Below are 64,093 nucleotides of genomic sequence, written 5' to 3'. Positions count from 1 at the left end.
CTGAATTAGTAAACTGCTAGAAAATAATCAGGAATGACTTAGAACTAAGATAAGATAATCCTTTATTAGCTTTATTAGCGGGGAAAGTTACAACTCAACACACATATTAAAGCTATCGTCACATTTATCCTAGTGGTATCTTATTTTGGGGCTAAACTCTTCTTCTTGTTTTCTTGTGCAAGATGTTGTCTTTTGAAACTGATGTCCTTGAAAAAGTCCCCAGGTGCCAGGTGTGTTGGACCTGAGTTTTGTGCGTGTCAGGATGCTGCGAGCCTCCTCATACGTCACTCCGATCAGGGACTCTTTGTTAATGGACACCAGCTGGTCCCCGACCTGCAGCCTGCCGTCCTGAAACAGCACAAACACACAGAAACATTCACACCCTGGTGTTCAAAGGGCAAAATGGAGCAGCAGGAAAACACTTTCAATTTCACATATCAGAACACCTTGGATTTTGGATTTTGCTTTAATTCAAATGTGGAGTTACAACAATGTGAACATGATGAAATCATGAGAGGTCTGTGGAACAGATACAAACATTGGATGAGAAAGGATCACTTTCACTACATCTCAAATGGCAGATTAAATGTTAAATAATGCAAGTCATGTAACAGTGGTGGTAAGTTTAGTGTTTAAAGAAGACATTCTGTTGTGGAAGCATGTAGACAGAAACTAGAAGGGACCGAGGATGGAGCCCTGAGGAACACCACAAATTCATTTTTCAACAAAATCCAAAACAAATGTTAAATGTTTCCCACTTGTGGGTATTTCTACTGAAGAGTGACTTCTGGCAGTAACATAAACTTCTTCAAGAACTTCTTATCAGTGTCGACTTAAAAGAGACTAGAAGTCCGTTCTTGAACCTGGAACCAGCAGTTTAAAAAACAGTATCATCACAGGGTCTGTTTAGTAGCTGCTCTTGAGTTTTTTTATGTACATTGAGTTATTAGAAATATGGAAAACTGAATCTACAGTTTCATGATATACTGAAAAAGACCAGGAGCTACGACGAACCACGGACCATGTACTGAGATGGATTTGTTAGGTGCTCTTTCCGAAGTCATCAATGGAGGTTGAACTTTTTAATCACACAAAAAACACCTCCGGTGTGTTGTGTGTTATTGTTATGGTGTTGTATAAAGTCTGGATGTTTAAAGCAGTTGTTATTCTACACGTCATGCCTGAGTTAAGTCTAACCACTGTCATGAGGCTTTTTGTTGTTGGGTTTTAATCCTGACCTCCACTTTTGCTGTGGCAGTGGTTTCTATTCTTGAATGGTTTTAAGACCAGGTTTTCACTTTGTTAATTGTTGTTTCCATGACATTAAAATGATAAATAATCAAACCTGCAAAGGTCCCTGGGTTGGAATCAACAGAGAAATCCACAGACCCTGACCTTCTGGCAGTCTCCTCCAGGCACTATTTCCTGAATGAACACCATTGGTCCTTTCGGCACGATTGGGCTCCCCCCTTGATGACGATCCCCCAGGCCTGTTCCCTTGGCAACGCATATCAACTGAATGACACTGTCACTGAGAAAGAGAGAGAGAGAGAGAGAGAAGTCGGGTCGACACTAAGTGTGATTAAAAACCACAGAGCCACGCTGCTGCTGCCTGCTGACAATTCCCACCACCACATCATCTTCAGACCCCCCCCCCCCCATCCTCCTCCTCTTCCTCTCTGGTCTTCCTACACTCCTCTGTGAAAATGCTGAAGATGCTTTTCACTATTTTTAGTCATTGCTGGTGTTTTTTCCCATCCTGCAAAAATCCACAAGTTAACAGTTTACGTAACGAAAAATAGAAACCTACTGTATTTATCAACTGCTGAATATCATATATGACAAATGACACTACACTGCATGTGCAGATGCATGATTGTATTGTATGATTTGAATAACTTTCACTTTTATTTCAATGTCCTTTTGTTGTGTTTTTTGGACGAATGCAAAAGTATCCAGGGAGTGTAGTTTACTCATGTTGTTGTTTGCAGTTTTAAAGTAATTTTTTTAGTCTAACATGAAGCTTTATAGGAGAGAGTCACGTATTAAAACAGAAGCAGTTCAATCAACGCTTTTAATACATAAATCCATACGACGATATTCTGTCTTCACTTTTCCTGTCGGCGCTGAAACTGAATCCAGGATTTTGCCTTTCTTGAGCTGATAACTGAGGTTTGCTCTGCCTGCATTTGTAGATGTAAGAATCATAAATATAATAAATTCATGAATATGTATATTTTACATTTGCATTTAAATGATGCATTTATGACCTCATGGTAAAAGATAATTAAATGCAGTGCAGGCCTCGCTTGTGAATCCACATTGACTGAGAGGAGATCTACCGCCGCCTGATTCTTACCTGAAGGCGTGCGTGGGCGTGTGCACGGTGTAGGGGGGGTTGGCAACATAAGGGGGGCGTGGGTGTAGGCGGTGACCCCCTCTTTAGGACTGAGGAGCTGGGGGCTCTCCGATCTGGAGGAGGAGGAAGAGGAGGCTGTGTCTGTCAGCTTCCCTGAACAGAGACAAGAGAAAGAGAAGAAGAAAGAAGAGAGGTGAGCAGGAAGAGGTGGGAGAGAGAGAGAAGAAAGAGGGAGAGAGAAATAGAAAGAGAGTGGGAGGGAGGTAAAGGGAGGAGGAGGGTGAGTGGGGAAGGATGGGACGAGGATAGTGATGTTAGAGAACAATGAGAACACAGGTTCAATCAGTTCAGTGTGATTATATTAGTGACCAGAAGGATTTATCACTGTGGCATTAAAAGTAGAATCAGGAGGTGCTGGACTCAGATCTGAGGAAATTAAACATATTCACAACAGTTTGTGTTGGAAGGACAGAAATGTTTGGAAAGTCTGGGAATTTTAAGGAGAGTGAGATTTTTTTTTAAAAGTTTTCATTTATGCAGAAAACATTTGCAGTGGGGTTTTTTTGGTCTTTGTAATGAAAATATTTTTTTTAGAAAGTGAGAAGAGAATAACTGAGAGAACTGAGAATAACAATCTGAGTCTGTCAGTGGTAAAAACAAGAACTTTAGTGGACGGACTTTGATGTGGACAACATCGCAGCAGCTGTTCGGGGTAGCTGGGTACATTGTTGCTGCTTAAGGGTCATGGTCAGAATCAGGTTAGGGCGAGGGGCAGTGAATGTCCCAGGTCAACAGGTGTCCTCACACCTGTGGCACAGTAAATTTTACCTGTGGAGAGTTGAGTAGGAGAGATTCGTCCTGAGGCTGGGATGTTATTGGAGCCATATTTCTCCATCAGCTCAGCAAACTCCCTCCTGAGGAACAAACAAACACACACACACACACACACACACACACACACACCACACACACACACAGAGAGAGCGAGAGAGCGAGAGAGAGAGAGAGAGAGAAAGATGTGGTATCTTGAAAAACTGTACTATATTTCTTTATCATATTTATCTGATAACTGGAGTAACTCTGGACAATCATATTTTACATTCAAATTAGACAAATGAAAAACTGTAAACTCCCTGTATTCCATTGTTTACTTAATTTTATTCTTGATCTGAAAACATGAGAATCCATAAATCTGAGAGCAGGGCTGTTTTTCCAGGGTGGTGTTTGTGCTGAGGAGAGCAGGCAGATCTGTTTGTGTTTGTCTCCCTCACATGGACACAGAGGAAAAAAAAAATCCTGAGGTCACTGTTCACTTAGACCTTCAGGGTTTGATTGGATTGGCTGTTAATGCCTTTTAAACAGGATCTGGACGGCCATTGAGACAAACTGTGCAGAGATCAGAGGTCTCAGACTCTGATCACCTGTCTGACCTTTGCACCTGTCCAATGTAATGCAACATCAGCAACAGAAAGAACATCACTGAGATCAAAACATGATTTTATATTGTACTGAACTCACCTCTAAAGAAAATGGTTCAGAGCTTTCCCTGCTGAGACACAAATAATGTTTCTACACCTGTAGACCAGGCGAATGACTGGGACTGACTGGTCAAAATAACGGTAGAAAAACAAGAACGGAACAAAAAAAAGGAATTCTCCTGTGTTATTATGGGATGAGGTCACTCATTTTATATTGATTAGCTTCACATATATATCAAAGGTTTAACTCCTTTTCACTTTCTGGTGTATCAGGTAGGACGACACATGGCGACACAGTTTTCTTGGCTACACATCATTTAATAAATAGAGATAATATATTTAATATTGGTTTCTTTAGGACGTCTTTTGAATTAGGGCTGAACCATTTTTCTGACAGATATTGCAATTTGATTTGCAATATAATTTTTGAAAGTTAAGCTTCAGTTAGCTTCAGCTTCATTATTCACTATATACATGTAACGAGTATTACTTTAACTGACTGAAAAAAAGCGGATCTTTTTTTCAGACTTTCGGGCATGTGGGGTCGACGTTGCTTGTAGGAGCTTTTCTTGCACTTAACATAGCAGGCTAACGTAAGCTAACGTCAGCTTCCTTTCACACTTTTTTGTTAGTGGGTGTTTACACAGTCCCTTTGACTTGGGCCACTTCTGATTGGTGAGCATGACTGTCTGTCACACAGAGACAATGATGAGACCTGATTAACCACTGGGTCAGTCAGGAGCTGGAAAAATAATCACAGCCTGTGTGATTTGCTAATCGTATTGGTTCAAGTCGTAATTATGTTTAAAATTCAATAAATTCTTCAGGCCAATTTTGAATTTATGCAAATTACATATCCCATATCCAGTGCTGTAGTACTCCAGTCCAGGACTCCAGGAGTCTGATTCGAGTCCTGAACTTGTAACTCAACTTGGACTCAACTGACCGCATTCAAACTCAACCTTGCAGCCACCTGAGCGTCTCTGTGAGGCTGTTATGTTTGTCACACACCAGAAAACTAAACTGCTGGATGAATAAAGAGTGACTGCTTTTCTCAGACGTCACCAGAGGAAAGATCACGCCACTTATTCTTAATGTTTTGTTTTTATCAAACAGACCAAACTTTTAATGAAAAGACACCAGTGAATTTAAACAGTTATTTCTACACACTCCTGAACAGGGATCCATTTATAACTGACTGTCCCTGAATTACCCCAGAGAATTCACCAAACTCCCTGACTTTTTATGTCTGGACAACAGCTTAAAAATAATCTTCTAGCCTCGATCCAATTCAGTCTCCTGAACTCACCAAACTCCATCAATAAGCTTAGGTCCCACATTTGTTTTTCTGTTTTTTATCCACTGAACCTGTGAGGACAGCGGAGTGAAATCCCTGCTGCATGATTGCATCATGGTGTCCTTGCCGTGACCTGCTGTACCGCTCAGGGAGCCAGCTGCAGATAATAATCATAATTTGTTTTAAGTGTGAAACAAATCACTGCAACAATCGAGGTTGAGCATTGAGGTGAGTATCTGACGTGTTGCCACAAAGCTGCTTTTACAAACACACACGCAAGCGCTCACTGCCGGTTTGGTTGCGTAATAATAAAAATGAAAGACTTCTCTCTCTGCCAGGGGTGGGATGACCTTTCCTCTGCAGTCACAACAACACGGTCACTTCCTATCAACCGCTGAAAGCTTTTATTTTTACCAGGCTACACCTCATATCACCTTCTGTCCTCCACTAAATCACCTCACACCTCCACCTCCTCTGAGACAAAATCATAATCATTTATCTTTCTTAAATTATTAATGATGTAATGGACAAACAAACAGAGATCACACATGTACAGGTGTTTATCTCAGTTCACCAAACCAGGATTTTTTCATTGGGTTTTGACCAACTAAAGTTTCTGATCCTTCAGGTTTAGTTGATCAGATCATCTTCACAGATGAACACCACTGTTCTGATGTTTGAAGTAAGAAGCTAATGTTAGGCTATAAACCAACTACACCACGGTCACATGACGTCAACGTCTCCACCACTAAGCTTCCAACTGGTCATTTCATTTAGCTCTGAGCTCTTCTACAAAAGCCTTTCTTCTTAGAAAGTTAGTGAGAGTTTGAAAGAGCGTGAGTAGAAACACAACCAGGCTGTAAAGGTGGACTGGTGAGTAGATGGGTTTTCATGTTAACGTCCCCGACAACCTCTGTAGTCTCATTTAGACACTCGTTAGCAACCGCCTTTTTTAAGACACGTAAAAGCTTCAAACATCAGGAGTGGGGGATTTACTGACCAATATTGTGCATCATGTATTTTGTGTCATTTGGTGGCAGGGTATTAACCAGCGAGTGATCAGTCACAGGTCAGAATATGAATAAGTGAAAGGACTAGTTCCATTTGACGATTGGGACACAGACTTCCTGAACCTGAGTCACAACCTCAAATCAGAGATGAAAGCTGGAAACAGAGCCTGCCTGCTGTTATTTCTGCTGATCTCTGTGCTGCTTTGCATCTGTGATCAGCTGGAGCTCGCTCTCCCCCGAGCAGAGACCCCATGGATAGACAGCGGAGCGTCCCTATTGTGTCAAGCCATGTTTGTGTCGACTTCGGCAGGCTGATGTAGAAAAGCACAGGGGACAGCAGAGTGCCAGGTCGGTTTGCCTCCTTCTGGCTGCCTGTCAGCAGCACACATTCGCTTCAGAGTTTACAGCAAGGACAGATCACACTACTGACGCACTTCATTTCTACAGGACAGTCAAAGCTTTAGGTCACATGTTCCTCCTCTGTAAAAACGTCAGTTGGTGTCAGGGAAGCATCTCACTGGAAATAAAAGGAGATTCCATCTTTACAAAGAACCTCACAATCTCTAAGTTTTTTCCCACAGAGAAACTCAAAAATCAAGAGAACAATGCCTTGCTGTGGTGGAAAAGTTGGTGTTTCGATAGACGTGATAAGAGACAACAGGTGATTAGGGGCAAAAAAAAGTATGGTTTTAGTGGTACAAAGCAACTTACAGACTAATATAAATCTGGATAAAGTTCTGTCTGCTGCTGTTATTTGTCATTGGTCAACAGCTGAAGCTCAAAGTCTGATGGAAGAGTTTTGTGAATGAAAACAGCAACACACACGTCCAAAATCTGAGGTAACAAAAGCTGATGGTACTAATTTGATGCAGGTGGGACTGACTACCTGCTGCCATGCTGCTGTGTGATCGGCTCTCGGCTGAGCACTGCTATGCAGAAATCAGTGTTTCTAAGTGGATTATCTTTTACAACAGTCGACAGGGACAGTCAGAAAGTCTGTGCCACCAGCCACTGGATATTATTGTTAACCAAACCTCTGTTAAAAGTAATCCGATTTAAGGTGGAGTGGTTCTCCAGGAAAACATGGCTGACTGCTGTCATGTCAAAGAAGTGTGTTAGTATCTGTTCAGTATCTCAGAATCAGCAGACTTGACAGCACCAGGAGTCTAAAGACCACAAGGTAAACTGCTCTCTGCAGAGCAAACACAGCGACACAAACTGACCTGGGATCACCTGGATTACAGTGTGTGGAAAATGTGAAACAGTGCATCATGTCAAACTGCAAAGTTACAAAGTTGTTGTTATCAGTATCTTTGTCCACCTAAAAACACCACTGAATGTGATGGATATGAATGAATGAGGCTGACTGGTATTTTGACTGAGCAGCTTTCCCTCAAACACCTTAATGTTCTTACTGTATCAGGACTAATTTTAGATTCATCAAAATACAGATAGTGACCGCCAGACAACAAGGCGTGTCCTCGGTTCACCTTAGTTAAACATACACATCAGCACAAAGACAACAACACAACACAGCATGCAAATAAGGATAATTCTTTTTGATCTGCTGTAAAAATGCTGAGTTAAGCAGAACCCCCAGAAAGACAAAATGTTTTATAGACAAAAATAAATGATTAATTAATAAATGATTATTTCACAGTGATAGTGATACTTTTCTTTACCTGGATTCTTCATCTCTGGCGATTAGCAGGGACATGTGATTAGAGAGCGAGGCTGTCCTCAAGATCTCCACCGCCCTGTCAGGACACAGGACAGAGATGTAACCAGCTGTCACGTGACCTCTGATCAAATGTGAAAAAAATGAACAAATCACAACACTTCTTACCTTAAATTACTGTTGACACATCACACACAGTCGAACTCACCTCTCATTGGTCACCCCCATCAGACTGATGTTATTGACATCCAAAATCAGGTCACCTGACTTAAGCCGACCTGGAACAGAGAGTGACAATCAGACAGAGAGACAGACAGGTTAGGGAGGATAATAATAACTATTGGAGTCTTTAACCCTGTGCAGAACAAAATACCAAAAAACTACCGACCGTCCAGCGCTGCCAAACCACCGGCTATCACCCGCTTGATGTAGATACCAAACTCTTCTCCTGTCAGCTCTCGGTAACCTCCGATTATTTTCACACCTGTGAGCACGCGCAGATGAGCTCAGGTTAGGAAACATGAAAAAAACCAAACGGTCTGCTGTCCACTGCTACATTTTCACACACTGAGCTGCAGTTTAGAGAAAGGTTAGACAGTGACAATGATTCAGAGGTCAGAGAGGTCAGAGGAGGAAGAAGCTCACCCAGTCCCTTCTTGCAGTCACAGAACTCCAGCCTCTGTACAGCTCGGTTGATGCCGTGTGGGCCCATGATCATCCTGGCAACAAGCAAAAACACATCAGATTCAAAAACATATCAACATCCTGCCTCATCCAAAGCCCCTCTCGCTCTCTCTCTCCTCTGTGCTCTGCTGCGCAAAATAATCAAATCATCACAGGATTTTGTCATTGTCTCCCTCAATCCATCCTGCCTCCCTCACTCCCTCCTCCAGCAAGCCACATCCAAACCAATAAAATCTGTCGCTTCTTAAATGGCACAGCATTTGAACCATATTGTGACCTGGGCGTTAGGAAGCTCCAACAGACACAAAAAATGATTAAAAACAGTCAAAGGAACATTACAAAGAAATTATTACGTCCTCTACAGTCTGAGTCGAACCCAGTGTGTGTGTGTGCAGAGAGATTTGTGGATGAGAAGGTTCAGATTAAAGCTGAAGAGATTCCTTAGATGTGGTTAACATGATCCTGCTGTCTGCTGGTCCGCTCCCAAGGCTCAGCTCGACGACAGAGCAGAGTCGCTGCGAACAGAGGTTGTCTCGGCTGCTTACGTGTGAATGTGTGTGTGTCAACGTTTGTGTTTGTGTGAGATAGCAGCTGAATGACTTCACAGGGCCGGACCAAGAGGCTTTTGGTGCGTTTATTAAAATCTGATTCAACTATAAATGATGCTGGAAAACAAGTGGTAACACAGCTAACTACAGGAAACTTTTAAGGGTCCCTTCCAACCAGAGAAGTCAGGTGTGGGAGCTCACAGCTGCTCCCACAACAATCAATATGTGGACTCAATTCTGGTCTGCTACTTCTCTCACACTGAGGCTTCAGGCTGTTATTAGCTGCTGGAAGGCGTGGCAAGCCCCTGATTCCTGCATTAGCGGAGACAGCAATGGATGTAGGTAGAGGTCTGTCGGAACATTTCCAGATTTCCAGAACTTGCCTTTTGAAGCTTTACTGATATACACACAGGCATGATAAACATATTACTAGACATACTGCAGACGTGTTTGGTTTAATGCGAAGATGTTTTACGATCTTCTCTGTGGAGACTTTCCACTATTTGAGATTTGAAATCTGACTGAAATTTGACATTCTTTTTCATTATCATTCAGAGGGAAGCTGTGAGGCAGCACTGCTGCCACGAAACCAGGTTACATATACTGTGTGTTATGTAAGGGATAATATACAGTGAAGTCTGGGAATGAAGATTTTAAGGTGAAGTGAAGGTCGCTCTGATCCTCCTGGAGGCTTATTTTGAAATAATAACATTATCCATCTTAACACAGCCACCAACCAGGTATATTGTGAACATATATCATGACAAACCTGACAAACGGTTAAGCCAAGACATCCGGTGAGCTGAGGCTGCAGCTTTCTGGATCAAATCAGAACACTGACTATTATCCACGTACGTGCTATCACATTTGTACGATGGGTTAGTCTGACTGTTCACAGCAGCTATAAACACCTCTGCCTTTAGACATGGTTGAACGCCACATTGTACAAATTAGCAACTACAACCTTGACCACTGCCATGGTAATCGATGTTCCACTCTGCATTCGAAGGCTTCATTTTGTTTTTTTTAAATTAGAAATACATTTCAACAAAAATTCCAAAGAACCCATGAAACAAGAGTCACATGTCTGGAATAATGTCCAAATTAGAGAAGAGAAGACAAACTCCAAGAAGTCAAGTTTCAGATATGATGAAGGAAACTGGCAAAGCAACTGAGAATTGTCAATAACAGCTGAACCATCTGCAACTGATAAAGTGTCAATGTTAGTGTGACCTGCAGGCTAATAAAGCTGCAAACTGTTCAATTCTCGCTGATGCTTCAAAACCTCAGAAATGACATTCAGGAGAGTCCTAACATACTGAGACCTTAAGAGATCACAAACCTCAACCTTTCAATTCATTACCATTTTATTATCTACATTGTTTATAACAACCCTGTAAAATATGCACAGTGGACATCAAAAAAGTCAAATACTGTGCCTCAGTTCAGAGAGTAAATATGAAACATTATAGGATCCAGACAAAATGCTCCAAACATGCTTTGAGCTTTGAGCTGGATTCAACCCTTTGATATAATAAGTACAGAAAATCTGTGATAAGTTGTTTCCTGACATAAAAATCTTGTTAAGTGCAGCTTTACATGTTTAAGCACTTTAAAGCTGTAATGCTCATTACCCCAATCTAATCTGAACGACAGACAACAAAACTGTTGACTAGACAAAAAACGTGGAGACACAACTTTGCTATTCCTTGCAAAAAGTATGAAGTTTGCTCTGGGGGTGATTATTTTATTTAAAATGAAAAGGAGTTATCATCTGTATGTGGACCATTTTAGGACATCTCAGAATCTCAGGTTCAGCTTTATAGTATCAGCCTGTGCAGCAATAAAACCCTACCAGACCTGATCAGTCTGAATATAACTTAGAACCAGCCCAACACAGGTCTCAGGTCTAGGGACTGAGTGGACCCATTAAGACTGATTAACTTGACTTGGTTTGAAGTCCAATAAAGTAACTGGCTTCAGCCTGATTCAAATTCCTCAGTGTCCTTTGTGATTTGATTCCGTGTCGTACCATAACCAAAACAAACAGATCTTTCCACATGAACAACCCGACAGCAGCAGCAGCTCCCTCAGCCTCACGAACAGATGACAACAGCGAACCCAACTGTTGGGACACGAGGGAGCAATTAAACTGATCACTTAATACCTGATAATCGGCATTACCTGCTGCAAGTGATTACCATCAGACATGGGCCGGCTGCCAGGGGGAACACACAGTAACACCACCACAGAGCCACCAGGACAGAGTGAACCACCGCCCACTGCTTTCTGTGCTTTGTTTTCCATTAAAAGGCTCTAAATGACACATAAATACAGCTTATTACACAGACTGAAGTGATGAGTCCCAAAAATCATGATGTGGATGTGAATCAAATAAACACTTCATTATTTAGACAGAGCTGATGCTCTGACACAGGAACGCATGGCTAAAGTGGAAACTACCAAAGTTATGGTGAGTTAACATTGACTGACAGCACTGTCAGCAGCCCGGCAGGAGAGACATTTTCAGTCCACCCATGTACTCGGTTTTTCTTTGTCTTGTTTGTGTTTCAGTTTCAGTTTTAGAGTCCTGAGCTTTGTATATGAGCTGCCTTCATACAGACAGACAGACAGACAGACAGATACACTTTATATGTTTATATAAACACAATTAGTTTAAGTTACCTGGAGCTTTTACCTGCATCTCACTGTCTTCATCAGGGAATGCAGTTGGTTCAGTGGCCTTGTGTGTCCAGAAAGTAAAATGTTTAGCTTAATGTGCAGGTTTTTTAAGGTCTTTACTCCACCTAACTGTTAATGATGAGGTTGTGTTCTGAGGTTTCCACCAAACTGTCACTTGCTGTCTGTAATTTCACTTTAAAATGTGTCTTTGTTAGGAGACAGTGAACAGCGTTTGGGTTGGGTATTTACATATTTAATCTTCCTCCTGTGTGTTTGCTGTCTCCTCCCGTATGTTCAAGTGTCATAAAAATGAAACAGGGAAGGAAAATAAAAGAGAGGAGACTCCCTGCGGTAAAGCACAGCAGATGTTTCCACAGAGATGAGTGATGCAGACAGATCCATATGCTGACAGGTTATTACCGGTCACAGGACGCTGTGCGGTAAACAGAAGCTGCCCCGGCTTCGGGTTAAACGGGATCACTCTGCGATCAGATCAGAAAAGATCAATCGTCAATGAGCTGATTCAGGTGTGGCTCACAGCTAAAGCTTGTTCATGTCGAATCTGCACAGTCACTGTATAGATCACATGCTACAAAATGCACATGTGCTCAGTATATAAGCAAAACTTAGTCGGTGTATCCACTTTAATGTTGCCATGGTATCTGAGGTGAAAACCTCCATTTTGGGAGAAATACAAGTATCTCAAAGTTGTACTGAAGTACAGAACTAACAAATGTACTTAGTTACTTTAACTACTTTTTAAAATGATGTATCCAATGGTTATTTTCTCAAATTAGTGGTTGATTGTTCAACAAAAATTCCTGTCGCAGTTTCTGACAGTCCAGGTTTACTTCTTCAAATGACTTGTTTTATTGGATTGGCAGTAAAGATGGTTTATTTAAAGCTTTAAACTACTATTTTGATAAGTGACTGATAGTTTTGAGAAAAAATAATAAAAATTTTTGGTTTCCATTGTGATTATTTGCATGTAAATATATAAATATTAGCTATACTTTGGTTTGTAGGTTGGATAAAACGAGACATTTGAAGACTTTCTGAAATTGTGATGAACATTTAGACAAGACAATCTGTTTATCAAGAAATTAAACAGCAGATTGATCAACAGTGAAGGTACCATATAATCCAGGTCAGTGTCTCTGTATGTTGCCTTATAAGGTTTTAAATCTGGTGTCTGTGGCGACATTCCCGCGCTGCTGCACTGTTAGCGATGCTTTTTACGTCAACCACCAATTATTGGTTTGCTAGAGCTGACGTGGAGCAAGCGTAGTGACGGAGACAGCGGCTACGAGCATGACGGAAATGTTCAAGAAGCGTCAAAGGAAAGTTTCTGATGCTCCAGATTTTTAAAAAAGCAATGGTGATGGAGGAAAGACTGACGGACTGAAAAAAGAAAGCGATTGGCGGCATTATGGACGCGTCGTCTGTGTTTGTGTAAAAACTGTCACGGCCAGAAGGGGGAGACAAAAGGTCCGCACTGCACTTAAAATGACACGAGCAACAACTCCTCACCTGAAACCAGAGAACGACTAAATGTTTCAGCATTAACTGTGTGAGGTGAAACATTCACATTTTCACAAGTTTGTGAAAAGTTAACATTTTTGTCCTATTGATTTCATGTTGACTGTGAAACAGCCAGTAACTAAATATAAATGTAGGAGTCATCTAATGAAGAAAAACAGAAAGTCTCCAAAATGGACAGAAACCGGAGCTGCACTGGATCTGAAATGGTGCAAATGTTTTGTTGGTGTTGAAAATGTTGGTACGGTCCTTTAAACCATCTCTTACATACATGACCCAGAACAGCGTGCGAGCACGTGGACTTAACCTCCGAGACATCTGCCGGTAAACAGGCTGTAAACCTGTTTGACCTCTGAAGTCTGTGACCCACATGAACTACTGCAGCAGTCAGCGAAGAGAAAAACAAAAGCTGTAAACCACGTTAGGAGACAAGTTTCCCTCTTTTAAAAAAGAACGAAAGAAAGAAAGAAGGAAGGTAGGAAGGAGGGGAGGAGGGGAGGGGAATGAGCTTACCAGTAGAGTAGAGACAGCCCATCGAATCTCTCAGCGTCCTGAGGGAGTAATGGCATCGCACGACTGTCCAACACCAAAACAATTCACACACACACTCTCACACACAAACACGAGCCGCCATGAGACAGCAGCGGCAGCAGCGGGTGGTTCAGAGGAGGAGACGGGATGAGAAGAGACGGCGGCGGCGGCGGTTCAAACCAGGTCGGTGTGTGTGACCGGAGAGAGAGGAGGAGGAGGAGAGGGACGGAAATCCGCCTCGACAGGGAGAGACACACGCTTACCTTTACTCACTAATCCATGCTGATACCCGTCCGTCTCTCTCTCTCTCTCACACACACACACACACACACACACACACACACACTGCAGAGGATGAAACTTTAAAGCAAAGAAGTGCACTCACTGAAGACGCGTCCTTTCTCCAGCTGAAAGATTAGAGTTTTACAGTTAAAAACACTGGAAGGAGCTTAAACGCCTCATTCTGTCGCCTCTTTGCGTTTTAGTGAAGATAAGTCACCTGTAAACATCACAACCAGACAGTTCAGCTCAGTGCACAGAGGGACATTTACATTTTATTTGTCTGAGAACACAGCAGAGGATGACTCATCACTGGAAAATGTTTGTGGGATTAAAAAGACAGATGGAAAGAAAGGCAGGGAAAGAGGAGGAGAGGGAGAGCTGTGTCAGCTTCAGTAGTTAGAGACCCAGTGGTGAGGATCTGTATCAGGGCCGAACAGATACCATGGGACGGGGTATGAATAGCACAACACTGCAGCACAATTCACATCTCACATCTATGTTTTTTAATCTTAATGTAAGTGTAGCTGAGCAGCAGCGCCCTCTACTGACACCTCATCAATTCACAGGGTCCATATCTTAAAACAGCTAACGACTTCCTGTTTACATCTCCCAGAGCCCCCAGTACATAACCATCCATCCATTATCTGTACCCATTATCGTTAAGGGTCGCAGTCCCATCGCTCTCCCAGGAGAATGACTCCTAATCCTAATGACTAATATTTATTATTCAAAACATGACTATTGGGATTATTATTCCCAGTCCCACCCTCTCCTGTCGAATCTCACAGAAACCATGTGACCCACAGAATTCCTGAAAAAATGTCAGCTTCTAAGGAACAGGGAAAACATGCAAACTCCACTCAGTCAAACCAGGGTTCGAACCCTGGACCTTCCCACTGTGAGACGACAGTCCAGACTCTGAGTATTTAACAGTTATACATTACTTGTACTTCAGACTGTGAAATAAAAAAATGGATGTTAAACGAAAGCACCAAGTCCCTGCTTTAATTTGAGTAGATTTACATCAGTACAGAGATACAGCCTTTAACACACAGTGTTCTGTTCTGCTGAACGTTTGATGAGCAGCTGTGTGTCGTTTCATCGTTGGTTCATCCACAGACGAGGCTCAGAGCTAAGCACAGCTGAGAGATAGTGTTTAGACTCAGGCAGAGTTTTCTGTGTAACTGTCTACATACTGTGTTCAGTGGTGGAAAATAACTGAGTACATTTCCTCAAGCACATTACTTAAGTACAGTTTTGTGTAATTTGGGGTGTATAAGGATCAATTATGTAAGAATGTATCATATTTTAAATTAGTTGTTGTTGAACTGTTTATATATCAGCACTATTAGAAATCTTGACAGTTAAAGCAACAGAACGTAACTTCAGTGAGCAGCAGCGCCCTCTGCAGCCTCCAGTGGAAATTCATTCTGTCTGGGATTTTTATGTACAGTAAGCAAAGACCGGAGTTCTGACTGTGTAGTCCCACCCACTGCACTGAAACACGGCCCAAGGCTTATATTACCCATGACCCCCTTCTCCTTCAGGAGCAGGAAGTGCTGTGGCTGTAACAAACACACCAAACTCTGTTTCTAATTCTTGATATTTTCAAAGTTAAACACTGGTTTTTAATGACTTCTAAGTGCACCATTACAATGATTCTGAAGCTGCTACTTTAAGGTCAGACAGTAGCATAGTTACTAAACCTTTTTGCTTTTCCCATCAAGATTTTCCTGTAACTGCTCATTGGGCCTTTTCTCCAGCCAGATTAGACTTTTCTAGACTTCGTATCCCTGCATTTTCTTTTTTCCTCTTTGTTAAGTCGCACACATTTTAACCTATGGTTGAAACAAGCCTCTGTTTGGAGTTCAGTACCAAAACGGATGAGCCTCAGTTTTCATATTTGATTTGTTCTTCAGGAAGTCTCATTTGAAGTTTCGCCATCCAAAAAATTACTTTCAAACTGATTTTTAAATAGTCTGCACTATATAAAGCCTAATATTCATCCAATTGTGAGTCAGAGGAATTCAGAAACTCAAGAAAAAGCAATGACTCATACAGAGATACATCAGTGTGACTTACAAAGAAAAATCCACCATCAGCTCTGGAAAATGGCAATATGTGTCACAGCAGCAACAACGTTAATCCTGTGATTTCAAAACTTCCTCAGTCAGACAAGCAACACATTTCAAAATCCTCCTGTCAGTCACAGTTTGTCCTGTACTAGCACAACACATGATGCATCAAAGAGGCCAGAAAAACAGGAAATGTGACTGCCTTTGACCCAGAGACACATATTGCACGGAGAAGAAGCAACGTAATTATTTTTGGAAGGATCTGCTGACCGTCCCCCCAACATCCTAACAGTATGTCCACAACTGGCTGTGGTGGGGCTTCAGCTTCTGGATATTCATGGCCAAGTATTTCGCACTTTTTCATTCTTTATTTGCATCTGCGACTGACTGATTAAGTTACAGTGAATGCTGAATGTCACCGCTTTTTGTATGGGTTTCAAATTAAAAGCCGTCGAGCAATCATTAACAGTAACAGGGGAAGCAATTAATAAAAAAGATCCAGGTTGACTATTAGTGAAATAACAACATCAGCAAACTCTTGTGTATTTATTTTCCTGTGTGATTGTATAACATCATGTTCTGTGAAAAAAGGAGAAGGAAAAAATTTGTAAGTAATGTAATCACAAAGTTAACCATGTGACAAACTCAACAATAAAATGTTGTTACTAGTCAAAACCATTGAAACCATTCAAAATCTCAATTAATTCCAGTGCTGCTGTTATTTTCCAGTACTGTGGTCATCTGAAGCTGATTTCATGTATTCATGTATTTTACCTTTTATTCTAAAAATAGCACTACACCACTTGTGAAATGTCTTGAGAAATTGGTTTTGTACAGGACTGATCTTACACGTCACTTTATGTACCAGTAGTACCAGTAGTAGTGTGGTAACTATGTGACCAACAGACATCATGGCACCAACCCATGGACATCCTCTTGTAAGAGACATAAATACAGGAACGAAGGCCTTCCTCCAGCCGTTTATGAATGAAATCCTTTCATGCGTCTGACTGGTGAGTACTCAGTATTACTCTAATAGTATTACTCTAATTTACTGTACTAAGTTTAGAAAGTTACTTGTATGGATTTTTTTAATGTATCAGAAATGGATTGAAGTGATTATTTCTTCAATAAGAAACTGTTTAATGTACATGTCAAATAACAAATTTCAAAGAACATGTTTAGTAAAGTATTATTTTGTTGATTGGTTTTCTAATGTCAACTTTAAAATGGTTTCATTTGTTTGCTAAGGGTCGCTGTGAGGCATTTATATAACAAATAAATCAGTTTAAATAAAAATAAATTGATCTGTGTGTCATCATTAACCACTTTTATCATAACTTTATCCACCAATTTTATAGTTTAATTTCTCATTCTTAACATATTGGATATTACTGTGTTAATGTGTCAAGCCACTAATGCATGTTTTTCTTTTTATAAAATACATTATTATCTGTTCTCTTTGTTTCTTTTACACAGATTTCAAATCACAGAAAAAAGGGAAGGTGAAAAGGGGAAGTAATAAATTTCCTCAAACTTGAAACTTTCCTTGGTGTGGTCATCCAGCTTCTTCCTTCCGTTTCTTATCAACCACCAAACCCACAACAGTTTTTTATAGCTGCATATAAAAATAAAATATATCAAAATGGTATTAGATCAAAATGAGAACTTCACCACCATAATTTCAAACCTCACAACCCCGGTCCCTGGTGGTGGGGGAGGTGGCGCCTGCCCACCGGTCGGTATCCAGCTGGAGGGTGTGATCCTGCCCCCAGTCCTCACCATTGATGTGATACTGGGACTGCTTGGAAACATCGTTGCCTTGTGGATCTTCTGCTTCAAACTGAAGACCTGGAACCCCAACAACCTGTTCCTCTTCAACCTGGTTATTGCTGACTTCTTTGCTCTGGTGAGTCTCCCACTGAGAATCGATGCCTTGCTCAGGGGCCACTGGGTATTTGGAGATGGCTTGTGTCGGATCAACCTCTTCCTGATGTTTTCCAACCGTTCAGCCAGCATTGCATTAATGACTGTGGTGGCAATTTACCGCTACTTCAAGGTGAGGCATTGTATATTATATCATTAGTTAAGGTTTATTGTTTTTGGGCACTCTCAGGGATTCAACGATTATTCCTGTCCTTTTGTTTCAGGTGGTCCACCCTCACCATCGGTTCAACCGTATGACCAAGCGCCAGGCTGTGTATGTGTCGCTGTTTGTCTGGCTGCTGGTTATCAGTCCTCGGGTTCCGATGCTGGCTTATAACCACATCAAAGGCAGTGGCAACAGAACCCAGTGCTTCTTCTTCACCTCTTACAAAGAGGCATCCCACGCCATCATCATCCTGGTCGGCATGCACCGAATCCTGACAGTGCTGGAGTTCATCATCCCGCTGGCCATGCTGCTGTTCTGCTCCATCCGGATCTCCAGCTTCCTGAAGGAGCGGCAGATGGGCAAACCTGACAAGGTGCGCAAGGCGATGCGAGTGTGCGCCGCCATTGTCGCAGTGTTCATGGTGTGCTTCTTGCCCACCACTGTGACGACCGTCGGGGTGTGGACGGTCCGCTCATACCGCCCGTGGGACTGCAACGCCTTCTACACCTTCACCCAGCTCACCATCGTATCTTTGGGGCTGAACTTCCTGAACTCGGCCCTGGACCCCATCGTCTACATCTTCTCCAGTTCCATGTTCAGGAAGGCCCTCTGCAGCTCGCTGCCCCGTGCCCTTCGCTGTTGTCAGGACACAGGTGACGCAGAGAACATGGCGTCCTCGTCAGGAACTCAGTCAACCAGCCAGCACGAACTGAAATCCCTAAGGGCTGACAGAGGGAGTGAAGCCATGTGATGTGCTTTTCCTCCAGAACAGTGACTGGATCAAGTGTTTATACCTAAACCTAAATTCTAATTTCCTTGGTTTTTGTCATATTTTACTGAGTTAGTTTATATGAGTTATGTCTTTTGTGTTTTTTATTTCTTTTGTGATGCTGGTAAAGTTTTGATTGTATCAGTCGGCTATATTTTCAAGTATGATCATTTGTTGCACGTCCATGTAAATATTCTTAAGACTCTCTGTAAAGCAGATCCAGAGATTATTATCATTATTTATGTTTGAAAATAGTTCCAGAAAACTGATGTAAAGTCTGTAAACTCTGTATCACTGTGGAGTCAGTTCATTTCAGTTTTCCATCACTTTCATTCTCAGGATTTTATGGGCGGGTCTAAAACGGTGGCTTGATGACGCACTGGAGCCACTGCTCAGCATAACTCCGCCCACCACTCAGCATAACTCCGCCCCTAAAGCATGACCATTATAAAGAGCAGCGCTGTGTTAGCATCAGTGTTTCTCCCATTCTGTTGCAAGTTACTATGGGTTCTGCTAGCTAGCTGTGCAGCACGTCCGGCAAATGTATCTTCTCTGGATGCCAGAGTTTGCAGAACAGCTCGGTCGTCGCCTTATTTAAATTTTCACAGGCAATAAGAGGAGGTGGATTCATTTAGTGAAGAGCCACAGTGATGGAGAGCTGAAGAGCACCAAAAAAAAAAAAAAAAAAACCCCAAAAACCCTGTCTCTGCACTGACCGTTTAACTGCAGTTAGTTTCACACACCTTCACACACACACACACGTGCTCACTGTGTGTGTGTGTGTGTGTGTGTGTGTGTGTGCGCGTCCTAAACATGAATGCCTCCACAACTAACAACAATGGTCACTGTGCTGTGCCGTTGAGTGGTGTAACTGTCTCAGAACACCATTAGTATTACTGCTTTACACAGGGTTAAAAAATTATGTGGCTTAACAAATTACAAATATGGGTTTTAACTGTATGTATTTCGTCTTCAACTCTGGACTTGTCACTGAGATTTTTCTCATATTAAGGACTTACTCAACCCTGTATGAAAGTAGAGTATGTATATTGTAAATCAGCTTATTCCTGCTCTTCACTGAAGCCACATGAGTAAAATATTCAAACTCCACTTCATTCCTTCAGAGGCCACAGTGACCTTCTATCGTGCCCCTGAACATCTAGAACCTTGTCATTGACCACTAAACCTTTCAAGGCTACATGCGGAGCTTTCTCAGTGACCATGAAAAACCTCCAGAAGACCTATAGAAACTCCTAGTGCACCATCTAGTGGACAGATCATAAACTACATCAGCTGATGTGAAATTTCTTTCTCTGAGCCTGTTTACCCAGCCTTCGTGATTGATAAATATAAAAACTACGTCTTCCTGTCTCTGTAAACTTGCTGCCAAACATGTAATGATTGTCCCCTTTCTGGAGTTTCACAGTTTTTATTTCCTATCTAATGTTGTTTTCTTTAATGTTCTTTATGTGGTTTAACCAACATGCTGAGGCTCAGTCTCAGTGAACCCGCCGTATGTTTACACAGGTGCAGTGCGACACCTGGCGGCCACATTTGGCGGCTTTTTCTCCTCCACAGCCAACATGGAGCCGCTGCTGCTGCAGAGTGAATCTGTTATTAAAATATCTCATGTAAGTTCCACACATGTCGAATTAATGTCCTGTCATAAAGTGAAATAATGTGCAGACTGGTCCTGATACGATACTGGAGAACTATGGGAGCTAACTGTCTGATTTAACACCGTACACCAGCTCTGCTGACCTGTGTTCTGACTGCAGTTAGCTAACTAGTACCAATCAACTAGTTGACTTACTTTTCATGTAGACTTCACACAGACCCGCCGAAATCAAGAGCAGTATATGTAGTTATGTTTTTAACTGAAGATGTTTGTGGATGTTCAGTCATTTATTTTATTTTTCACGTTCTTCCAACAATTGAAGGCTTTTATAATGAAGTTCTGCAGCCGCAGGTTTTTTCTCTCTTTGCCTTTAATGAGAGTATTTGGGTGATTTCTTCATACAGCTCCTCCCGAAATCAACGGCAGCGAACACAGTGATATGTGAACTCAGGATTTGTGTGGGTATTATCAGCATTTCTTTATTTTTGTTGTTTTTAAACAATGACTGGTTTTTACAGTGAGATTCTGTTCCCTTAGAAACTGCTAACATATCCACACTTAGGTTAGAATATTGTATTTAGGTTATGACATTGTAGCTAGAAATACTTAGTGTGCCATACCCTATGTTTTTATAGCTAGGTGTAGTTTGGTGATGGAATGCTTTAAGAACCATTTAGCATTGCTGATATCATTGTTAGCATTCTTTAGCATGTTAATCATGGTAGACAGAATCAGTCCAACATTGTGTTTTCATAGCTAGGTGACATCATGGGAGCTAGAAATGGTTAGCATATCTATGATTTATGATATGACATGAATGTAGCATACAGGATGTGTTTAGCCTAGAGGCCTGTACTACGAAGCGAGGTTACTGGCTTATCAGGGTAACTTCAGGAGTAACTTGGTGACGTCAGGTGTAACTTCCCAGTTAACCTGTACTACCCTGTCCCTAAACTCCTCCGAGCAGTTTATGTTCGCGGTTAACTCAGTGTTACAGGTGTTACTTCTACCTAAGCTCCGCCCCACAGATGGAACAACCAATCGATATTGACACAACGACTGAGAGAGGCTGACTCCGTAGGACGGGGGTTGTCTAAAGACAGTCAGTTAGCATCATTAGTGTTGCATATTATTGATTTCAATTATCATTTAAATGGCGGTGGGGGGGGGGCGTTATTGTCCTGAAAGACAATATAATGCGACAGGCTGTTGTAATTGTAGACTACAGACCAAAACATGCAGCATTAATGATGGAAATATGAATGTGAACCACTTTATAGAAGGTTTCTATTTGATCCAGGTTCAGCATTACATTCATACATATACAGCCTGAGTGTTCCAGGCAGAACATCATTAACAGGAACAGCTCATTCTCAGACATGTGACCCACGTGTTGACTGTAATCCAAGTATCCGGAAAATTATCACATATGTTCTGTGTCCTTATATCTCATATTACAGATGAAGAATCCAGAGAACATGTGACAAGTCTCCCTGGCTTTGTTGGCAGCCGGGGTTTTACATTGTGTCGTTAGAGTCTCTTTAAATTCCTCGTAAACCGACAGAATTAACGTGCGCTCTTCATCTGAGAGATACGGTGCACGCCCCTTTAATGAACAGGCACTAACTCCGATTAAGGTAACACCGACTCAATTTACCGACATCTGAACCACTGTCGTACCGTTTAACACAGATCGAGGCAGTCAGGGTTTGTCAACCCCGACTTTCCTTGATAACCCAGAGTTAAATCAGAGTAGATTAAACTCCCTTCGTAATACAGGCCGTGGCTTAGCCCAAAGACTGAGTGATTGTTGTGAATGTTTGTGTATATTTCTGTACTCAGTGGTTCTGGTATTGAGTTGTGAGTCTGTTGTTTTGACTCTCTGCACTTTAACCAACCTGTTGCTCCTCAGGAAAACTCTGCTGTAAAGGAACATCCTGCCATTTATTAGAAGCAGATGACAGGGTGGGTGGTATCGTTAGGATCGATCAATATTACCACTCTTATCATTACTAGTTCCATCCAATACTCTCTGTCTGGAGTCCAGGCTGTGGTCTGTCTGCTGCCACCTGCTGGAATAAAGCAGCACTGCAGGTGTGTGGACGTCACTCTACATTAAAACTGATGAAATAATTGAGAGTGGGAGCTGAGAGGAACAGGAGACTGATCACATTTCTGCTTCTCCCAACAGACTGAAGACTCAGGTCGAGGCCAGAACAGTCAGAGGAAAAGTCTTCAAGCAACAAACTGAAAGTTCTTCAGCAACATATTCATGTGGTCAGTTTGATGTATGGACATGATAATGCTACATTTAGAGGCTTCTGCTGAACAAAAACTAACTGTAGGACTAACAACAACTGATCTGACAGAGGTTCCTAACATTGTACTAATAATAACAATAAAGCTGATGGCTGAAATGTTTCCATTTATATGTCTGACAGTAAACCAGATCCACGGAGGCCCCATCCTGCAACCCACAGGACCAGACACCACAGGACACTCCCAGAGTGTACTGTAGAGCAGGCTCTATGCTGTTGTGTTTAAAATAATGTTATATTACATTTTTTTTCTTTTAGGAAAAGAAAAGAAGAAAGTTCATACTAAAAAGTCTGACACTTCAGAAGGTGTTAGGAGTTGGTCACAACAATCTCATAAAAATTAACACATCCACCTCAAATGTTCAGCAAAATAAAATAATTAAATGCGGATTACTCAATATCAGATCTCTCTCATCCAAAGCTGTACTAGTTAATGATCTGATATCAGATCACCATCTTGATCTATTCTGTCTGACTGAAACCTGGCTGTGTCAGGATGAGTATGTTAGCCTGAATGAATCCACCCCCCCCAGTCTTATTGATACTCACATTCCCTGAGACACCGGCCGTGGAGGTGGAGTCGCAGCCATTTTCAATTCCAGCTTACTAATTAACCCTAAACCTAAACTTAATTATTCATTAAGTTAATTATTCATTTGAGAGCCTTGTCCTTAGTCTGTCCCACCCAAAGTGGAAAACATTAAAGCCAGTTCTATTTGTTGTAGTGTACCGTCCTCCTGGTCCATACTCTGGTCCATTTTCAGAGTTCCTGTCGAGTTTGGTTCTTAAAACAGATAAAGTTATTATTGTAGGCGACTTCAATATTCATGTTGATGTCAACAATGACAGCCTTAGCTCTGGTTTTTCCTCTTTACTAGACTGTATTGGCTTCTCTCAGTGTGTAAATAAACCCACTCACTGTTTCAGTCACACTCTCGACCTTGTTTTAGCTTATGGTCTTGACATTGAACATGTAACAGTCTTCCCACAGAATCCCGTTCTATCAGACCACTTCTTAATCACTTTCGAGTTCATATTGCTGGATTATGTATTATCAGCAAAAAACATCTTGACTAGAAATATTTCCAATAATGCAGTAGTTAAATTTAAGGAAATGATTCCCACTAACTTAGGTCCAGTGCCTCATCTTAATTTAGCAGAAGCTACTCCCTCCCAGCTTGATCATCTTGTAGACAGTGTTGCAGGCTCATTACATACCACTTTAGATTCCATCGCCCCCCTAAAAATGAAAACAATAAAGAGAAAGAGGCAAGCTCCATGGTTCAACTCCCAAACCCGTACACTGAAACAAACAGCACGTAGGCTTGAAAGAGTGTGGTGTTCCACCAAACTGGAAGAATCCCACTTAGCCTGGCAGGATAGTGTCAAAAGATATAAAAAGGCCCTCTGTAATGCAAGAGGCGCCTTTTACTCATCATTAATAGAGGATAATAAGAACAACCCCAGGTTTCTCTTCAGCACTGTAGCCAGGCTGACAGAGAGTCACAGCTCTATAGATCCACGCATCCCTATAACCCTCAGCAGCAATGATTTTATGAACTTCTTTAATGATAAAATCTCTACCATTAGAGATAAAATTAATCACATCCTGCCTTCAATCAGTACAGATTTATGTCATAACACAGGATCAATAGAGTCAGCTGCAAAACCTAACCTTGACTCCTTTTCTCCCATCGACCTCCCCCAGCTCACATCAATTATCTCAGCATCTAAACCTTCAACTTGTCTCCTAGACCCCATCCCAACTAGGCTGCTTAAGGAAGCTCTGCCCTTAATTTGCAGTCCTGTATTAGATATGTTAAATCTGTCCTTGGTAACAGGTTATGTGCCACAGTCATATAAAACAGCTGTAATCAAACCTCTTCTAAAAAAGCCCACTCTAGATCCAGATGTATTAGCCAATTACAGACCAATATCTAACCTCCTCTTTCTTTCCAAAATCCTAGAGAAAGCTGTTGCAAAACAGTTGTGCGACTTTCTACAGGATAATAGTTTATTTGAGGATTTTCAGTCAGGATTTAGGCTGTATCACAGCACAGAGACAGCACTTGTAAAAGCGACCTCCTGATTGCATCAGACAACGGACTTGTTTCTGTCCTTGTCTTGTTAGATCTCAGTGCTGCTTTTGATACGATTGACCATCACATCCTTTTACAGAGACTGGAGCACTTTATTGGCATTAAAAGAACTGCACTAAACTGGTCTAAGTCCTATCTATCTGATAGGCTTCAGTTTGTACATGTTAACAACTACTCCTCCATACACACAAAAGTTAGACATGGAGTTCCACAAGGGTCAGTGCTTGGACCAATCCTCTTCACTCTGTATATGCTTCCCTTGGGCAATATTATCAGAAAACACTCAATAAATTTCCATTGTTATGCAGATGATACACAGCTTTATCTGTCAATGGAACCTGATGAAACCAATCATCTAGCCAAACTCCAAGCTTGTCTTAGGGACATTAAAACTTGGATGACAACAACTTTTTACTACTGAACTCAGATAAAACTGAAATCATTATAATTGGTCCTGAACACATCAGAAACAAACTTTCTAATGATGTAGTTCCATTAGACGGCATTGCCCTGGCTCCCAGCTCCACTGTAAAGAATCTGGGAGTCATCTTTGATCAGGATATGTCCTTTAACTCACATATAAAACAAACTTCTAGGACTGCCTTCTTTCACCTGCGTAATATCACCAAAATCAGACATTTTCTGTCTCAAAAAGATGCAGAAAAACTGGTCCATGCATTTGTTACTTCTAGGCTGGACTACTGTAATTCATTATTATCAGGCTGCCCCAACAAGTCTCTAAAGACTCTGCAGCTGATTCAAAATACTGCAGCACGATTACTGACAGGAACTAGGAAAAGAGACCATATTTCTCCTGTGTTAGCCTCTCTACATTGGATCGCAGTCAAATCCAGAATATGTATATTTAAAATTGTCCTCCTCATGTACAAAGCCCTTAATGGTCAGGCTCCATCTTACCTTAAAGATCTCATAGTCCCCTACAATCCCACCAGGACTCTGCGCTCCCAGAATGCTGGTTTACTGGTGGTTCCCAGAGTTTCTAAGAGTAGAATGAGAGGCAGAGCCTTCAGTTATCAGGCTCCTCTACTGTGGAACCTTCTCCCAGTTTCGGTCCGGGAGACAGACACCCTCTGTACCTTTAAGAGTAGGCTTAAAACCTTCCTCTTTGATAAAGCTTATAGTTAGGGTTGGCTCAGGCTTGAACCATCCCTTAGTTATGCTGCTATAGGCCTAGACTGCCGGGAGATCTCCCATGATGCACTGAGCTTCTCTCTCTCTCTCTCTCTCTCTCTCTCTCTCTCTCTCTCCATCAGTATGGATTCATATCCCATGTTACATGTTACTAACTCAGTATCTCCCCTTTCCTGTAGTATTGTGCTCTTCTGTCTCTCTCTCCTCTTCTGTCTCTTTCTGCAGGTATTTCTGCCTCTGGAGCTGTAGAGTCTGATCTGTGATGACAAGTCTCCTGCTGCTCCTACAACTCCACTCAACACCTGCTGCTAGAATTAGAAATTACTTACACTGCTATTAGTTGTATTGCTATGTTAGCAGTTAATACTTTAATTATCACTACTATCATTACTACTGCTGTATTATTGGCCTCACCTTACATTTTATATGGAACCTGTGTTATGCTATGCTATTCTCTACCCCCCCCTCTCCTTCTTAACCCAACCGGTCGAGGCAGATGGCCGTTCACCCTGAGTCCAGTTCTGCTCGAGGTTTCTGCCTCTTAAAAGGAAGTTTTTCCTTGCCACTGTCTCATGGTGCTTGCTCATGGTGGATTAGTTGGGTCTCTCTCTGTAAATACCTATTTTAAAGAGTACGGTCTAGACCTGCTCTATATGAAAAGTGCCTTGAGATGACTGTAGTTGTGATATGGCGCTATATAAATAAAATTGAATTGAGTTGAAAGGTAGATTATTGATTGAATTATTGCTTGACCTGGACCTAACAGTTAGATTTTGTCCCCCATCACTGAACCAGTGAAGACATTTCCATGTACCTATGGACATGTCAGTATAAGACATGAAAAAGCTGTGAATCTGTCCTTTAAAACTCTGCTGTTGTTTTTGATTTTTCAGCGTTTAACTGGTCAGGAAGTGACCAAGCAGCACGCAGTCGTCAACTCAGGATTCAGCTTTATTGATGAAGTCCAACAGCTGTTAGTGTTACAGAGATGGTACAAACATTACAAAGTTAGAGCTGTTCAGCTCTAAACATCAGCAACATCTAACAACTGAACACCACAATGATGACATGGACTCTGGGTCAGGGTCTGTGTAGACTTCACTCAGTCTCTTCACAAAGATGATACCAGAAGAACCAGGACCAGCAGAGGTTTCCCGAGTGGTACATTTACTTTGATTGATTGATTGAAAAAAAAAAATACAATATTTGTTGAGTCATTTTGTGAATAGATAAAAGAAAAAACATCACAAAATAAGGAAGGGTTTAATTATCATGATGACTAAGGTAAAATAATGCCAGACATGACAGTGTGACACTTGAGTTACAGAGCTTTCTACCGCAACAAAAACACCTCCACCATATTTTTGATCTTGGCACTAAATTTTCACAATAAACTGATTCCCATGAACATCTAAACAACACAAAGGTTCTAATGTTAATTAAATGGCACAATATCCCAATATCCACTGTAATCACCCATAGCTATATTGATAGAAAAGTATCTTAATTATCAAACATTAGAGTAACTTTAAGAGACCATTTTCCCTCAGGAACAGTTAAACCACATCATATATATCATATAGCAAACTGTTCTGAAATCAGATTATACAGAATATTCTCTGTAAGTCAGTTATATAATGATTTTAAAACCATGTAGTTATTAGACAGAACAAAAAGGTCACATGCAAAGAAAAGAAATTAATGTTCACAACCAATAAACAAAAATTTATGAAAGTTTTTCTTAGTGTTTTTTATGCAGTTGTTTTCAGATTTTTTGCTGCTAAAGAATCAGATATTTCCTCCAGGAGGTGGTGGAGACCAAAAACAGAGCTAAAACAGAGGGAACAAAAACACCTCTCCACATGAATGACCACAGGAAACATAATTTCAAAGATGATGATGTCTCAGATTGCACTGCTTGTTTCTGAAAACAAACAGGCTTTGCACTTAAACTAAAAAAATGTGTGGAAGTCACAGATAATTAATAGAGACGCAAAATAGTTTAAACTGTTCAAATGTAATTACATTTTCTTGAAAATGCAAAATGTGGCAAAGTATGTTTAAATTTACGAGAATAAAAACATATTGATGGATTAAGTGTTTAAAACTGTGAGAATGTGGGTTGTTGTACTGTTGATGTGCCACATTTGGTAAAAGTCTAAAACTGAGTGAACTACAGTCTCGGACTGTGCAGAGTGACTCTTCTTACAGACCCACACACAGGGCAGCAGAGGATCCGCTACAACTGTAGAGCCCTGGGTAAAGAGGCTCAGTGAATGTGGACTTGAAGGTGTGGAGGTGACTCAGTGTGTTATGAGAGACGTTGAAAAAGCTCACATAACCAGCAGGGTAATCTAGAAACACTCCAACACGACTGCATTGAGTAGAGGGAAGAGGTTTGGTCTCCGAGTCACTATTATGCCATATGCGAAAGTTGCTCCCCTTCATGCCAAAATACCAAGATAGGTGATTATATCCAAACCCAGATTCAGCTTTCCTTTTGATTCCTCTGTATGCAAGAGCTACACCAACCCCATAATTACTACAGTCACTCCACTCAACCTCCCAATAATGCTGCCCAGTGAGCCCCTCTCTGCACAAAACCTGATTATACTCATCAAACCTCTGTGGGCGATCAGGATAGCTCTGCCATGATCCATATGTCGCCGTCTTGTTTCCCTCAGACAGAATGAGGTAGCTGTTTGCAGTGTCTAGGTCCAGGTTGAGATCACAGGCGTCTGAAGGAGAGAACAAGACATTATCTGTTAACAGTTATTTCCTCACTATCTACTCCAGTTTATAACTGCATACAACTGCATGAAATGATTTCAATGTTCACATTTAGTCCTTCATAATTTTGTACCAGCTTATCATTATGCAGTAAATTATATATATATATATTTGATATTTTTATATACAAATCTGCTGTCTTGTCTTTAACACACCTCAAGGCAAGTGACTTTGTTTGGTTGTGGTGTATGAGCTACAGTGATTAATTATTATAAAAATATGAAGCCTCAGCAATATGTTTCTAATGAAACCTTTGACTGTTGGAGAGTTTGATGACCCCATTCCACAGCAGTTTATACAGTTTGATATATTTTAGTGGAAACAAGTGGAAACAAATGCACAAAAACTGACTTACACCACAGTAAATCTCTCCTGTCTGTTACATTCTCCGCATGAGGGACTGGAGGCTTTGAAAAGTCCTCAGTGACCAGCTTGCCGTCCCTGTAGTGGTAGATTGTTGCTCCTTTATATTTCTCCTTTGGTATGGCAGCTACTAGGAAACAGAATTTAGGGCTGTTCTTCAGGGCTTTGGCGAGATCATAGAAAGCTCTGGCTTTCTCTCTTGTGTTGGTCAACACTTCTTCTGAGAAGTACCACTGGTCTTTTGTTGGTGGAGCGACACACCTGCCACTTTGTGATTCATGTGAACACAGGTAGTGTTTCATCTGGTCCAGGTAGGGGTCAGTAGTTTTCAGAGAGGTGAAAACAAAGCACAGCGCATCCTTCACATCGAGATCGAGAACCTCTCTGTCCAGCTCTGACTGATCTGAGACGATTTTTATTCCCTCCATCAACTCTACACAGGACCTGATGATGTTGATCTCTCTCTCTTCATTATTCAGCCACTGGCTTAAGTTTTCTTGACTGAATGGTGACTTCTCCTACTCGTCAATGAGCTTTTCCACTAAAGATTCGTCTTCTTCACCTGCACGAATGGAGGGAAGTTTCTCCTCCATGGTCTGTTGGAGTTTCTTGGTGTAGTCGTTACAAAGGTGTTGGAAACGACTCAACTTTTTCTTCAGCAGTGGAAATTTCTCCACCATTTTTTCTTCCAGAGAATCATTGCATCTCATTTCTATTTCCCTCATACCTTCCAGAGCATTTACAGCTTTCCTCAGTAGGCCAACACAGATGTCTCCCTTCAGATCAAGAGCTGTGGGAACCAAATCCTTCAGCGGCGTCAGCCAGACTTTGACAGGAACAGAATTCTCTCCCTTTTCTCCCAGCAGCTTTGGAAGTCGTTGGTAGGTCTTCACTGCATCTTCAAATGTTGCAGGATTGCTTTCAAGAATGAAGTCTCCGTAGAACTTGCAGGAGAATGTCTTAGTCATGGCTTTTTCTTCATCACTCAGCTTGACATCAGCTTTCGCCTCAAGACTAAAGGAGGGGATCTTCTTTATCACAGCCTCCATTCCGCCCTGGATGTCCTGAACGCTGTTAGAATCCAACTTCTCACTGTCAAACACAAAGAAAGCATGGGCCCCATAGAGGATGCCGGTGACTACATGTGTTTCAGAGCATTTCTCAATAACTTCTTGTAGTTGTAAATTCTTGGCTTTAAGATCAGTCATTGTCAGCTGTTCATACATGGAGGTAGCTTTGTACTGAAAGGTCACTCTGCTCTGTCTGTGGTATTTCTTCTTATCATTCAGGTAACTGGCAGATCCTCCAACTTCAACCAGTCCACACAGGAAACTGGCTTTGAGAGAGGAGTTAATATCCAGCAGAAAAGACTTGGATTCCACAGAGTCTGATGTAGTGATTTCATATGCACTGCTCTGCTGAGGGCGCTTTTCACTGTATTCTTGAAGAGTTATTTTATCCCACAATGTGAAAGCTATAGAAAAAAGAGAGCAATCAGTGTGTTAGTAAGTTTCAATAAGATTTGTCCTTTAACATTTCATATTTTTGCCCATTTGTGGGCAGAGTAAGTCTACAACAAGCTGCAAGTACACTTCAACTGTTCACAATTAAATAATTGTTAAACTTGATTTCTTAGAATGATTTGTAATGTATTGACTTTTGCTGCCACAAACATTTCACTGCACTACAAGTAATATTCTCGTGATTGCAACATTATAAGCAACTTTAAGTCTCTCTTTTTCTGTAGTTTGACCACAGGTCTGCAGTCTAGAGTGGTGTACAGTATCCTCTGAACACAGATATCTATCATATGTAATGTGGCACTGCTTATAAAAATCTTCATTATCTGTGATTTGTTCTTGAATAAAATGCCTAAGATTTTTTACCTTATTACAAAGACTATGATTATTATCAGACCATTATAGTCAGGAAATTTTGGCATTATTAATCATCAGCACCCAGTATTACAGGCTTTCAATTGCTTTGACAAATCGTCAATATAAAGATGACAAAACTGGAGACAAAATTCCCCCTTGTCTGACAACATAGCACCTCAAAAGGGACTGAGACACTTGACCCATTTTACTTGCATAGTCTGGGGAACAGACCAGAAGACCAGAATCCTCACAGTGTATCTGGCCGCCCATCTTTGACTCAATTTAACCAAATATCAGTTATTGGCCTCTTTGACTACTAATAATCTGTATCGGCCCTGAAAAAAACAGGTCTATCTCTAATAATGACCCTGCGTTATAATGACCCAGTACCAGCAAGTCACTAAGTCACATCTTACCTGTGTTGAGTTTATCATTCCGAGCGTCATACAGCATCCCTAATGCGAAAGGTCGACCCAGGGCAGCCACCACCATCTGATCTGAGGCCATGTCTCCAACCTGAGGAAAAAGACAAACCAACACCAACCTGATCCTACTGCCAGAGGTCGTATAGGTGTCCTCTCTCAAACTGACAAACAGAGGAAAGTCAAAGACAAGACAGAGACAGACTGACTGACTCAACCTTTTGATATGAAATATTTCTCGTCTAAAATGTAAAGACACAAAAATGTTCAGTATAAAAACTATATAAAATGGTCAGAGTTAAATAAAGTGACACTGTCTGCTTTAAAAAAGACAGATTGAGTTCTCTCTCTCTCCTCTCTGTCAGCCCAGTGTTTCCTCACCTGGTGAAGGTGTGTAGATCAGCTGAGTTGTGTATCTTCTTGACTTCTTACTGGAGCTTCCAGTCTGATGCTCTGTGTGTTACACACTGCTCCTTATATACTGTTAAATGACCCCTCCTCCCTCTCCTCTACGATTTCAAGATGTTATAGATGAATGTCAGGTGGTTTAACTGAGTTTTATTTACTTTCATTTATAAGCCTGGTGAATTCCACTGTATAACTTTCTCATGACTTTCAGGGTGTGGAGATACTGCTTCACTGGAACAGAGTTTGTTTGTTCCAAATACACAGTAACAATCCTTCCTCTTGGAGATTTGCCCATTTTTCTTCATGTGTGTAAACAGCAAAGTTTTCCACACGTTCACACAGAAATCCCACACACAACCTGGTAACTGTTCTTTGGAAAATGATACCTGTGGTTCCACAGAATGAAATGGACCTTTCGTATGAAGAGTGAAAATGAAAGAGTGTAAGTGAAGCACGTCTTTATCTGTTGATTAGAATCAACCATCAATCATTGAAACTTTATCTTCAGTTGTCTTCACTAATGCCCTCTTTTGTATTTCAGAGACAAGTTAGTCCTATTATTCCTGTCCCTGAGACAGAGAAACCTCTGTAACATAGAAATTTTCCTCAGTAACTGGTAACAGTTTTATTGAACCATATTGTGTTGATGAGCACATTATCATCAGACATTTAAGAGATGAAAGTGAAGAAATGACGTGTTGTTTAAAGCAGAAAAGTTGGGATTTACTGCTTGATACTTTGATATAACACGTGCTGTTTGACTGTAGTGTATAACAATACCTGTTGCAGTTAAACCTTTCAACACTGTGGCTGTTGCAGTTCTTCTATTTATACATCCATCCTTGCCCATTCGGCTGTTTGCTGTGTGGATCCTTCCTCTACAGAGAGCAGGTCAAAAGTAGAGTTTTTGGGAGACACGAGAAAAGAACATTCAGTGATCTAACATTCTGGAAGTGAGAGCATAGATAAGTTTCTCTGAATCCTGTCTGGACCTGAATCCTCTGTCGCCTTATCCTCTTAACCACCTGTTTATTACTGTAACCATGACGAAGGAGATCCTCTAACTTTAATGAAGTAGTTATTTTAATCCAGACAACTTTTTTTCTAAACCTATCCAAATCTTCAACATAATGAAATGGTGGGTTATTTATTTCTCAGTGTATCTGAGGCATATCTTCTCCTGCTGTAAGGAACTCATCCAAGAAACAATGGGTTTATCACAGGGGGACGATGAGTGAAATGTTCACAGCTGAGATTCTGTGTTTTTTTTTTTAGCAGTGTCACTGTTGAAAGAAAGATGAATGTCAGTTGGTTTTACTGAATTTTATTGACTACATGTGTGGTGAATTCCATTGTATAACTTTGTCATGACCTGTGTGGGTGTGGAGTCTCTGCTTCCCTGGAACAGATTTCAGTTTGTTTTTTCCACATACACGGAAACAATCCCTCTTCTTGGATATTTTCCAGTTTTTCCTCATCATGTAAACAGTAAAAGGTTTTCACACCTTCCCATAGAAATTCCGCACTAAACTTACACAGGTAGCTTTCTGTGGAAATAGACACTCGACTCTATCTCCACACAATGAAATGGACTGTGTCCAGTCATTTAAAGACTGAAATTCAAGTGAAGCATGGACCCACCATAACCATCTGTTGAGCAGAATCTGTTTAGACTCACAAGTTCTTTCTGTTCATTTTCCTCTTTAAGACAATGATAAGACAGAGATCAGGTTCCTGAGACAGACTCTGTGATAGAGAATTTTCTTCACTAACAGTTTTATTGAGCCATGTTGTGTTTCAATTCCAATAACTAGCAGGTTTAATATTTAGGTTGTAATGTTTTCTTTGTTTGGCCAAGCTTCAGTCCATTCTTCTGCATCTCTGTTTTTTTGTCGACATAAACATTATCTTTATTTGACTCCTGTTGGATTTCACAGATGCTGTTCACACCTGCTTTGAGGACACGTTAGAGATCTGATCACTCAGACCATGCTCTGAGCTGGTCTGGGTCGCAAATGGCCACATTCTTTTAGCAGTGTGAACGCCACCACATCAACACTGATCGCCACATATTGGTTTTCTATTCAATGCTCAACCCCTCCTTGCTCCTCTCTCTCTCTGTTTTAGTCAGACTGGCTTAAAAGAACATGTGTGGTCTCTGCAGACAGAAATGTTGTTGGTGCTTATTTGCACATATAGAGTGGGGAAGTGAGATCCGATCACAAGTGGTCACTGGACACACAGGCGGAGGTGTGAACTGATGTACTTAGATCTGTTCACTAGTGACCGATCACCCAAGACCACAGTGTGCAACAGTTATCTCCTGTGTCAGCTTTGCCGTCCTGTTTCCACCCCTCATGCCATCTCCAGCGCCCTTTCCCCTCATCTTTATCATCCTATCCCCTGCCTCCTCCAGCTCCCCTCTCACTGCCCCAACTGTTCCCCTTCCAGTGAATTCTTCAGCCTTGTCTGTGTCTGTGTCAGTGTCAGTGTTTGGGTCCAGAAAAAAACCTAACTACAGCAGAACAGTCTGATCAACATAGACCCAGTGGACACAGATCCCCCCTGCATCTGCTGACGCTCCACCTGCACCACCCTCGATGCAGACAGCTCCAACCTCACCACCTCGTAAGCTGTTCATACCTGAATGCTACTCTGCAGACCTGAGGGCTTGCAGTCAGTTCCTTCTTCATTGCTCCCTGGTTTTCTAAGCACTAACCCTCCACTTACACCACAGGTAAGTCCCATATATCTTTTATTTCAGGTCTCCTCTCAGGAAAAGCATCTCAGTGGGCTACAGCTTTATGGGATACAGAGTCTCAAATTTGTAATACATATCCCTTGTTTGTCTCAGAAAGGAAACATTGAACATTGAAATCTGCCCCCCAGTCCTAATCCTAATCATCAGCTCTTAAAACCATGCAAGTACAAACTGGTGTGTGAAGCAACTTTCCAGCAGCTGATGTTATCACAACTATATCACACTGACAGAAACTGAAGAGGGGGAGTGGGGTGGGTAGTGGTCAGACTTTCCTATAATTATATGAAGCTCTGTATGTACCACATTTGGTGTTTTTATCACAAAATGAAGACTGATGATGAATGAAGTTATCTATGCTGCCCCACTAAGGGGGCTTCACAAGAGCCACGCATTTAGATTGTTTTCTGCCGTAGTTTTGATGCATTTGTTTTGGGAGTGGGGGCTCTGTGGGTTTTTCAAGTGAGTAACATCAAACTTTGGTTAATTTACGTTAAGATTTGTTTCAGTTGATATTCTCATAAAAGCTGTGATTAAACAAAGGTTGTAATGGAACTTTTGGTAAATATGCAGCAGATGAAATTAACTGTGTTTTAAGTTTTACATGCAGTGTTTTTCATATACTGTCATCTTTTACAGAAAACACAAGTCACATGATGAAGCCACTTCCTGTCAGACAGGAAGTACTGATGATATGAAGGTGATGAGGAGATTAAAGATGGACACACAACATGTGATTAACAGAGGAGGACATAGCAGCAGTCAGAGGACAGACGGAGACTGAAACGGACATTCACCTGGACATGGATCACCTGCTGCTGCTGCTGCTGCTGTGGAGCTCAGGTAGGACTCTGCTTTAATGATGGATGGTTCAGAACCACAGAGAAAAAACACTGAATCAAAGTCACTAAACTTCACTGGTTAAATCAACTTCACATTTACTTTTATAAACATTATAAACTATATTATATACACTGACGATAATGATCAGTAATAATCAATAGACAAGAACATAAGTCTGTTTCAATGCTGTTTATTAATATTTTTAGAATGAGCAGAAGAAGAAGTTAATCACAGGCTCATGAAAAGCGAAAAAAGGAAAATGCAGTGGAAGGTGCAGCAGTTGATTCAGGCTGTGTGGGATGTTGATTTATTGTTATGTTAAGTGTGTGTATTGGTGTGTGTTGGTGTGTGTGTTCAGGACACAGTGCTGGATGTCTCCACTGAGTTTAATCAGGTTTGCTCTGGGACAATTTGAGTCATGGCCAATTTCCTGATAAGCTCCACTCCCTTTTTTTTTTTTTTTTTTTTAGTTTTTTTGACTGATGATGACTCATTCCAGCTTATGGCAATTTGAGCTGCAGCACATTGCAACAAAAATAAGCCAATACAAACTCAACAGGCATTTCTGTTCTTTCAGGGTTTGAATATCCCAATAAAAAATAACTACAGCTGTAGTAGCCAAAAAATCCACCTTGAACATAAAAGGTGACCAGACATATGGAGCTCAATATATAGGATTTCTGATGAACATGATTTCTCTGATCATCTGACTGCTCCTGTTTCTTCTTTTTAGTGATGGTGGTGTGTTCACAGATCTCACATGTTCTTCAACAACAACTTCATGTTTCTTCTCTGGTTTTCTCCTCAGGACTTGGGGTTGAAGGAAACCACGACTCAACAGGTAAACAGAGAACATCAAGATAAATCAGTATGTATACACTCTTCTTGTGTACTGTTGTTTATTGTATCCTGCAACCCTCTGTGTTTCTTCCAGGTTCTCAGTGTAAAACCACAGCCAAGGCTGACATCATGCTGTTGGTGCACAGTTTCCAGAGCATGGACTTTGAAGCCATCCGTTCTTTTATCACTGACATAGTCAGTGTCTTTGACATTGGTCCAGACAGTGTCCAGATTGGTAATACTTTCAGTAAATTTCCCAGCTGTGGGACTAATAAAGGACTATCTTATTTTATCTTTCGCTACTACTACTATTCATACTACTACCTCTGTATTAGTACTACTACTGTTTCTTTCTAAAATACTAGAAGTACTCAAGTCTTTACAGCACAGTGTTAAAGTATTCAAATAGTACATAGTACAGGTCCTGCATTCTTACTACAAACAGTAAGACTAACTAGCCTTTCTACTGCAGCAACAAAAATGTTTTTTTTACTGGAAGTACCATTATTTTCCTGTTCTACCACCACCACTGCACGTTCACAACTAGTAATGCTACTACTACTGTCCCGACTATTATAACTACCACAATTTTAAATATCACCACTACTTCTGTATCTCCTATAGATATATAGATAGAGACAGAAAACAGTGAACAACAATATATAATAACAATAACAATAATACAATAATAATAATAATAATAATAATGTTGGATCTGCTGTGCTTTGCACATCACTGTGGGTTTTCTACAGGTCTGATTCAGCACAGTAGAGGCTCAAAAACCGAGTGGTATCTGAACACCCATCAAACCAAACAATCCCTGCTGAGGGCCATCGCAAACCTGCCATACAGAGAAGAAGACATTTTGCCAGGTGATTTACCAGCATGTTGTCCAGTCCACACCATGTTCATCCTGGGACAGACTGTGGAATCAAGCTAGATCTACTCCAGAAATGGGAAACAAATATAATTACTTTCTGTCTTTGGGTCCACCAGTGGAGTAAACTGAAACTGTTGGTGATCAGGATTTTCTAAAGGATCCTTTTATCAAGGAGCCAGATATTCTTAATCACAGAACACAGAAAGTTCATCAACTCCTCAACTTCACACCTCATTTGATGTCTCTTTATTACTGTCACACAGAAGGAGTTCTAAACTTCATCCTCCAATACAACTTTAAACCTCATGTGGGAATGCGTGCAGACTCCCAAAAAATTGCAGTCCTGATCACTAGTGGAAAGTTGTCGGCCAGACTACGCTACACCTCACAGCCCCTGAAAGATGCTGGCATTGAGATCTACGCTATAGGTGATTGACTTTGTCATTTAGTGAGAAAACAGAACAGGCTTGGAAGGGTTAAAGTGAGGGTTAGCTCTGAAATCCTCTAAAATGCTTTACCACCAAAGAATTAAGTGACATTAATAGGAATTGAACATGCTACTTCATGTCACAATGAAAACTTTTTCATGTTTTGAAATGTTTCAGGTCTTTGAAAGTTGATTTTAATGATGAACTTTCTGAACTAAAATCAGGCTACTGCTTTCAGAGTCAAGCTAAAAACATGGGATATGCTTTGGCAGTTAGTCAGCAGGAATGTAAAGAATGTTTTTTTTTTTTTTTTAATGTTTTTTAATTTATGGGCTTAAAAGTGCACAACCATCAGCATCAGGTTTGACAGTCAAGGTTTAGTTCAGACATCTGGAAAACACTGTTTTATAACTTTGCTTATCAAATAATATTGTTTGTTTTGCATCTCATTTTTTAGACACGTTTAACACATTTTTCTCACAGGTGTGAAGGATACAGACGAGAGTGAGCTGAGGTCCACTGTCTCTGACCCCGCAGAAGTTCACATGTACTATGTCAAGGAACTCAGATTTCTCCCAGACATTGTCAACAACCTGACCATCAACCTCTGTAATAGCGCTAATAGTTTTGGTAGGTAAAGGGTCCATCATCATACTGCCATACATGTTTACACCGTATTGACCTACTAGTACCATAAACAATCACAAAATATCAAGGTTTTAAAAGCTGTTAAACTCTGATTACATTTTGGGTTTGAACAGTCAGATATAAAGTTGTCCTATAGCTTGGAAGTCGACAACATTTAGCAAAGGAATGACCTAATCTTTGTTAAAGTAATTTGACAGAAAGAGATGGTGACAGAGATCTTTTAAAATAATTATTTTTGTAAGATATTTCAAAATCAATTGAATAGAAAAATATTCAAAGCCATATACAGCAGACATGCCACGTCAAAATTATTTTGCCATGAGTCTGCTCTCCTCAGCTAGAACCACCTGCTCACCTGGCAAAGCTGTTGGACTCACCTGCTCAGGTAGAAGTGGAGCTGCAGCTTTGATTTGCTTCATTTCTGTTCTGCTCAAACTCACTTTACTTGTTTTACTGATGACTCTCTTCTTTGTGTTCAGAGCCTGTCAGGTTGGTGGGAGGAGCCAGTCGCTGTGCAGGTACACTGGAGGTGAAACTAGGAGAGTGGAGACCAGTGGCTGACTCTGGCTGGACCCTGAAGGAAGCAGCTGTAGTCTGTAGAGAGCTGGACTGTGGAACTACTGTTTCATCTAGAAGCAGAGAGAAGTACTCAGTGAGGTCTGCATGGCAGATCAGCTCTGGCTGTGCTCAGTCTGGACATGCCCTGAGGAGATGTGTATCATCAAGTTCCTCTTCCTTCATCCTGGAAATCACTTGTTCAGGTAAGTCCATCAGTGATGTCACCTGTGACATGTTCTCAGTTCATAACTTGATCTTCTTATTTAGTAGAAGATGCTGAGACACAGCGATCTGCTCAGCAACATACAGTATGTGGATATTAATGTTTCAAATGCACTGTTGTCAACCATCAGACCTTACAGACTGTGCTAATGTCATACCTCCTGTGAATGTGATTTCCTCAATGTGCAAGTAAAGAAAACCTGAAACATCCTTGTTACTTTAGGATGATGATGTGTCACAGCTCCCTATGTGACCTTGAGATTTCCCAGTGTTTCCTGTGCTTAGTTTTGGCTGTCTGGCCACCTCTATGTGACTGCAGGTCACTAAGGGGAGGACTCTAATTTACCAAGCGACTTCAATGCACTCATGTGCAATGGTGGAGAAACCTGGAGGGGTGTGATTGGGAGGAATGGCCTCTCTGATCTGAACATGAGTGGTGCATTGTTATTGGACTTCTGCGCTAGTCACAGATTGGCTATAACAAATACCATGTTTGAGCATAAGGGTGTTCGTAAGTGTGCTTGGTACCAGAACACCTTAGGCCTAAAATGGATGACCGATTTTGTGACTGTATAATCAGATCTGCAGCTGCATGGGGGACATAGACATAGAGTCCAAATGGACTATGTTCAAGGCCTCCATTGTGGAGGTGACAGCTAGGAACTGTGGGCAGAAGGTCATTGGGGTCTGTTGAGGCGGCAACCTCAGAACACTTTGGTGGACACCAGCAGTAAAGGAGGCCTTTTGGGCTTGGTTGGCCCAGGAGTCTCCTGAGGCAGCAGACAGGTACCAGCCAGGAGGTCTGCAGCTCCTGCAGTCGCGGAAGCAAAAACTTGCGTGTGGGAGGAGTCTTTGGAGAAGGACTTTTAGTTGGGGGCCAAGAGATTGACAGGTGAATCGGCTCAGCATCAGCATTAATGTGAACATTGTGCCGGACTGTTGTGGTGAAGAGGAAGCTGAGCCAGTGGGCAAAGCTCTCTATTTACCAGTTGATCTACATCCCGGCCTTCATCTTTGGTAGTGACGGCAAGGGTGAGATCACAGATACAAGCGACTGAAATGGGTTTCCTCCGCAGGGTGGCAGGGCTCAGCCTTAAAGATAGGGTGAGGAGTTAATACATCTGGGAGAGGCTTGGAGTAGAGTTACTGCTCCTTCACATTGAAAGGAGCAAGTTGAGGTGGTTCAAGCATTTGAGTAGGATTCCTCCTGGGCGCCTCCCTTTGAAGGTTTTCTGGGCACATCCTACTGGGAGGAGACCTTGGGGTATACCCAGAACTTGCTAAAGGGATTACATATCTCATCTGGCCTGGGAATGCCTTGGGATCCCTCAGGAGGAGCTGGAAAGTGTCGCTGGGGAGAGGGACGTCTGGAATAGCTTGCTGCCACCACAACCTGATCCCAGATAAGCGGAAGAAAATGGATGGATGTCTGTTTTCCCTGGTATCTCCTCCCATGTAACTGTGTGTGTGTGTGTGCTCTATATCAGAGGTGTATCAGCTCCGGCCCTGGCAAACCTGTTTTCCATTTGTCATCCAGCTTGGTATAAGAATCCTGGCTTTCCAATCACTTGACGCCGGATTGTTCCACATCCTCTGCCATAACACACTGTGGTTGCTCCATTGCCGTGCTCTGTCCTCCTCATTCACCAGGTCATCAGTTGTTCCCTGGATTCCCCATGCCTCGCCATCCCCCCCATCTATTCCCCACAACAGACTGGATTATTTATCATTAAAACTACTTAACTTTACCCTGCTGGTGTGCGTAGCATCTTTTAATGCTTTTGTTAAAATTTTATTTGTGAAATCATTGAAGTCCAGATTGTTGGTTGATTTCAGTCTTTATAGCATGATTGAAGACCTGGACTGTAAGTTGCTTTTAGGGTTGTGGAGGCACCAGAGAAGGAACTAATATTTGAAAATGTGCTCATGATTTAAAGGTTTACATAATGGTAAATGATGGATCTTTTTAAATTAAAATTTTTAAATTCTCTCTCTCTCTGTCTGTCTGTCTGTCTGTCTGTCTGTCTGTCTGTCTGCAGACTCTGTCAGGCTGGTGAATGGGACCAGTCTGTGTTCAGGCAGACTGGAGGTGAAGACTCACCAGTCTAACCAGTGGTGGTCCTCAGTGTGTGAAGCTGACTTTGACCTGCAGGATGCAGAGGTGGTCTGTAGAGAGCTTGGCTGTGGGGCTCCTTCAGTCCTCCAGGGGGCGCTCTATGGAGAAGTGGAGGCTCCAATGTGGACCAAAGAGTTCCAGTGTGGAGGCCAAGAGTCTGCTCTCCTGGACTGTAGAAGCTCAGGCTCAGCTAGAACCACCTGCTCACCTGGTAAAGCTGTTGGACTCACCTGCTCAGGTAGAAGTGGAGCTGCAGCTTTGATTTGCTTCATTTCTGTTCTAATCAAACTCACTTTACTTGTTTTACTGATGACTCTCTTCTTTGTGTTCAGAGCCATTCAGGTTGGTGGGACGAGCCAGTCGCTGTGCAGGTACACTGGAGATGAAACAAGGAGAGTGGAGACCAGCGGGTGTCTATGACTGGACCCTGAAGGCAGCAGCTGTGCTCTGTAGACAGCTGGACTGTGGACCTTATCTTTCATCTGCACGCAGAATGGAGTTGTCATGGAGGTCTGCATGGAGTATCAGCTCTGACTGTGTTCAGTCTGGATATGCTCTGAAGGATTGTTCATCATCACGTTCCTCTTCCACCATCCTGGAAATCATCTGTTCAGGTAAGTCCATCAGTGATGTCTCCTGCGTCAGAAATGTTTACAGTTCCAGACTTCCTCAATATGCAAATAAAGAAAACCTGAAACTCAAATTTTACTTTGGGTCAAGGATGGCTGTGTAGTTTAGCAGTAAGAGGAAAGTTAGCGTCCATAAATGTAGATGTTGAATTTTTGAAGATGTTGAAGTCCAGATTGTTGTTTTACTTAAGTCTTTATAGAGCGACTCAAGACCTGGATCGTAAGTTGCTTTAGGGTTTGTGGAGGCAACAGAGAGGGAACTCATTTTTGGACACATGCTAAATATTTAAATGTTTATATTATGGTAAATACTGGTCATTTTTAGATTTTAGATTATTTCTCTCTCTGTCTGTCTGCAGACTCTGTCAGGCTGGTGAATGGGACCAGTCCGTGTTCAGGCAGACTGGAGGTGAAGACTCACCAGTCTAACCAGTGGTGGTCCTCAGTGTGTGAAGCTGACTTTGACCTGCAGGATGCAGAGGTGGTCTGTAGGGAGCTTGGCTGTGGGGCTCCTTCAGTCCTCCAGGGGGCGCTCTATGGAGAAGTGGAGGCTCCAATGTGGACCAAAGAGTTCCAGTGTGGAGGCCAAGAGTCTGCTCTCCTGGACTGTAGAAGCTCAGGCTCAGCTAGAACCACCTGCTCACCTGGTAAAGCTGTTGGACTCACCTGCTCAGGTAGAAGTGGAGCTGCAGCTTTGATTTGCTTCATTTCTGTTCTAATCAAACTCACTTTACTTGTTTTACTGATGACTCTCTTCTTTATGTTCAGAGCCTGTCAGGTTGGTGGGAGGAGCCAGTCGCTGTGCAGGTACACTGCAGGTGAAACTAGGAGATTGGAGACCAGTGGCTGACTCTGACTGGACCCTGAAGGCAGCAGCTGTAGTCTGTAGAGAGCTGGACTGTGGAACTGCTGTTTCATATAGAAGCAGAAAGGAGTCCTCGGAGAGGTTTGTAGGGAGGATCAACTCTGGCTGTGTTCAGTCTGGACATGCCCTGAAGGGATGTGTATATTTTAGTCCCTCTTCCTCCATCCTGGAAATCACCTGTTCAGGTAAGTCCATCAGTGATGTCACCTGTGACATGTTCTCAGTTCATAACTTGATCTTCTTATTTAGTAGAAGATGCTGAGACACAGCGATCTGCTCAGCAACATATGTGGATATTAATGTTTCAAATGCACTGTTGTCAACCATCAGACCTTACAGACTGTGCTAATGTCATACCTCCTGTGAATGTGATTTCCTCAATGTGCAAATAAAGAAAACCTGAAACATCCTTGTTACTTTAGGACGATGATGTGTCACAGCTCCCTATGTGACCTGGAGATTTCCCAGTGTTTCCTGTGCTTAGTGTTGGCTATCTGGCCACCTCTATGTGACTGCAGGTCACTAAGGGGAGGACTCTATAGTTCTACCGAGCGACTTCAATGCACTCATGGGCAACGATGGAGAAACCTGGAGGGGTGTGATTGGGAGGAATGGCCTCCTTGATCTGAACATGAGTGGTGCATTGTTCTTGGACTCCTGTGCTAGGCACCGATTGGCTATAACAAATACCATGTTTGAGCATAAGGGTGTTGGTAAGTGTGCTTGGTACCAGAACACCTTAGGCTTAAAATGGATGACCGATTTTGTGATTGTATAATCAGATCTGCAGCTGCATGTTTTGGACACTAGGGTGAAGAGAGGGGCAGAGCTGTCAGCTGATCACCATCTGGTGGTGAGTTGGATCAGGTGGCAGTGAAGGCTGCCGGACAGATCTGGTAAACCCAAACGTGTAGTGAGGGTGAACTGGGAACATCTGGCAGAGGACCCTGTCCATGAAATCTTCAACTCCCACCTCTGGAAGCACTTTTCACACATCCCGGGTGAGGTCGGGGACATAGAGTCCAAATGGACTATGTTCAAGGCCTCCATTGTGGAGGTGACAGCTGGGAACTGTGGGCAGAAGGTCATTGGGGTCTGTTGAGGCGGCAACCTCAGAACACGCTGGTGGACACCAGTGGTAAAGGAGGCCTTTTGGGCTTGGTTGGCCCAGGAGTCTCCTGAGGCAGCAGACAGGTACCAGCCAGGAGGTCTGCAGCTCCTGCAGTCGCGGAAGCAAAAACTTGCGTGTGGGAGGAGTTTGGGGAGGCTTTGGAGAAGGACTTTTAGCTGGGGGCCAAGAGATTGACAGGCGAATTGGCGCAGCATCAGCATTAATGTGAACATTGTGCCGGACTGTTGTGGTGAAGAGGAAGCTGAGCAAGCGGGCAAAGCTCTCTATTTACCAGTCGATCTACGTCCCGACCTTCATCTTTGGTAAAGACGAGATCACAGATACAAGCGACTGAAATGGGTTTCCTCCGCAGGGTGGCAGGGCTCAGCCTTAAAGATAGGGTGAGGAGTTAATACATCTGGGAGAGGCTTGGAGTAGAGTTACTGCTCCTTCACATTGAAAGGAGCAAGTTGAGGTGGTTCAAGCATTTGAGTAGGATTCCTCTTGGGCGCCTCCCTTTGAAGGTTTTCTGGGCACATCCTACTGGGAGGAGACCTTGGGGTATACCCAGAACTTGCTAAAGGGATTACATATCTCATCTGGCCTGGGAATGCCTTGGGATCCCCCAGGAGGAGCTGGAAAGTGTCGCTGGGGAGAGGGACGTCTGGAATAGCTTGCTGCCACCACAACCTGATCCCAGATAAGCGGAAGAAAATGGATGGATGTCTGTTTTCCCTGGTATCTCCTCCCATGTAGCTGTGTGTGTGTGTGCTCTGTATCAGAGGTGTATCAGCTCCGGCCCTGGCAAACCTGCTTTCCATTACCAAGTATCCAGCTAGGTATAAGAATCCTGGCTTTCCAATCGCTTCACACTGTGGTCGCACCATTGCTGTGCTCTGTCCTCCTCATTCACCAGGCCATCAGTTGTTCCCTGGATTCCCCATGCCTTGCCATCCCCCCCATCTATTCCCCACAACAGACTGGATTATTTATCATTAAAACTACTTAACCTTACCCTGCTGGTGTGTGTTGCACTCCATTTAATGCTTTTGTTAAAAATTTATTTGTGAAATTATTGAAGTCCAGATTGTTGGTTGATTTCAGTCTTTATAGCATGATTGAAGACCTGGACTGTAAGTTGCTTTTAGGGTTGTGGAGGCACCAGAGAAGGAACTAATATTTGAAAATGTGCTCATGATTTAAAGGTTTACATAATGGTAAATGATGGTTCTTTTTAAATTCTAAATTCTCTTTCTTTCTCTCTCTCTCCCTCTCTCTGTCTGTCTGTCTGTCTGCAGACTCTGTCAGGCTGGTGAATGGGACCAGTCTGTGTTCAGGCAGACTGGAGGTGAAGACTCACCAGTCTAACCAGTGGTGGTCCTCAGTGTGTAAAGCTGACTTTGACCTGCAGGATGCAGAGGTGGTCTGTAGGGAGCTTGGCTGTGGGGCTCCTTCAGTCCTCCAGGGGGCGCTCTATGGAGAAGTGGAGGCTCCAATGTGGACCAAAGAGTTCCAGTGTGGAGGCCAAGAGTCTGCTCTCCTGGACTGTAGAAGCTCAGGCTCAGCTAGAACCACCTGCTCACCTGGTAAAGCTGTTGGACTCACCTGCTCAGGTAGAAGTGGAGCTGCAGCTTTGATTTGCTTCATTTCTGTTCTAATCAAACTCACTTTACTTGTTTTACTGATGACTCTCTTCTTTATGTTCAGAGCCATTCAGGTTGGTGGGACGAGCCAGTCGCTGTGCAGGTACACTGGAGATGAAACTAGGAGAGTGGAGACCAGTGGCTGACTCTGACTGGACCCTGAAGGACGCAGCTGTAGTCTGTAGACAGCTGGACTGTGGAACTGCTGTTTCATATAGAAGCAGAAAGGAGTCCTCAGAGAGGTCTGTATGGAGGATGAGCCCTCGCTGTGTTCAATCTGGATATGCTCTGAAGGATTGTTCATCATCTAGTTCCTCTTCCTCCATCCTGGAAATCATCTGTTCAGGTAAGTCCATCAGTGATGTCTCCTGCGTCAGAAATGTTTACAGTTCCAGACTTCCTCAATGTGCAAATAAAGAAAACCTGAAACTCAAATTTTACTTTGGGTCAAGGATGGCTGTGTAGTTTAGCAGTAAGAGGAAAGTTAGCGTCCATAAATGTAGATGTTGAATTTTTGAAGATGTTGAAGTCCAGATTGTTGTTTTACTTAAGTCTTTATAGAGCGACTCAAGACCTGGATCGTAAGTTGCTTTAGGGTTTGTGGAGGCAACAGAGAGGGAACTCATTTTTGGACACATGCTAAATATTTAAATGTTTATATTATGGTAAATAATGGTCATTTTTAGATTTTAGATTATTTCTCTCTCTGTCTGTCTGCAGACTCTGTCAGGCTGGTGAATGGGACCAGTCTGTGTTCAGGCAGACTGGAGGTGAAGACTCACCAGTCTAACCAGTGGTGGTCCTCAGTGTGTGAAGCTGACTTTGACCTGCAGGATGCAGAGGTGGTCTGTAGGGAGCTTGGCTGTGGGGCTCCTTCAGTCCTCCAGGGGGCGCTCTATGGAGAAGTGGAGGCTCCAGTGTGGACCAAAGAGTTCCAGTGTGGAGGCCAAGAGTCTGCTCTCCTGGACTGTAGAAGCTCAGGCTCAGCTAGAACCACCTGCTCACCTGGTAAAGCTGTTGGACTCACCTGCTCAGGTAGAAGTGGAGCTGCAGCTTTGATTTGCTTCATTTCTGTTCTAATCAAACTCACTTTACTTGTTTTACTGATGACTCTCTTCTTTGTGTTCAGAGCCTGTCAGGTTGGTGGGAGGAGCCAGTCGCTGTGCAGGTACACTGCAGGTGAAACGAGGAGAGTGGAGACCAGTGGATGACTCTGACTGGAACCTGAAGGATGCAGCTGTAGTCTGTAGAGAGCTGGACTGTGGAACTGCTGTTTCATATAGAAGCAGAAAGAAGTCCTCAGAGAGGTCTGCATGGAGTATCAGCTCTGACTGTGTTCAGTCTGGATATGCTCTGAAGGATTGTTCATCATCACGTTCCTCTTCCACCATCCTGGAAATCATCTGTTCAGGTAAGTCCATCAGTGATGTCTCCTGCGTCAGAAATGTTTACAGTTCCAGACTTCCTCAATGTGCAAATAAAGAAAACCTGAAACTCAAATTTTACTTTGGGTCAAGGATGGCTGTGTAGTTTAGCAGTAAGAGGAAAGTTAGCGTCCATAAATGTAGATGTTGAATTTTTGAAGATGTTGAAGTCCAGATTGTTGTTTTACTTAAGTCTTTATAGAGTGACTCAAGACCTGGATCGTAAGTTGCTTTAGGGTTTGTGGAGGCAACAGAGAGGGAACTCATTTTTGGACACATGCTAAATATTTAAATGTTTATATTATGGTAAATAGTGGTCATTTTTAGATTTTAGATTATTTCTCTCTCTGTCTGTCTGCAGACTCTGTCAGGCTGGTGAATGGGACCAGTCTGTGTTCAGGCAGACTGGAGGTGAAGACTCACCAGTCTAACCAGTGGTGGTCCTCAGTGTGTGAAGCTGACTTTGACCTGCAGGATGCAGAGGTGGTCTGTAGGGAGCTTGGCTGTGGGGCTCCTTCAGTCCTCCAGGGGGCGCTCTATGGAGAAGTGGAGGCTCCAATGTGGACCAAAGAGTTCCAGTGTGGAGGCCAAGAGTCTGCTCTCCTGGACTGTAGAAGCTCAGGCTCAGCTAGAACCACCTGCTCACCTGGTAAAGCTGTTGGACTCACCTGCTCAGGTAGAAGTGGAGCTGCAGCTTTGATTTGCTTCATTTCTGTTCTAATCAAACTCACTTTACTTGTTTTACTGATGACTCTCTTCTTTGTGTTCAGAGCCTGTCAGGTTGGTGGGACGAGCCAGTCGCTGTGCAGGTACACTGCAGGTGAAACTAGGAGAGTGGAGACCAGCGGGTGTCTATGACTGGACCCTGAAGGCAGCAGCTGTAGTCTGTAGAGAGCTGGACTGTGGCTCTGCTGTTTCAACAGGAAAGGAATCCATTGATGGGTCTGTGTGGTGGATCAGCTTTGACTGTGTTCAGTCTGGATCTACCCTGAGGGAGTGTTTATCTTCACATTCATCTTTCTTCATCCTGGAAGTCATCTGCTCAGGTAAGTCCATCAGTGATTAATATTTCTGAACTGCCAGTGTAGGACAACAGTGTCCTAAATGTTAGAGATGTTAGCTTGTTTCTGGAGGGTCACTGCTTGAAAAATGTGAGAATCTGCTGCTTTAAGTGACCTGCTGTGGTTCACTCACACCCACTTTACAAACAATAACTAAATCAGTTCAGCACCACCCACAGCTCCCCACAGGAAGGAGGTGTCAGAGTTTAGTTGCCCCAGCTGTAGCTGATCTACCCCAGTGTGACAGACAGCTTTCCACAGCAGGAGGTTCAGCCAATCATCTCTCTGTTTACAGACCTGCTGGTTCAGCCAGTCATCTCACTGTCCTCCTCCATGGACGGGGTCTCCAAGGCCCAGCAGCAGGGGTATTCAGGTGTGTTCAGGGGCTTCAACTTCACCATCAGCTGCTCCATCCAGCCACAGTACCCAGGAGGCTTCTTCCAGCTCACCTTCACCTCCTCCAACACAACGCACAACTACACCCTGTCAGCTGTCAATCACTCTGCCCACTTCCTGTTTCCTGCTGCAGAGCCCGCCCACCAAGGAGACTACACCTGTGTTTATCACGTCTATGTGTTTTCTCATAACTTCTCCTCTGAGAGCCGTCGGCTGTCCCTCACTGTCTCAGGTGAGCTGAAGCACAGAGTCCAGCTCAGACACCAGGTCCGACACATGGAATTATGGGACCTGAAGTAAAATTAGATGAGTCCAATTTAAAGATGTTTGTTGATGTTATTAAGAAATAAATAACATTTAATTCAGGCTTTAATTCATTCCTTCAAACCAGCTTTATATAAATGTGTCTGTCCAACATCATCAGTAAACAGATCAGACGACCTCATTCTCTAAGAACTGAATCAAACAGCTACATGTTAAAATCACTTCAGAGACTTTGGAGGATTCAGCGTCACTGAAGTTTCTGTTTAATGGGAGCTGTTGTACTCATGATGTCATGTGATCTAATGTGACGACTGAATGCGTTTCATCAGATCCAACAGCTCTTATCATCAGACTGGTCGTCCTGCTGCTGAGTCTGCTGTCGGTGAACGCTGTCATCTATTTCATCTGGAAGGTACCGATCATCTTTGTTGACCAGAGGACTGTCTGACATGAAGCACTCAGCTTGTGTATGTTGAACTGAAGACATGATGAAGCTGTAACTCAGATCTGTGTGCTGCCATGTCTCTCCAGGCCACCAGGGGGCAGAAGCCAGGCCCACAGGAGAACATGGAGCTGGATGTTCTGTCCAGAGCTGAAGGAGTCCAGGCAGCAGAGTAGGACCTCTAAGGAGCTCATCTCCCATCCTGATGGATTTCTCAGCTGTCATTCAACTGTCCATTCACTCAGTCAAGGATCTGACATTTTTACTCAAGTGTTGCCTGTAGGGTATCACTGAAACCCCTGCAGGACAAACTATGGAGGAAAATAAGCTTTGTTTCTTCACAGAATGATTTTCATGATACTCAGGTCAGTCCAGATGATCTCTTCCTCTCTACACTGAACACTGTAGCGACATCAAACCTCAGTAACAGTATCAGTAACTATGAAAGAGTTCATAGTGGAGGGAGATATAAACGGACATGTACCACAGACTGCATTAGGTTTAAAGTTATGTCATAAAGAATTATAACCTAAACTCCCATCCAGTCCTGCTTTCCCATCAGCCATCCAGTGATAGACAGTAGATAAAGAAGAGCCTTTCTTTCTAACTTCAGACCATCTATTAGGACATCAAGGAATATACAACCAGTTCAAAGGTCAAACAGAAGATCAGCTCTAATGAACACAAGGCCGACATAGGAACAGTCAAAAACCCCAGAATGACAATGGGTTCATTCTATGCAACACCTCATCTCTGCATTTAATATTTGACTGTTACCTTTATCATGAAAAGTAACATGGAAAGAACTGTAATAAACAGCAGAGATTGGACTCTTACAGATCCATGTTTATGGATGTTAAGTGTTTTTGTGTGTCTGCGCACTTTCTGTTGTAGTGTGGCATAGCTGATATCATTGTTAGCATTCTTAACCCATTGATCATGGTAGCTAGAAAAAATGGTATATCCAACATTGTGTTGGCCTTTTGTAACATCTGGAGTCAACAGCATAAATCCATGGACCCACCTGCCTTGAGTCAACAGTCCAGGCTGGTAGTTTTGGTGTGGATCTATTCTGATGCTGTTTGTGCTTTAATGTTTATTTTGTATTGATGAACTTTCTACGCTGACTGAAATGATCCTGAGTGGTCACTGCCCTCCACTGGTCAAAAATTCTCCCCCTCTGAAAAATCTTGGTGTGCTGGACTTGAATCCCAAAACACCAGGGTAAATGATCAGTTTAAAACAGATTGGAGTCCAGGCTGTGGTCTGTCTGCTGCCACCTGCTGGAATAAAGCAGCACTGCAGGTGTGTGGACGTCACTCTACATTAAAACTGATGAAATAATTGAGAGTGGGAGCGGGAGAGGAACAGGAGACTGATCACATTTCTGCTTCTCCCAAGAGACTGAAGACTCAGGTCGAGGCCAGAACAGTCAGAGGAAAAGTCTTCAAGCAACAAACTCAAAGTTTTGGGGTATGGAATGAGGGGAGATGTCAGAGCGGCAGACCTTTTAATGAGATACAAGTAACCTTGTGACATCACAGTGCATCAGACTGGAAGTTTGAGGTCAGGAAGACGTGACTTCTGAGACAGAAACAGAGCAACAGTTCTTGCTGCCTATATAGTACAGAGGAATTAAGTTTGTCACCAAACCAATACTTAACAGTAAGAATTTGACTTGCTCTAGGACCAAAACAAAAATCTGAGAAAAAACAGGGATAATATACTAACTCTGTTCAGACTTGCAAATTTGAATTGAAGAGAGAGAAGAAAAGACAGACAAAGTTGTGACACTCATGTTAGTTTTACCAGTTTGAGTAAAAGAAGACTGATTAGAATATTCAAACCCAAACTCCACTTCATTCCTCTGCTCAGTATCTCACTGTAGATGGTGATGGATAATGTGTACCATCTAGTGGACAGATCATAAACTACACCAGATGATCTGTGACTTCACAGTTCTCAGTGACAGACTGCTGTTCCTCTCTCTGTAAACCTCTCTGTCTCTCTTTCTCCTTCCTGTGGGTTATAACAGACGTAATGCATCCAAAACGTTGATCTGATGTGACATATAGTGACCTTAGATCTGTTTTATATGTTATCATTTTTTAAAATATACTGATAGAAGAATACGTGGTCAGTTACAGAGGATGTGGTTCCTCTTGTTTTGATCTCCAACTACCAGATTCTGGTGTTCTGGCAAACTCTCACCAGTACCACATATTCCTTACTTTCTATTACTTTCTATGTAAATAAGTAGGCATTGGTTATCAAGCAGAGAATATGATAACAGTATGGTTTATATTAGAATAGAGAAGAATGAAGAATGAAAGCATCTTATTATGTGACAGCAGGAGCAGCAGCCAGCTCATTAGAGTGCAGGAGATCCCTTACACCAGGCAGGTGATGATATACACAACTGTATGAGCGCCTGGCACTCGGATGGCGAGGAGGGCCCTGTATGATCACACACTAAACCAAATGAAAGCACACAGGAGTAGTTAATATTCACAGCAGTCTATGTCCTTGTAACAGCATGGAATTTTGGTTTTTATCTCATTGGAGGATCTCATCCATTATTTAGGATGCAGGCACAAACCAACAGACGCTTCTCAATAATTCCTGGGGAGCTCGACTGCCTCTGCTGCTGCTCATTCTCTCCCACACTTTCTCTCTTCCTCTTCCTCTTATTTTCTTTTTTATCACTGTTTTCTATTTCCTCAGCTGCCTGCTCTCTAATAATTCTCAACAAGCATGTGTTTGGTTGACCTCAAAGGGCTTTGGCATATACAGCAGTGGGTATACAGTGCACATATATACAGTATATTCACTTAAAACCTGAGAGGTGCTAGAAGAAAGGGAGTGATAGAATCAGAGAGGTGTTAAGTTGCCTCAGATGAATATGTAATGCAGAAGCTGGAGTGCGTTCCTGTCGTTCATTAATTTCCTGTCAGGCAGCTGTATTATTCATTATTCATATTATTCATTTACCTCTTCATGACACTTACTCCAAATGTGTGATGTTTGCATGCAGCTGCAGAGGCCCTACACTCAGACTGACCCCCTGTTGACTTGCACACATGCAGCCTCCTAAACTCCCCTGTGGCTGCCTGCAGCCTGCAGCCTGCTGCACATTGACATTCTGTAGAGCTGCTGAGCCTTTCACCCATCTGACACCCAGATGAAGATTATCTGTGATCCAAATGTTAATCAGTGTATTTATGAGAGAGGATTGTCTCTATAAAACGTGCAACATGGCCATCCTTAACACTTTGTGGCTAAAGGTATTACAGTGTTGTATAATTTATATTTCTTGCATTTCAACTCTGAGTCTGGGTATTTGCAGGAGGTGACCAGCAGGTGGCAGTGTTGGTTTGGTGAGAGAGCCTCAGAGCACAGAGGCCTTTCTCTTATAGACAGACCTGATTTGTCACATTGATCCTAGAAATAAACACATGATTAACAGTGACAGGCTGTTTGATTATATCAATCATGTATTGTCAGTTTGGAGGCAGAGCCTGGAAAATATGTCAGGGCTGGTGTGAAGTAGGTGAGGTATGAATGGAACAGTTGGAGGAAATGATCCAGTCTGTTCTCACTGTATACACTCTATTCGTCCTTTAGCACATTGACTCTTTACACTTAGAACAATTAAAGAGGAGAGCGTCACACAGTGAGAGATAACCAACACAAAGCTGAGTGTAGTTTTTACGCTCCCCCCAGCTTTTTTAAAGGGAGTTTCAAATGTGCACTATCTTGTTGTCAAAGCATGAGACTTCAAGGAAACGGTGGCAGAGGAGATGTAGAGCAGTTTTTTAAAAACCTGAGTGTTGTCTGCCCTTGAATGAGCTCAGCTGTACTTTGAGATTTTGTTGTGATGCGGAGAAGAGGAAGGTCAAATCAAAATAAAGTCTTTCTTTAAAACTAATTTGCTGCCTTTCTTTACCCTCCATGTTAATGCTTCTCAGCCTGAGTCCACACCACACTCTCCTCCTGTATGATGACGACACAAAGGTTGATGTCGTGACGTTCTCAGACAGTCAATAAGTTGGTGAGCAGTGGGCTTGTGTGTCTCTGACATGAAGATGTAGGTCACAGTCTGATGAATGTAAACACACTCAGCTCTTATTTTTGTCTTGAAATGCAGCAGAATGCAGTGTTCATAACGAGTGCTGAATGTGAGAGTTGTGAATGTAACTATGGGTCTATGAATTGGATGATTGAATCAGTATCATATAATGAACTGTGTGATCGCCTGCTCAGATTCAGAATGCTGCTCAGTGATCACATATTAAGACACAGGATGTACATTTCATACAATACAGGTACAGAAGAGGCCAAGCCATAAGAATGTTTTTATATTTTACGTGAGGTAAAACGTAGAGGTTAGCACTGCCTGTAGGTCACTCTTAACACCTCACTTCAAAAGCACAAGTGTGTATAATTGTGGAAAGTAGGAGGTCAGGCTGTGAGGTTGGTGGGTTGTTTCTAACATCTGTGATCACTGAGCTTGTTGCTCCATCAGACTTCTATTTAATGATGTCAGGCTGCATTCAATGATTTTTCTTGGTCCCTGAATGTTCATCTTATAAAACTGACAAACCTGGTGACAAACAGTTTCCTCTCCACATGTTCAGCAGGCATCCACTCGCTCTAATAAATCCCTTATTAGAATAAAACACACTCTGAGGCTGAGATGAAACTACTTGTGATGTTTGGTTGAAATTCTCTTTATCTTCAAACTCTGTACATTTACTGAGAGAGCCTGAACTCCTTCTCTAAATGAATCCAATAACACTACAGGGATAATACACACTGACACTTCTGTAAATGAATTTCACAACAGTCCCTGTTGGTTGTTGTCTGGCTTTCAAAAGCTGCTGTTGTTGGGAAATAATCATGGAGGTCATAAATTGTTCAGGAGGGGGAAGAGAAGTTAAACTACTGTTGGTATTTATCACTGAGGAGAACGTGTGGGATTAAAGGGAGTTCCCCCAGGGAAAGCAAACCGCAAAACAAGCAGTTTATGAATGGAAACATAAAAATGGATGGTAGATGTAGAGTTTCATTGGCGACACTACAAACATTTGGTTTTATCTGTAACTTCTAAAGTACAAAGTCATCATCATCGTCATCATCATCATTATCATCATCATTGAAGTTTCCGTGACTATTTTCATCGTTTGAATGAACAGTGCACTGACAGTTACATGAAGGTGAACTGCTCTCTATCACCATCACTCACCTACCATCCACCTGCCTCTTTGGCTCCATCCACTGAGTTCTCCCTGAGCCAATGAAATGTTCACAGTCTTCAGATCAGCTGTTTGTAGAATCTGAACCTCAGAGTGCTCCTCCCTCCTCAGCTGTTGCTGTGGGTACTATATAATAAGCATGACTCACCTGTTGCGTCAAAAACCTGAACCTCTGAGGAGGCAGCACCTGTACCTGTACCTGTGTGTGTGTGTGAGGAAGAAGAAGAAGAAGCAAAAGTTAATCGGTCAAAAACAAAATGGAACGAACGTTTGCCTGAGGACAGGAAGCCACTCAGGACAAACCCTTCACAGCAGAGTTCCAAACAGGAAGCCAGCTCTCACACCTTAATATACAGAACTTTTACAAATACAACCATCAAAGGTTTTTATTTATCAATGAACGTCAAACAAAGCATAATGAAAACCTCATCAGTATTTGGTCTGACTCTTTGCCTCTCAGTTTTCATGGTACTTGGCAGGTTGGTTGTTCCAGGTTTCTTTGAGGTCAGGACTCAGTGGAGGCCATGGGACTCCTTCTTCCTCTTACCTCTGAAGAACTGGGCAGAACTTGCTGTACTTCAATAACAGGCTGTAATATGTACATGTGTTGTAGTGGTTGGTTTGGTTGTGCAGGCAGATTTACCATGAAAGCAGGCGATGAGTGGCTGTGTTGAATGTTGCTAACAGTTAGCCTTCTGCTAACCATAGCTGAAAGCTCACGGCTGTGTTGCTGTGTGTTGTGTTGCTTGTCTCCTGTCTGCTCCAGGACTGAGTCCAAACCAGAGGGGGAAAAGAGAAAATGTCCTGCAGTCATGACTGTCATACTTAGAATCTATTTTCTGTCACAAACTTCAAGTGTTCAAAAGCAGCTTAACACTCCCTGTGATTGTAAACCCATCAGTGCTTTGGAAGGGTTACACATTAATTTCTGTGGCTGTGTGAGCACGATACACAAAAGCCCTAAATCATCTAGAGTGTAAACAGTGTAATGGAGAGAGATGTGATGCAGAAAAACACAGCTCGAGAGAAAAGGAGAAACCATTCAGGATGCCCTGAGATGAACAGCGCACTGGTTATGAAAGGAAGCGAGACCAATTAGATTAGCGAGAGAGTATAGAGATACATGGATATAGGTTGGTGGTGGGAGGGTGTTAGCTACAGGAGCTGCAGAGAAGGACCAGCAGTCATGGCCACAGTGAATCAAAGACTCCAAGGAGGCAAAGAGAGACAAAGACAAGGAGGGAGTTAGAGTACTGTAGGCGATGAAAAAAACCTAGAGGAAGAGAAAAGAGAGAGGGAGGAGAGGAGAGGAGATGTTGGTGATGAGATGGGAAGGGCTGGTGAGCTGCACTGACTGCCAATATAACAGGAAGAGAGTCTATGAGGGCACAGTGACCCAAAGTGAACTGAAGATCTTTGATAACTCCTCAGCCTGATGTTTGAACCAACACATGCTGTGCCTGGAATGCCTGAGGAAGTGTCTGCACTTATAATGAAAGATTCTTCAGAGGATTGGGAGACGGGTGACGGGACTTGAATCAAACCTCTCGTAGCCGCTGTGCTTCACGGTGTTCACAGGCTGTACACTGTAAATAATGAAGGAAAGCTCGGTATCTCTGAGGGTTCAGGATTGCAGACTTCAAACAGGACAAAGTTAAACCCCTTCCCATGTAGGTCAAAGGCTCTGTTCATGCTTCTACATGTGGAAGAAAACCAGCTGAAATCATGATGTTCAGGTGATACACCTTCCTGATAATTCAGTGCTGCACCTGCCAAAACACTCGTCCACATGTATGATGTCTTTACTGAAACTAATTTCAGTGAATGATGGACGTGTACAGTCAGTGCCTCCATAATGTCTCATTAACCAGGTGAGAAAGGACCTGTCTGTGTCACAAGGTTTAACAAGTTGGTTCAGGTTCAGATGTAAAGTTATAAATATTCTGTTTTATTGTGAAGCGCTCATAACTGTAAGAGGAAGTGCTATTTCAGAATAAGAGCATTACTGGTCGAGGGAACAGAGAAACAGGAAGTGAGTGTGTGAATAGAATTTTGGAGTCTTGACTGAGTCGGGACGGAGAAGTGTGTGAACTTTGTGCAAACAGTGTGTATGTGTTTTAGCTAGCTCAGCTAGCTCAGCTAGCTCTTCAGTTTACTGAGTGTATTTTATTAGCAGTCATTAGCAAAGTAAGTGGACTTTTAGCCTCTGTGTAGCAAAACCAGTTCATGCTCCAGGTTTTAGTTCACTGTTTTTCGACGTGGAAACTCTGAGGATTTATAAGTCAACGGACTACGAGGGAGAAACCACACAGCTGTTCCTCACCTGGGACCAGAGACTGGGAACACCTGCAGGACTCACAACTCAGAACGAAGGTACCACACTTTGATTTTGTTGCTGTTTGTTTCTGTGGAGCGCAGAGGTTCCTCTTTCCTCCTCAGTGAAGATTTCATCAGGTTCATGTTTCTGTGGTGAGACATGGAGCTGGATAAAGTGCCTCTATGGTCTGTTGTTTTTGTTGTTGTTGGTTTCACACTGGTTGTTTTAGGGGGACCAGCAGAACCTGCTCAGGTCTTACAGAGGTGGATTTGTTAGAGGTTAATTTTAGTGGTGTTACAGTTTGTCAGATGTGATTTAAGTGACCCTGACTGAAACAGGAGCCATTCATGGCAGTAAAACACTGTATTGTAGATTGTATCATTTGTCATGTGTTACAGCTACAGCAGCAGCTGCTGTCTGCTGGTTTAGAGGCTGGTGTTAGTAGCAGCACTGCCCCCTCTCTTTTAAGAGCTCTCCTCACCATATTTACTGTCTGTGCTTTGCAGAGATACGTCTTTGTGAACTGCTTTTGCTTACTGAGTACTGCTTTCTATGTTTTCTAATGATAGCCCCCATCTCAGTTTTACACATAAAAATGTTGCATTTATGTGCTGTTATGTGACTAAAACTGAACTGAAACGTTTTCAGATTCCATTCAATATAACTAACTGTCAAATTAAGACACATTTTGATAACATTAATGTTCATTAATTATTTGCATTCCCTGTTGAGTTCACAGTCACCAGGGAGGATTCACAGATCACTCTGCCATTTTAACACAAACTTCAAAATTAAGTAACTTTGTAGAAAGCCAGTATGGATGTGTGTTTCATTATGATGCAGTATCTACATTGATTAAGTTTCAAGCCTCTGTGAGTTGATTGTAACTGCATACCAAAATGAACTGAAACCAGTGGGCCTGTTGAAGGTAGAAAAATCACATTTAGAAATGATAGTGGCTCTTGCATCGATTGGAAAATGGTTGCCAGTACTGTAAGGTGAAAGCGCATAGGATTCATTGGGCTGATTGTGTAAAACCACTGGTATGGTCATTTACAAAAAATATTGGATCCAAATGTTCTAAGGGCCAAAATGAAAGTAACTGAATCAATACATGTGAGAACCATTTCCCAGCCTGCATCTCTTTTCTGTGCGCTGCTTTTTGCTAAATATGCATCTGCATAAAGACATTGGTTAAACATCACTTAGATCTGGGCACAGGGCAAGAAGGGGTGAGGTGAACAAATCAGTGAAAGACAGTGAGCACACACCAGTATCTTTAGAAGAAGCTAGTGTTGGAGTGGAGAGACAGGACTGTAATTGTTTTTAAATGATCCATCATATAGCTTCACCGTGTGTCCATTTAGTGTTCTTTTATGATGCAGTCTATCAGTCTGCAACCAAGAAGGGACCATTACAGCTCATTCCCAGCCTCTCTCCTCCTCCCTCTCTTGCCCCATCTTTTATCCTTTCATTCATTCTTTCATTCTTTTGCCTGTTTGTGCTGTTATATATCCGATTTCATGCTGTAAAGATCTGACGGGCAATTAGTTGGGGATTTGACCAATTAAGAGGATAAAGATGGGGTTGAATCGCTTTGTGGTGAGATGTTTCAGTGTAGACAGAAATGTCACGTTTACAGTGCTGTAACTTTTGTCTTGGGATGATAAAAGCAAAATAGGATTTATTAACATGGATCTGGGTCCAAGCCTCATGCATCTAACCCTCCACTGGGGTGTGTTCAGTGTGTTGTCCCTGTGTTTTAATTGGGAATTCAGTGTTGTGGTTTTGCTATAATGTTCAGTTATGCTTAGTGGGGTAAAAATTCATCATTGTTGACCAGGAATGGTGACCTATTATTCACAGGAAACAGAGCAACATGCCATTTTGTTCACTCCATTGGCTCCCTGTTGCAGCTCCAACCATACAGGCACTTGTCTGTTTGGGGTCTCCCTCCATTTGGGCATGCCCAGAAAACCTCCAGAGGACAGCACCCAGATGGCACGACCAAATCACCTCAAATGCCTTGCTGCCGAGGAGCTCGGCTGACTAACTCAATCATCTCTGCCAGGGATACGAGGCTTTCCTTGAATTTTCAGATTCTGCTCTTTGTAGGGTTCAGAGTACAGGAGCTCTTCAAAGACTCCTGGGCCGACCAAGCACGGCCAATGGCCAATCCATGACTAGTACAGGAATCCAATAACAATACATCCAGGTTCAGATCAGGCAGGCCACTCCTCTGAATCTTGGCACTCCATAGTTATTGAAGTCCCATGGTAGAACTAGAGTCCCTGGGCAGAACCTTCTTCAGGGAACCAACCAGAGACTCCAAGAAGGCCAGGCACTCTGAGCTGCTGTATGGTGGATAAGTACACATAATAGCCAGAGCACCTTCTCCTCAGTGACGTACAGTTGTATAGAGGTGACTCTCTCATTATCAGGGGAGCACTCCAACACAGCAGTGCTGGGCTGGAGAGTGTTCCCAGACCTGTCCGACTGACAGGTGCTAGATGTTTGCTTCCAGAGTCTGTACTTTGTGTAGTGATGAGATGATCACACTCCATGTTCTGAGGACCAGTCTGACCAGTGTGATGTCAGTAGTCAGCATGCCTAAGTCTCCATCTTTGCCTGCTGCCCAGCTTGCAAAGCACCCAACCCTGATGCCTATCCTTATGGGTCTTGGGTCAATGGGGTGGTGGCTTCATGTCATTATTTCAGGCTGTGCCCAACCTCCAAAGCTCTTTGTCATATAGTGATTCCTGTTTAATTCAGTTCCTCTGTAGAGTCGCAATTGTGAGTCATTCATGTCTCTTTTAATATACCAGCTATTAGTGTACTCATTCCTCTGAACAACAGTTATCTGCAGGCCAGATTGAAGAGTACACACCATGTCTCTCTAACTCTCTCTCTCTCTCTTTAAACACCGTCTTGACAGCACTCTGTCCTTCATGCTAATCTGTGACAGTTGTGTTTGAGCAGAGAGGCAGTTATTCCTCCTGAACACACACACTTGGACTGACGGCGGCATTTGTTAGACTGACAACGGCATTAGACTGCTCATGTCCTTGTGGGCTTTACTGACGTTGGTTACACCCATGTGTGTTAGCTTAGAGGCGTAACTCAACCAGGCTGATGCACGTACACACACGCACACACAAAACCATGCTGCTGTAAGCCTCAGAAAGCCTCCCTGCAGGGCCCGTCACCAGAGGAGTGACAGGCTGACCTGCCTGGATGCTAATGTGGCGGGCGGCAGTGGAAAGGTAATGATGTAAATCTCAGCGGGTCACAGCATGGACACACACAAATCAAGCTTTGTTGTCCATTATCACCCCCCTGCCTGCACTGCACTGTTGTAATAAGCAGTTTTTGGGCTCCAGTTTTCATTGCATGTGTGTCTTTTAATGTATGTGTGATTATTTTTCTCCCAGAGCATTGCAACACTCCCAGCAACAGGGCTATGCTCATACATAATAAATACTATGGACCAAGGTGTATGCAGCAACTGCATAAATACTTGATATGCATATTTGAGGTTGTACAGACTACAGTGTGCTCTGAGCCATGTTAATGAATATGTTGCGTGGGCCACGGTGATGTTGTTTATTTATATAATTTCACATGAGCAGAGGGAAACTGAGGGCTGTTTAGAAGCATGGAAAGTAGAATAAATCCTCCTAACCTTTTAGAAATGTACAGTGTGTAGTGTAGGTTTACAGAACATTTTCTTTGCTCTAACAAACAGAGGAAGACGAACCTCTTCTAGCAGCAGGTAGGCAGAAAAACATCCAGATAAACTATAAAGAAAGGTGGTGATGAATGCAAAGCAGATGCATTTTACTCTCACTCACTTGGCACTGCAACCACTCCATTAGTGTTATCTGCAGATATATAGGGTGTAGTCAGGAAGACTTACCAATACTTTCCCAAGCAAACATATCCAAGTGACTGCAGGCTAAACTGTCCTCTTCCTGGTTTGCCACACTCTCATTTTATGTCTCTCTTGGCCTGCCTCCACCTGCCTCCACCTGCAGCACCTGTCACATTCAACACTGGCAGCTGATTTAGATTTACTTTCATTTAACTGTTGTCAGTTTTAGTCTAGTTTAAGACTGAAGCTGTCCCACTACACACTAGTATCCTATTTTAGCAGTTAGAACTGTTTCACCATCACTCACAACTTATTTTACATTTTATTTAAGCTGCTCCTCCATTTCCACACTGAGAAATCTACTAATCATAATTAGTACATTCTGTCTGCTTTGAGTAGTACACTGTATTTGTCACATTTCCAGCCTTATCCACAGTGTTTGTTCATTAATTCATCAGGTAGCTTCTGTATAAATGTGTGCTGGCCTGCATGTTGTTGTAGTTTGGCCAGTAGAAGTTTTGTTGCTGCTTCTTATTTAATTTTCAGTTACATCTCAGGTATGTTTGTAACATTTGTTAACATGTTAATGAAAGGAAAGATGCACTTATTGGTGCAGTCAAGCAGCTGAATGAACCTCTGAAGATGATGAATTAGAATGAAACAATATTCATTTTCATTTTCATTGTTTGTTGTTAATAGGACGCAGCCTGATCTGCCAGTCAGTCAGTCAGTCAGTCAGTCAGTCCATCAGACTTTCAGTACGCTAAATCCTACCTCCTTTGCTACCTCTGGACTTACAGGGAATATATGACAGATGTAAGCCTAAATGAGTGTTTTGCAGATATAAAGATGGTCAAACGGTAGCAGACATCCTCTCGGACACACATAACACGGAGAGAGAAGAGAAAAAAATCCACATATCTCAGTAGGAGTTCAAAGTGTTAGGTCTTTTCTGAATACATTATTGAAAAGGCAGTGGCTCCAACCCAGGGAGGATTCTCTGGTTCATGAGCTGATTCCAAGCATCAAACATCACACTTCGTAATGGAAAATTCTAATGAGGTGCAGGTATTTAGAATACAGTCCCTCATTAGATTGGGCACAGTAATGAAGAAAAAAAAACAATTTGAAACATTAAATTATGGATATCAGCCCCCAAACAACTTTTTAATAGCCCCCCCCTTGAATGTTAAATATTTACATCTATGTGTTGCATCGCTGAATGTTTTTCAGCAACATCTGATGCACTTTAAATGAGCTCATTTAAATGACTATTTTCTTAAAGACACTGGTTTGTTTACATTTAGATTTTGGTATTTCACAGTAAAATCTCTAAAGCTGGCCTGTCCTCTGTCAGATCATTTTTTCCATCTGAACAGACTGATATCCATTTTCTTTCTTTCCTGAGCTGAGGATTTCAACTGGTGACCCTCAGACCACATTCACGACCCGACCTTTAGGAACAAACTTTGTCAAGGAGTGCTTAATAATTTGACATTTTCATATGCAGCTAGACTTGATGTGTTGGGATGTGCAGCCAAAATACTGCTACTAAAAGGGCTTTTTAATATTTTCTAACCAGCTAAGGCTGTTGTTCAGAGTGTGCAGCATGCATTCAGCTTAGCTTTCAATGTTTACAGACTCCTGTCCAGCTCCATCAAATATCCCAGTTGTTGTCAGTCTGAGGCCGTAATCCATCACTGCACAGACTGGTGTGTTATTGTCCTTAAGAAATACTGTTAGCATGATACATAACAGCACATATCAGTATGGAAGTACGCAAATTCACACACAACATTGTTGTGGCTGGAGTGTTTTGAAACCCTGGGGTCAGGGCTCATAATCATAACAGCCAATAAGACGTGCTAGGACTGACGTGATGCTCACGTACGTCTAATCCCTCCTGAGTGAGTAGAACTGATGCCCCACTGTGTTTATCCATTCATTTATTATCTATACTGCTTATTCTTAAGGGTGGTGGGAGGTGGAGCCAATCCCAGCAGACATGGGAAGGAGGTGGGGTTCACTGTCATGTGATGGTGGAGGTATACCAGTTAGCTATAGATGAGATTCAGAGAACACAGGTGTAGATGTTACACACACAACATCTTAAAAATAATACTTGGAAATAATCTTGAAAACTGTGAGATATTAAACAAAATCTGCTGGTGTGTGTGTGTGTGTGTGTGTGTGTGTGTGGCCCATGAATTGTGTTTTCTAATTAAAGCTTTATGTTGTTGACTTTCAGGGAGTCACGGATAATTACATACAACGCCTCTGCCTGATTTATAAATTCATTTGTAGAACAGAGATGTAGATTTGACTTTTTCCTTTTTGTGGATAAATACAGCTAACACTGTCAAAGCTTAATAAGCTAACAACTTACTGCTGCTTCTTCCTCTGAGAGCAGTGGTGAATACACACACTTCCTCACTCACACTGAAAATATTCATTTTCTATACAACTGCCTGGGGGGGGGAAAGTAGAATCTGTCTGTTTCAGCTGACCACTGTTAGTAATGAACTGCTACTTTACTGATCTCTAAATCAACTGAAAAAGTTCAAATGGTCACTGGACATCAAATACCAAGAGAGAGAGAAGAGAAGGAAAAATACCAGACGTGTTCACAGAATTTAAAAAAAATTAAAACGTCTAGATTTGATTGCTGCAAAAAAATCTATTTACAGTTTACATAAACTATTAACATGAACCTAGATATTGCAGATTATCCTTTGGGTGGATGTTCAGAACACATTTCAACCCAATCAGTAAAAACTCAGCAAACTTCAAAATTTCACAGCTAAAGAAGTATTTGGATTAGAGCTATAGGATTTTGCAGGATCCAAGAATTGATTAAGTTTTTATGTTTTTTTCTCTGAAGACCTGAACAGGGATAAGTTCTGAAATCTGGGTGAGTTGGCGTCAAATGACCCAATATGGTAACTTTCCTAACCATACTGCAAGCTGAACTCAGACACTGAAACTAAAACAACATGTGGATACCTGTCAGCTTTGGAGAACTAACCACCCTGCACATTCAGAGCAGTGTGGCTGCATGTCTGCAGCTCAGCAGGTGGAGTGGCACTGTTTCAAATCAAGTCAGAAAGTCAGTTTAACTCTACCAATGAGATTATTGAGCCTTCAGAGCAGCTCTCTGTCTTAGCAATGTTGCACTGTTCCAGTTTTTTAATTGCAACCTTTAAGTTCTAAATGCCACTGTATCTTCATTTACTAGGATTACAGCTTGAAGCTAAGTAGCTGTGAGCTCGCATGACACTTACGCTCGTTATTCGAACGTGTTCTCCGTTTCTCTGTGTATATTTGTTTTAGTTTAACCAGGATGCGCTCCACAAGTTCCAAGTGCTCCCTGAGTCAACATGGGTGATTGTTGAGGGGTTTAAACAATCCTCCAAGCAATTTGTTGCCAGGGATGAATTAATCTAATGAATTG

General features: G+C 42.3%; 4 protein-coding genes and 2 long non-coding RNA genes across 6 annotated transcripts; 4 read left to right on the top strand and 2 right to left on the bottom strand.

Annotated features, from left to right (window-relative positions):
• Positions 1–199: 199 nt before the first annotated feature.
• Positions 200–14,127, bottom strand: LOC108890811 (partitioning defective 3 homolog; the record flags this gene model as incomplete). Its single annotated transcript, XM_018687823.2, is given in 10 exon segments — positions 200–348; positions 1,396–1,531; positions 2,360–2,411; positions 2,414–2,512; positions 3,188–3,273; positions 7,827–7,901; positions 8,031–8,100; positions 8,211–8,306; positions 8,468–8,541; positions 13,789–14,127. Coding segments are annotated over 10 exon segments (893 nt in total), but the record flags the coding sequence as incomplete, so codon positions are not given.
• Positions 14,128–17,040: 2,913 nt separating this feature from the next.
• Positions 17,041–19,313, top strand: LOC108890809 (hydroxycarboxylic acid receptor 2). Its single transcript, XM_018687821.2, has 3 exons — positions 17,041–17,176; positions 17,643–18,222; positions 18,314–19,313. Exons 2-3 carry the CDS (start codon positions 17,809–17,811, stop codon positions 19,004–19,006), a joined length of 1,107 nt encoding a protein of 368 aa, XP_018543337.1. The 5' UTR covers positions 17,041–17,176; positions 17,643–17,808; the 3' UTR covers positions 19,007–19,313.
• Positions 19,314–22,571: 3,258 nt separating this feature from the next.
• On the top strand, positions 22,572–23,165 carry LOC108890813 (uncharacterized). Its single transcript, XR_001962203.2, has 3 exons — positions 22,572–22,736; positions 22,834–22,919; positions 23,084–23,165. It is a non-coding gene; the product is annotated as an uncharacterized LOC108890813 (long non-coding RNA).
• Positions 23,166–28,416: 5,251 nt separating this feature from the next.
• LOC108890810 (neoverrucotoxin subunit alpha-like) lies at positions 28,417–31,751 on the bottom strand. Its single transcript, XM_018687822.2, is given in 3 exon segments — positions 28,417–28,949; positions 29,357–30,838; positions 31,658–31,751. Coding segments are annotated over 3 exon segments (2,106 nt in total). The 5' UTR covers positions 31,749–31,751.
• Positions 31,752–41,259: 9,508 nt separating this feature from the next.
• Positions 41,260–48,793, top strand: LOC108890812 (scavenger receptor cysteine-rich type 1 protein M160-like; the record flags this gene model as incomplete). Its single annotated transcript, XM_051067601.1, has 12 exons — positions 41,260–41,602; positions 41,697–41,978; positions 42,353–42,667; positions 42,762–43,043; positions 43,773–43,951; positions 44,226–44,292; positions 45,268–45,582; positions 45,677–45,958; positions 46,333–46,647; positions 46,742–47,023; positions 47,398–47,845; positions 48,337–48,793. Coding segments are annotated over 12 exons (3,567 nt in total), but the record flags the coding sequence as incomplete, so codon positions are not given.
• Positions 48,794–49,096: 303 nt separating this feature from the next.
• On the top strand, positions 49,097–53,127 carry LOC127139599 (uncharacterized). The gene is made up of 2 exons (XR_007809851.1): positions 49,097–49,169; positions 49,289–53,127. It is a non-coding gene; the product is annotated as an uncharacterized LOC127139599 (long non-coding RNA).
• Positions 53,128–64,093: the final 10,966 nt, after the last annotated feature.

Source organism: Lates calcarifer, unplaced genomic scaffold, assembly GCF_001640805.2.
Source record: "Lates calcarifer isolate ASB-BC8 unplaced genomic scaffold, TLL_Latcal_v3 _unitig_1815_quiver_853, whole genome shotgun sequence".
In the NCBI taxonomy this organism is placed as follows: domain Eukaryota; kingdom Metazoa; phylum Chordata; class Actinopteri; family Centropomidae; genus Lates; species Lates calcarifer.
The sequence above is the reverse complement of the archived record's forward strand: the minus strand, read 5'-3'. Positions and strand labels throughout refer to the sequence as shown.

Bases quoted from the DNA above. Each gene is read 5' to 3' on its own strand.
- LOC108890809 (XM_018687821.2), top strand. From the start codon at position 17,809: ATGGTATTAGATCAAAATGAGAACTTCACCACCATAATTTCAAACCTC. The intron at 18,223-18,313 runs GTGAGGCATTGT...CTTTTGTTTCAG, and splicing joins CAATTTACCGCTACTTCAAG to GTGGTCCACCCTCACCATCG.